This window comes from Peromyscus maniculatus, chromosome 23 (assembly GCF_049852395.1).
Source record: "Peromyscus maniculatus bairdii isolate BWxNUB_F1_BW_parent chromosome 23, HU_Pman_BW_mat_3.1, whole genome shotgun sequence".
Taxonomy (NCBI): Eukaryota; Metazoa; Chordata; class Mammalia; order Rodentia; family Cricetidae; genus Peromyscus; species Peromyscus maniculatus.
In genome coordinates, this window is record NC_134874.1 from 30653896 (window position 1) to 30725984 (window position 72089).

At 37.8% G+C, this 72089-nt stretch overlaps 1 protein-coding gene and 1 pseudogene across 1 annotated transcript; one reads left to right on the forward strand and one right to left on the reverse strand.

The window, feature by feature from the left end:
* Positions 1 to 16634: 16634 nt before the first annotated feature.
* Positions 16635 to 18266, reverse strand: LOC143270355 (ribosomal protein S6 kinase beta-1 pseudogene; annotated as a pseudogene).
* A 1096-nt stretch (positions 18267 to 19362) lies between these two features.
* On the forward strand, positions 19363 to 46435 carry LOC143270405 (vomeronasal type-2 receptor 116-like). The gene is made up of 9 exons (XM_076560333.1): positions 19363 to 19539; positions 21944 to 22041; positions 23978 to 24044; positions 31878 to 32041; positions 39414 to 39702; positions 40071 to 40877; positions 41683 to 41910; positions 42995 to 43118; positions 45507 to 46435. The coding sequence occupies exons 1-9, from the start codon at positions 19363 to 19365 to the stop codon at positions 46433 to 46435; spliced, it is 2883 nt and encodes a 960-aa protein (XP_076416448.1).
* The last annotated feature ends 25654 nt before the right edge of the window (positions 46436 to 72089 follow it).

Below are 72089 nucleotides of genomic sequence, written 5' to 3' on the forward strand. Positions count from 1 at the left end.
TATTTGCAATATCTTCTTCATGTTGACATCCAGTTATGCCAGCACCATTTGTTGAAGATTCTTTCTTTTTTCCATGGTACAGTTTTGGCTTCTTTGTTGAAAATCATATGTTCATAGGTGTGTGGATTAATGTCAGGGTCTTCAGTTTGTTTGTATTGGTCCACATGTCAGTTTTTATGCCAATACCAACCTGTTTTTTTATATCTATAGCTCTATAGTAGAGCTTGAGGTCAGGGATCATGATGCCCCCAGAGGTTGCTTTATTATACCAGATACTTTTAGCTATTCTAGGTTTTTTTATTATTCCATATAAAGTTAAGTATTGTTCTTCCAAATTCTGTGAAGAATTGTGTTGGGATTTTGATGGGGATTGCATTGAATCTGTATACTGCTTTTGGTAAGATTGCCATTTTTACTATTTTAATCCTGCCTATCCATGTCGCATGGGAGATCTTTCCATTTTCTGACATCTTCTTCAATTTCTTTTTTCAGGGACTTAAAGTTCTTGTCATATAGGTCCTTCACTTGCTTGGTTAGTGTTACCCCAAGGTATTTTATGTCATTTGTGGCTATTGTAAAGGGTGATGTATCTCTGATTTCCTTCTCAGCTTCTTTGTTCACTGTATATAGGAGGGCTACTGATTTTTTGAGTCGATCTTGTATCCTGCTACATTGCTGAAGGTGTTTATAAGTTTTATCAGTTCCTTCGTTGAATCTTTGGGGTCACTCAAGTATACTATCATGTCACCTGCAGATAGGGAAGGCTTGACTTCTTCCTTTCCAATTTGTATCCCCTTAATCTCCTTATGTTGTCTTATTGCTCTGGCTAGAACTTCAAGTACTATATTGAATAAGTATGGGGAGAGCAGACAGCCTTGCCTCATTCCTGATTTTAGTGGAATTGCTTTGCGTTTCTCTCCATTTAATTTAATTTGATGTTGGCTGTTGGCCTCCTATATTTGCCTTTATTATGTTTAGGTATGTTCCCTGTATTCCTGATCACTCCAAGACCTTTGTCATTAAGGGGTATTGGATTTTGTCAAATGTCTTTTCTGCATTTAGTGAGATGAAGCAAAGTGCTGGAGAGGTCCACAGAAATCCACAAAGATACTCCACAAGAGACTGCTGGCAATGGTGGAGAGACAGCCCAAACTGACCTACTCTGGTGATGGGATGGCCAAACACCCTAATTGTCTGCTAGACACCCCATCCAACAGCTGAGGGATCTGTATGCAGAGATCCATGGCTAGGTCCCAGGTGGAGGTCAGGGAGTCTAATTAGTGAGAAAGAGTAGGGTTTATATGAGCGAGAGTTGTTGAAACCAAGGTTGGATAAAGCACAGGGACAAATAGCCAAATGAATGGAAACACATAAACTATGAACCAATGACTGAGGGGCCCCCAACTGGATCAGTCCCTCCGAATTGGTGAGACAGTTGATTGGCTTCATCTGTTTGGGAGGCATCCAGGCAGTGGAACTGGGTCCTGTGCTCATTGCATGAGTTGGCTCTTTGAAACCTGGGGCTTATGCAGGGATGCTTGTCTCAGCCTGGGAGGAGGGGACAGGACCTGCCTGGACTGAGTCTACCAGGTTGATCTCAGTCCTCAGGGGAGGCTTAGCCCTGCAGGAGGTGGGAATGGGGTTGGGCTGCGGGGAATCGGAGTGGGGTGAGGGAGGGGGGAGAACAAACCATCTGTGGCTGATATGTAAACGTAAATTAAATTATAAAATAAAAATTATAAAAAATAAAAATAAAAAAAGAAAATGGCAAGAAGAACCACTAATACCTAACCTCTTGCAGAAATACTCTAATGACCCCATTACCGGAAATAGAAAATCTGAGTAAATGAAGAGGAAACATTGATGCAAGCATAACCAACAGAATGCAAGAGATGGAAGAGAGGATCTCTGGTGTAGAGGCTACTTAGAGGAAATGGATTCATCAGTCAAAGAATATACCAATGCCAAAAAAATCATAACACAAAATGTCCAAGAAATTTGGGACACCATGAAAAGACCAAACCTATGAAAAATAGGGATAGAAGAAGGAGAAGAATGCCAACTCAAAGGGACAGAAAATATATTCAACGAGATCATAGAAGAAAACTTTCCCAACTTAAAGAAGGAAAAGCCTATGAAGATACAAGAAGCCTATAGAACACCAAACAGACTAGATGCCCCAAAAAGTCCCCTTGTCACATAATAACTAAACAACTAAACGTACAGAATAAAAAAAATATTAAGAGCAGCAAAGGAAAAAGGCCAAGTGACCTATAAAGGCAAACCCATCAGAATAACACCCAATTTATCAATGGAGACTTTGAAAGCCAGAAGGACATGGACAGATGTAATGTACACACTAAGAGACCATGGATGCCAGCCCAGACTAATATACCCAGCAAAACTTTCAATCATCATAGACGGAATGAACAAGACATTCCAAGACAAAGCCAGATTTAAACAATACTTATCCACAATATCAACCCTACAAAAAGCACTAGAAGGGTAATTCCAACCTAAGGAAGTCAGATACACCCTTGAAAACACGGGCAATAGATAAAGGCACAGCAGTAAACCCCAAAGAAGAGAAGTACACACATGCTCTGGGATGTTCTGTATGTCCTGTGGGAGCCCGTTCTTTTGTTCCTCGTGGCTTTACTCAGCAGGTCCGCATAGAGGATTATTAGGACCATGGGCCTGAGTGCAGGTGTCTGAGATGGTTTTGCACTTGGCTGTGTTGTGGGATGGTCTGTATGTCAAGTTGCTCTGATTGGTCAATAAATAAAACATCATTTGCCATGGCTAAGAAGCCCCATGGCAATAAAGTTTGAAAGCAATATAACTCTCTGTGTTTACTTGGTTGGGTCTGAGTGGCTGTGGGACTGAAGGGTGACAGAGATTTGTCTTGACTATGGACAAGGAAGGAAAACTCTAGCTATACACACAAACTAACACCAAAAAATAACAGGGATGAACTATCATTCATCATTAATATCCCTTAATATCAATGGACTTAATTCACCTATAAAAAGACACAGGCTAACAGAATGGATACGAAAGCAGGACCCATGTTTGTGCTCCATACAAGAAACACACCTCAAATTCAAAGATAGACAAGACCTAAGAATAAAAGGCTGGGAAAAGACTTTCCAATCAAACCGTCTTATGAAACAAGCGGGTATAGCCATCCGGATATCCAGCAAAACAGACTTAAACTAAATTCAATCAAAAGAGATCAAGAAGGGCATTACATACTCATCACAGGAAAGATCTACCAAGATGAAGTTTCAATTCTGAACATTTATGCCCCAAACACAAGGGCACCCACATATGTAAAAGAAACATTACTAAAGCTTAAACCACATATAAAACCCCACACATTAATAGTGGGAGACTTCAACACCCCACTTTCACCACTGGACAGATCTCCCAAATCGAAACTTAACAGAGAAATAAAGGACTTAACTGATGTTATGACTCAAATGGACCTAATCGATATCTACAGAACATTCCATCTTAACAGAAAAGAATATACCTTCCCCTCAGCACTCCATGGAACTTTCTCTAAAATCGACCACATACTTGGCCACAAAGCAAATCTCAACAGATACAAAACATTTGGAATAACCTCCTGCATTCTATCAGACCACCATGCTTTAAAGTTAGATTTCAACAACAACAAAAACTGCAGAAAACCTACAATCTCATGGAAACTGAATAATGCTCAACTGAATCACCAATTGGTTAAGGAAGAAACAAAGAAAGAAATTAAAGACTTCCTAGAGATCAATGAAAATGAAGACACCACATACCCAAACTTATGGAACACTATGAAAGCAGTGCTAAGAGGGAAATTCATAGCACTAAATGGTCACATTATGAAGTTGGAGAAATCTCACACTAGTGACTTAACAGCACACCTGAAAGCTCTAGAACAACAAGAAGCAAAGTCTCCCTTGAAGAATAGATGCCAGGACATTATCAAATTGAGAGCTGAAATCAATAAAATAGAAACAAAGAGAACAATACAAAAAATTAATGAAACAAAAAGTTGGTTCTTTGAGAAAATCAACAAGATAGACAGGCCCTTATCCAAACTAACCAGAAGACAGAAAGAGAGAGAATCCAAATCAACAAAATCAGAAATGAAAAGGGGGACATAACAACAGACATTGAAGAAATCCAGAGAATCATCAGGTCATATTTCAAAAACCTCTACTCCACAAAACTGAAAAACCTAAAAGAAATAGAGAATTTTCTGGATAGGTACCACATACCTAAGTTAAATCAAGACCAGATAAACTATTTAAATAGTCCAATAACCTCTAAGGAAATAGAATCACTTAATAAAAGTATCCCAACCCCCCCCCAAAAAAAGGAACAGATGGTTTCAGCGCAGAATTCTACCAGATCTACAAAGAAGAGTTAATACCAATACTCTCTAAATTGTTCCACACAATAGAAACAGACAGAACATTACCAAACTCCTTCTATGAGGCTACAATTACCCTGATTCCTAAACCAAACAAGGATACAACAAAGAAAGAAAACTATAGACCAATCTCCCTCATGAACATTGATGTGGTGGTAATCTAATTGTACTGAAATGTGATTTTGAGTGTATGTTAATAAATAAAGTTGCCCAGGGGTCAGAGCTATTAGAGCCATAGCAAGAGTGTGGCGGTGGTGGCACACGCCTTTAATCCCATAGATCTCTGTGTGTTCAGGGATACAGCCAGCATTGGAGACATATGCCTTTAAGACCTAGGGGGCTGTACATTCAGACAGTGACGAGGCAGTCACGTGTTTGGGTTTACAGCCAATGAGAAGGCAGAACAAAATACTATAAAAAGATGAACAGACAGGATATAGCTCTCTTTCAGGAAGCTGGGACACCGCAGGAGGAAGGGTGAGATTTTAGCTCTGAGCTCTGACCTCTTGGCTTTCTCTTTTACATTGTTTCTGTATTTCTTATTTAATAAGATTGTTGGTTACATCTACATCTGGCGCCCAACGTTACAAGAATCCATTAAAAACCGCTTGGCTTGGCAGCAGGTCCACTTTCCCGCAAGGGCGGCAGGCCAAGCAGCAGCTTCCTAGTCCGAGCAGTGGCTTCCTAGCCCTGGGTCTAGGTCTGCTTGACCTCAGGCTGGACTATCTGTGAGCTGCTTGCTTAAAGCTGGTGTTACAGACAACTCAGACCTGCCCTGCTGAACAGGGCCCTGCCTGTAAAGCCAATGCATGTGGTTGGAGCTTAAGGAAGCCAGACCCAAGCCTTGACTTGGCACAAGAGGGAACACGTGGCTGGATTTAAGCTTTAGCCGGCTACGCTTTCTTGTGCATTCTCTCTCTCTCTCTCTCTCTCTCTCTCTCTCTCTCTCTCTCTCTCTCTCTCTCTCTCTCTTTCTGGATTTACCCCTCGGACACTAGGTGGCTGTTTTGAAAATCCCCTCAGATTTCTACTGTTCTACGCAGATTTGGTAAGTCATAACATAAGAATCAACCAGCCCTTGGAATTCTCCTGTATTTGTTATTAAAAACAAATCTGGTAAATGGACAATGGTAACAAACCTTAGAGCAATTAACAAAGTAATTCAGCCAATGGGCTCTCTACAATCTGGGATGCCTTTGCTTACTCTATTACCAAAAGGATGGCCTCTCATAGTTGTTGATTTAAAAGACTCTTTCTTTTCAATACCCTTACAAGAAAAAGACTGAGAAAGATTTGCTTTTACAGTGCCTACTTATAATAATTCTCAACCGGTTAAAAGATTTCAATGGAGGGTCCTCCCACAGGGAATGTTGAATAGCCCAACTCTGTGCCAATATTTTGTACAACAGCCAATGGAAGTGATATGTAAAAAATTTCCTAAATCTATAATTATCATTATATGGATGATATTTTACTAGCTGACTCAAATGCAGATACTTTAGAAAGAATGTTTAAAGAAATAAAGAAAATTTTCCCTTGCTGGGGATTACAAATTGCTCCTGAAAAAATACAAAGAGGAGATTCTATTAATTATTTAGGATATAAAATAGAGCTACAAAAAATTAGACCCCCAAAAGGTGCAAATTAGGAGAGATAGACTACAGACTCTTAATGACTTTCAAAGATTATTTGGAGACATTTCTCATCTACGAACTATTGTTGGGGTAAAAAATGATGAACTGACTTATTTGTTCAAAACCTTAGAAGGTGACAAGGACTTAAATAGTCCAAGAGAATTATTACCTGAAGCGGAGAAAGAATTGGCCTTGGTAGAAAAGAAAGTGCATGAAGGACACATGGATCGTATTGATCCAAAGCTGGATTGCATTTTGGTTATTTTACCTTCTAGGCATTCTCCTACTGGAGTATTAATGCAGAGGGAAGATGTTATATTAAAATAAATATTTTTACCAAATAAACCAAATAAAAAATTAAAAACTTCTGTGGAAAGAAATCTCTGAGTTTATTTACAAAGGAAAATTGAGACTTCGTCAATTAGCAGGCATAGACCCAGCAGAAATTGTCGTACCATTAACTAAGGAGGACATTGAAAAATTATGGACAGAAGGTGAACCTTGGCAAAGAGCTTGCAGTAATTTTTTTGGGAGAAATTAACAACAAATATCCCAAAAGCAATAGAATTGATCTTATAAAGAGAGCTGATTGGATCTTGCCTCGAATTGTATGGCAAAAACCCATATGTGGAGTTCGTACATTTTATACAGATGCCAACAAAGAAGGAAAGGCAGGTTACAAATCAGAAAATTTCAGTAGAATGGTTCAAAGTCTGTATAATTCAGTTCAAATATCAGAATTGTATGCTATTCTGTTGGTATTAATGGATTTTTCAGAACCTCTCAACATAGTAACTGACTCTCAGTATGCTGAAAGAGTGGTGCTACATATTGAGACTGCAGAATTTATCCCTGATGCTTCAGAATTAACTTCACTATTTATTCAATTACAAGATACAATCAGGAAAAGGAATCATCCTTTATATATAACTCACATTTGATCCCATACTGGTCTGCCAGGCCCTCTAGCACAAGGCAATGATGAGATTGATAAATTATTGATAGGAAATGTGCTGGAGGCCTCAGAATTTCATAAAAAACATCATGTGAATAATAAAGGTTTAAAAAAGGATTTTTCCATAACCTGGCAACAAGCCAAAAAAATAGTAAAGAAATGTCCTACTTGTTCCTTCTACAATCAAACGCCATTACCAGCAGGATGTAACCCAAAGGGTACTCAGAGGAATGAAATCTGGCAGATGGACATGTTTCACTTTGCAGAATTTGGAAAATTGAAATATGTACATCACACCATCGATACTTATTCAGGATTTCAATGGGCAACTGCTTTGAGTTCTGAAAAAGCTGATTCTGTAATCACTCATTTGCTAGAAGTTATGGCCATCATGGGTATACCTGCACAAATCAAAACTGACAATGCTCCATCATATGTCTCTGTTAAAATGAAACAGTTTTTTGCTTATTACAATATAAAGCATATTACAGGCATGCCACATAATCCTACAGGTCAAGCAGTTATAGAAAGATCAAACAGAACTCTAAAGGATATGCTAAATAAACAAAAATGGGTAACAAAAACCCCCAGAAATAGACTGCATAATGCTCTTCTAACTTTGAATTTTCTGAATGCCAATGAGAAAGGAACAACAGCTACAGAGAGACATTGGATACTAGAAAAAAACTACAAAATTAAATCAGCCTATATACTTTAAGGATGTGCTGACCTTAGAATGGAAACCTGGGTATGTATTACATTGAGGACGAGGTTTTGCATTTGTTTCTACAGGAGAAGATAAGCTGTGGGTACCATCAAAATTGATAAAGGTTCGATTTGAACAAGAGAGACCTCTTAATTAGAGGAGGTGATAGTTCATCAACCAGCATGAACATCCAATTTAAACTAACTCTTACCAGTAACACATGCCTTTTCATTTAATCAGATAATAATTTGCCAGAAAGGAACATCCCCAAAAATTAATCTTGGGGAAAGGTTTTTGTTTTTGTCTTTTAGGAGAATGAAGGTTAAGGAATCTAAAAAACACTGGACAAATGAGACAACTAAAAAAAAGAGACAAATCATCTATCCCAAAAATCAGAGTGAAACGGTGTATGGGTATATATTATCTAAAATTTTTATGTCTTCCTAAATGTTTGTTTCTGCTTTTCTCTAAAGATTTAACACTATTGGTCTTCTAATAGTCCCAGTTCAATTAAAATTTAAAGCTGACTTTGGAGTTAGAGAATGGCTCTCTCCTTCTTTAAACTCAAGCATGTTGTTAAAAGGAAAATGCAAACTCCCTGTATCATGCCAGAATAAAAGAGCCATCTTCTGCTATGGTACAGGACAAAAGCAAAATTAATTAAGGGACTATTCTATTACTAATCTCAACTCTTTGATTCTATTCTGATTCTTTAAACTTTTCTTAAAGTATAAATTTTATATCAAAATTTACAAGATTAATATATATATATATATATATACATTTTAAACTTTGTTAAGATATGAATGGTCATATAGAGTACTAACTAATTCTAGAAAAAAGGCTAGCTGCATATATATGTCTTTGTGTTCGAGTCTCTTATCAGTTTTCTGCAGGAAATCACGGCCAGGCCTAACATCAACTGAAGTCTCCAGGAAGAAGATGGGGCCCCACAACAACAACCATTCCACATGGACAATAATAATATCATTAAGCTGACAAACATCATCCACAGATCAGCTTTGAACTACAAGGTGCTCAGAGCAATTTTGAGATGACTAGCTGAGATGATCCAGTCTCAAAGACTACTTGAATAAGGACTTGAGATAAACCCTGAACTTTGGCATTATAAACAGACTGGATAATGAAGGATATAGTTACCTATCCTAGAATTTGACAATTAACCTAGAATTTTTCTTTCAGGATAAATTTTAAGAATAGGACACCCACATTCCCAAAGAGGTGGCATGGGGCGGGATGTTTTTTGGTCTTTTTAATGGCTTTTGGGTCTGGGATAATTTTCAGTGTTTAGGTGGGTTGGTTACAAGTTGTTGTCAAGGGTTAGGAAAAAGGCTAAGCAAAGGAGATTAGATTTAAGGTTCTTGTTTTAAAAAAAAGAAAAAAGAAAAAAGAAAAAAGAAAAAGAAAGAAATGAAAAAGACAATTACTAGTTTTAAATACTTTACATTGGATTGGATTGTTTTATATTGTATACAAATTTGAAATTGATATTGTTAGAAAATGCTATAGGTAGATTTCTAATTGTATTCATACCATTCATTTAACAATGTAATGCAAATTTCTGATCCTTTAATGTTATTATTACCAACTATTAGGATATAAAGAAATGAAAGTTAGTAGTCAGACATTACAATAGAACTTGTATTTTAAAACATATTACATATGTTTTAAAAATTGAGCAGAGATGTTTTAGGCAGGTCATCTTCAAACCCTTCAGAGATCCACAGAATATGGCATTTAAAATGTTTTAATAAGTTAGAAAATTTTTCTTTTTTGAGACATGTTGGCTCCTGGCAGTACCAATCTACTTCAGAGAAAATATGGGCATTGAAGAAACTGCATATGGAGTCAACTTTCATTGTGGCAAAAGTTAGCCACTGGACAACAAAGTATCCTCGAATCAACAGGACAAAATGGACTGACAGAACACGAAACAAGGGACTACTGATTCTTGCCTAAACAAGTGTGGTTATGGCTTTATCGAAAGGCATCTTCTGAGGCCAGGACAATATGGCCCCATCCCTGAAGTGGCCTTCACAATCCGGAAAAGGAACGGTGCCCTTTTCTTCGAAGGCAGCTTAACAGGCATTGGGCCGATGGCTTCTGTTGTGCAATGGAACAGCAGCTGAAAGCTCACACCTCTCGATAGTAGACTGGCATTTAATAGAGAGATGTGGAGAAGAAGGGGATGCTGAGATGAAGCCATATATTCACAGCCAAGAAGAATGGACAGCTAAATTAAAAAACTGTCAACAATTTCCAAAATTTAAAATCCTGAATCATGACAGGACACTAGTGGAATTCAGGTGTTTCTGGTATGTAGACTGCTCTCACCCAATGTGAGGTTGAACTGTTGACCTTATGTACATCCTACTTCACAAATGAGTCTGTCAGATACACTAAGCCTATAGGCTAAAGATGATGCCCCAACACTGCGGAGAAACGTCAGGTGACTGCCCAGGCAGCTGGCTGTTTCTGTCAACTCACAAACTTTTTGGAAGTTGCTTGCACGCACTTCCTGTTTTTATTTTTGTTAGCTAATATTATTCCCTTCTTGGGTCTCTGAGGGAGTTGAAGATTAGTTAGTTATGGTTTAAGATTAGTTAGTTATAGTTGAAAATTTATTAGGATAGAAAGTACATTAGATACATCTTGGATTTACCAAAGTAGGATAGATAATGGAATTATTTTCTCTGATTTGTCAAATACCTGTTTAGGTATTTATTATTTGTATATATTGTATATAGTTATTGTACTTTTGTATATAGTTTTTCTTTTCTTAGTTATAACCTTTTGCTCTTTTTTTCTTTTTATTAAAATAGAAAAGGGGAAATGTGGTGGTAATCTAATTGTACTGAAATGTGATTTTGATTGTATGTTAATAAATAAAGTTGCCCAGGGGTCAGAGCTATTAGAGCCATAGCAAGAGTGTGGCGGTGGTGGCACACGCCTTTAATCCCATAGATCTCTGTGTGTTCAGGGATACAGTCAGCATTGGAGACATATGCCTTTAAGACCTAGGGGGCTGTACATTCAGACAGTGACGAGGCAGTCATGTGTTTGGGTTTACAACCAATGAGAAGGCAGAACAACATACTATAAAAAAACGAGCCGACAGGAAGTAGGTCTCTTTTCGCGAAGCTGGGACAGCAGGAGGAAGGGTGAGATTTTAGCTCTGAGCTCTGACCTCTCGGCTTTCTCTTTTACATTGTTTCTGTATTTCTTATTTAATAAGATTGTTGGTTACATCTACACATTGATGCAAAAATACTCAATAAAATACTGGCAAACAGACTCCAAGAACACATCAAAACAATTATCCAGTAGGCTTCATCCCAGGGATGCAAGGGAGTTTCAACATACGAAAGTCCATCAATGTAATACACCATATAAACAAACTCAAAGAAAAAAAAAACATGATCATTTCACTAGACGCAGAAAGGCATTTGACAAAATCCAATACCCCTTCATGATAAAGGTCTTGGAGTGATACAGGGAACATACCTAAACATAATAAAGGCAATTTACAGCAAGCCAACAGCCAACATCAAATTAAATGGAGAGAAACTCAAAGCAATTCCACTGAAATCAGGAACAAGACAAAGCTGTCTGCTCTCCCCATACTTATTCAATATAGTACTTGAAGTTCTAGCCAGAGCAATAAGACAACATAAGGAGATTAAGGGGATACAAATTGGAAAGGAAGAAGTCAAGCTTTCTCTATTTGCAGATGACATAATAGTATACTTGAGTGACCCCAAAGATTCAACCAAGGAACTGATACAGCTTATAAACACCTTCAGCAACATAGCAGGATACAAGCTCAACGCAAAAAAAATCAGTAGCCCTCCTATATACAGTGGACAAACAGGCTGAGAAGGAAATCAGAGATACATCACCCTTTACAATAGCCACAAATGACATAAAATACCTTGGGGTAACACTAACCAAGCAAGTGAAGGACCTATATGACAAGAACTTTAAGTCCCTGAAAAAAGAAATTGAAGAAGATGTCAGAAAATGGAAAGATCTCCCATGCTCATGGATAGGCAAAATTAACATAGTAAAAATGGCAATTTTACCAAAAACAATCTACAGATTCACTGCAATCCCCATCAAAATCCCAACACAATTCTTCACAGACGTGGAAAGAATAATACTCAACTTCATATGAAAAAACAAAAAAACCCAGGATAGCCAAAGGAATCATGCATAATAAAACAACCTCTGGAGGCATCACAATCCCTGACTTCAAGCTCTACTATAGAGCTACAGTAATAAAAACAGCTTGGTACTTGCATAAAAACCATCATGTGGACCAATGGAATCAAATTGAAGTCCCTGACATTAATCTGAACACCTATGAACATATAATTTTTGACAAAGAAGCCAAAAGTGTACAATGGAAAAAATAAAGCATCTTCAACAAATGGTGCTGGCATAACTGGATATCAACGTGTAGAAGGCTGCAAATGATCCATATCTATCACCGTTTACAAAACTTAAGTCCAAGTGGATCAAAGACCTCATCATAAATTCAGCTACTCTGAACCTGCTAGAAGAGAAAGTAGGAAGTAGTCTTGAACACATTGGCATAGGAGATCACTTCCTAAATACAACACCAGTAGCTCACACACTGAAAGTAACAATCAATCAATGGGACCTCTTGAAACTGAGAAGTTTTATAGAGCAAAGGACATAGTTAACAAGACAAAGCTACAGCCTACAGAATGGGAAAAGTTCTTCACCAGCCCCACATCTGACAGAAGACTGATATCCAGAATATATAAGGAACTCAAGAAATTAGACATCAAGATGCCCAACAGTCCAATTAAGAAATGGCCACACCTACTCCAATAAGGCCACATTTCCTAATAGTGCCACTCCCTATGAGTTTGTGGAGTCCAGTTACATCAAACTACCACAGAACCCCATGGCTCTTTTGACGATTTCTAACATTTGTTTACACATGGAATTGTCGTGGTTTAAAAGAAAATGACCCTTAAAGGAGTGACACTATTAGGAAGCATGACCTTGTTGAAGTAGGCATGGCCTTGTTGGAGGAAGTGTATCACTGTGGGAGTAGGCTTTGAGATCTCTTTTGCTCAAGTGAAGAACTGTTCTCCCCTGCAGATGGAAAGGCCCTTGTGTTGGCTCTGTGGCTTATAGCACTAACTAGACCTCAAAATCACAGGGACACTCTCACACAATATGGAAATGTTGCTTTCAAATCAAATGTTCTCAAGCTTAAGGCAGTTGGATGGAAACTCAAATGTCTCCCACGTTTTTTTGGAGGCACAGCTAGCCTTGAAAACCACGAAGTGAAATTATAATTATCAATTATTAGTGCTTTTCCTCTTTATATGTATCAAGCTGAAACTTCACTATCTAAAATGATTGTTCCAATTTTTATTTTTGCTACTAATTTATATTAAAAATAAAAAAACAAAAACAAACAAACAAAAAAAGAAATGAGCTATAGAACTAAACAGATAGTTCTCAACAGAGGAAACTCAAATGGCTGAAAGACATTTAAGGAATTGCTCAACATCCCTAATTATTAGGGAATTGCAAGTTAAAACAACTCTGAGATACCACCTTATGCCTGTCAGAATGGCTAAGATCAAAACACTGAAGACACCTTATGCTGGAAAGGATGTGGAGCTAGGGGAACTTTCCTCCACTGCTGGTGGGAATGCAAGCTTGTACAACCACTTTGGAAATCAATATGGTCCTTTCTTAGAAAATTGGCAATCAATCTCCCCCAAGACCCAGCTATACCACTCTTGGGCATATACCCATGGAATGCTCAATCATACCACAAGGGCACTTGCTCAGGTATGTTCATATCAGCATTATTTGTCATAGCCAGAACCTGGAAACAACCTAGATGCCCTTCAACTGAAGAATGGATAAATAAAAGTGGTACATATACACAATGGAATACTACTCAACAGAGAAAAACAACGACATCATGAGTTTGCAGGTAAATGGATGGATCTAGAAAAAAATCATCCTGAGTGTGGTAACCCAGACTCAGAAAGACAAACATGGTATGCACTCACTCATAGGAGGATACTAGAGGTGGAACAAGGATGACTGGACTGCTACTCACATCACCAGGGAGGCTACCTAGAAAACAGGACCCCAAGAAAGAAACGGGTATTGCCCAGTGATGGAGAAATTAATGAGATCTACATGAACAGCCTGGACATGAGTGGGGTAATGAAGGGTGAGAGTCAAGGAAAAGACAGTTTGGGGGAGCAGGATATCCCAGCTGGATCAAGAACAGAGGGAGAACAAGGAATAGGAAACCATGTTGAATTAAGACCACATGAGAATAGGAAGAAGCAAAGTGCTAGAGAGGCCCACAGAAATCCACAAAGATACCCCCACAAGAGACTGTTGGCAATGGTCAAGAGACAGCTGGAACTGACCTACTCTGGTGATAGGATGGCCAAACATCCTAATTGTCGTGCTAGAAACCCCATCCAATGACTGAGGGAACTGGATGCAGAGATCCACGGCCAGGCCCCAGGTGGAGCTCTGGGAGTCCAATTAGCAAGAAAGAGTAGGGTTTATATGAGCGAGAATTGTTGAGACCAAGGTTCGATAAAGCATAGGGACAAATAGCCAAACGAATGGAAACACATGAACTATGAACCAATGGCTGAAGGGCCCCCAACTGGATCAGGTCCTCTGAATAGGTGAGACAGTTGATTGGCTTGATCTGTTTGGGAGCCATCTAGCTAGTGGGACCGGGTCTTGTGCTCAGTGCCTGAGTTGGCTGTTTGAAACCTGGAGCTTAAGCAAGGATGCTTGTCTCAGCTTGGGAGGAGGGGACAGGACCTGCCTGGACTGAGTCTACCAGGTTGATCTCAATCCTTGGGGGAGGCTTTGCCCTGCAGGAATGTGGGAATGAAGCGTGGCTTGGGTGAAAGGGGAGGGATGAGAGAGGGGGGAGAACAAGGGAATCCATGGCTGATATGTAGAAATAAATTATATTGTAAAATAAAATAAAATTAAATTAAAAATATTGTATTTAAATTTTTATTTAATATTTGTCATGACTTATGTATCCTGTGCTTTTACTAAAGAATATATGCGGTTGTGCAGATGAATCGTTCATGATTTATTAGTAACCAATAGAAATAAACACATGGGATATAATAGAAACAAATTGTTTTGGGAGTGTGAGCACAAAAGGAACTGGAAGAAACAAATAAAATGCTGATGATGGAATAAAAGACACTACAGACTCTAGCAAAAAGATGAATTCAATAAATTTTTAATTAGAATTTTCAAATCCAATTAAATTGCAAATTCCACTTTGCAAAAATAACAAGTATTTTAATTGAAGTATGAAATGGAAATATTTTAATGAAATATGTAATAAATAGATTGATATTTATATCTCTAGAATTCAAGATGAAACTTACAAATTATAAATGATAAGGTATCAAAAAATTATTCCATGATCAACTAAGACTAAACCCGTAGTTTCATATCTCTCTGCTCAATAGATATTATCTCCCTGGGAATGAATAAACAGATTCATAAGGGGATTTTTTCTGTCTTTTAAGAATCTAATAATTCTCATTCCCACAAGAATTATCACAGAGAATCAACAAATTGAAGAGTTCAATAAATTCAATGGAAATTGATAAATTTTGATATTAGGACTGAGAAAAACATTAAAAAAAAAGACATATCAAAGGTAAAATTACCTTTATTTTTTATTCTTTGTACCTGTAAATCACTTATGTAGATTTTGTTACAATTTCAAAAACAATGTCTGGTTAACATGTTTCCTAAATTAAGCCACTAAGTTTTCTTATTCACTATGGAAGACATTCATCAAAAGGCCATCAAATATTTTTACAATTAAAAATGTAGCCCCATTATAGGAGGGAAAAAAACACCATTTTTTTCTTTTTTAAACTCTGGAGGAAAAAATGTTAAGGAAGGTAAACAGCAAAAACAGTACAAAGTAAAACTGAAAACCTTGCTAATGTGCTGAGAAGAGACAGACGAGGGTGGCCCCTCTTCCCTGCAGGTCTCTATCTCCCCTTGCTTACTGCCCGAGTTACAAACTTTAGCCTGACTCTCTTCTGTCCTTCCTTGGCCATTGGCTTGACCCGAACACTGGGATAACAACAGGTAGCCATCTTTTCCCAGTGTAGTACAGGCCCAGGACAAGGATGCAATGTAGAACATCTAACTTCTGCCTGTCCCAAGGCTTGCAGTGAAGCCTAGCACACAGCAGTACTGCAAGTAGAAATGATTAAACAGACTTTTTTCTTCTTCTAGTATTACAGACAGGTATTGCAGATAGGTTACTAAAACAAAAGATGAAAAACACCCCAGGTCCACCCCAAGCCCTCACAAGAGCCACAGCTGTGGTTAACAATGATTCATTTGCGTTTTATTTCATCAAGAGAAGAAACAGAAGCTGGCTTTCTTCACACCAACCAATAATTTTGCATTTTAAAGTTTGGGATGTTTTTCATAATGAGCTGAATCAAAAATCTATTTGAAAAATATATATTTATATAAAAAAAAGATTCAGGTTATTTGCACGTAAAACATCAATCGATAAGTTTCTTTTGTCTTTGATTCCGTGTTGCTGGAAAAAGTTTGACAAAGCTTGCATGCTAATTTGTCCTTAGTTGCAAGTATTACAGGCAATCTCATACCTTGCCTATGAAAGGATAACCCTTCTTTGACATCTCCAGGCTTCAACGGTGATTCAGAAGCAACATCCTACCCTTAATACTGTCGGTTTGAAGCCGTCAACTTGAAAACCCTTGCTAATGCTGAGATGTTGCTTGACAGGGAACCAGCCAATCGATGTGTCTGTGGGTTCCGCAGTACTATTTTGCTTGAGTTTTTTTTTTTTTTTTGTAGGTTTATTTTTTTTGCACCATTGATTGATTTTTTAAAATCCATGTTTATTTTTTCCTCCATCCAAAGCAATCTAGGTTACTGTGCTGACTTTTTAAGTCTGCCATTTGATTCTCATTTTATCTTGCAGGATGTTCACACATCCCTCCCCCGATTTTTGTTTTCTTTTTGCATCAATAAAAGCATTGTTTCATCATAGATTCATATGCAGGTGCTCTGGCCGTTTGGAGATCATAGGAAAAGCTTGTTTTTTGTATGGCCCAGAGTTGGGCTGTCGGATTGGAAGTGGTGCTGATGCCTCCCCGCTCATTGTCACATCCATCTGCTCTATCCCACTTGTTTCCATCGGGTACTCCACAGGTATCTGAGAGTTTGCCGTGCTGGCTGAGGCACCTCATCCCCAGAAATCCCCAGGAGAGAATTTGACTGGGCTGACAGGCGTTAGTGGGCTACCAATAAATCTTCGAGGTGATCGGATTTTTGGTTCAAAGGAAAACTTTTCTTTCACACTTTCAAGTACAGATGGAGCCACATATGTAAAACCCAGAAAGACCTGGTTGGCACTTTCACTGATAGTTGAGTCATCTGAGCTGTCAACAGGTGTCTGACGTGTAAACTTTGAATCAAACTGACTCACATCCTCTTCAGATTGCAATAGAGGCGTCTGAAAAATGGATGAGCTTGGACTTCTCCAGCATCTCCAGGACCAGCTCCAAGATGAGAAGCAGCGTTTCTTTTCAGCAGCTTTTTAAGCAGATCTCGAGCTTCTTGTGTGAGGTAGGGAGGCAAATTAAGTTTACATTTGAGGATTTTGTCAATTGTTTTCTTTCTATTCTCTCCAGTGAATGGAGGTGCTCCAGTCAGCATGTCATACAACAATGCTCCCAAACTCCACCAATCCACAGCACGATTGTGGCCACTTCTCATCAAGATTTCAGGGGCCATGTATTATATTGTTCCACAAAATGTGTGTGTGACTGTTCCATCATGGATAGACTCTGCATAGTCCAAAGTCTGTTAGTTTCACATGACCTTGGTGATTAAGCATGCTGTTCTCCGGCTTCAGGTCTCTGTAGATGATCCCCTTTTGATGTAAATGCCCCAAAGCCACGGAAATTTCAGCCAAGTAAAAGCAAGCTGTGTCTTCCATGAATATCCCCTCTCTTTCTAACTGCATAAACAGTTCTCCTCCACTGAGATACTCAAGGATGGGGTAGAGTTTTCCACCGGTCTGAAAGGCATAAATTAAATCCACAATGAAGGGATGCTTTACTTCCTCCAGAATATTCCGCTCTGCTTTTGTATGAGCTGTATCTTTAGCATTTCTTACTATCATTGCCTTTTTAAGCGCCTTCATGGCAAATATCTTCCCAGTATTTGCTCCTGTTACTTTTCGTACTTGAAAAACAGTTCATATGGTCCAACTCCCCCATGGTCCATGCTATCATTTAACTGACCCCCCTCCTCCAGCTCATCCTCAGAGCCTGCGTCCTCTGGCTGGTCCAGGTCTATGTCAAACACTCCTGCCATGTCCTCAGCTTCCCTGTCTCGGAAGTCAGGCGCTGGGTAAAAGCCGTCCCACCTCCGTCGTCGCCTCATGGGCCCGGACCCGCTGCAGACTCCACTGCTGCTGCGGCCATCACCGGCTGCTTAAACTCAATGCGTCTGCCAAGGAGGTAATTTTTATGTAACTCACTTGAAATGGTCACTCAAGGGAATAGAGAAGGAAGTGATTCTATGATCAAGTTAGGTTTGTGTAATTTAATTCAATAGTTTAAGACAATATAAAGAAAAAATACAGATTATAACTTAATTGAAAATATATTTAAGTATAACAATGAAAAGGATAGTATTGTTCTCTTTATGTCCAACAAAGAAAAAGAAAATTGTCAGTGTCAATGAGGAATGGTTGATTAGAGAGCATTTGGTAATTATAACTATTGATCACTGATTTATTTGAGTATGAAACATGAAAAGGAAATGTGGGCAAATGCCAGACAAAGGGTGCTGGGAAGTGGCTTGAGATAAAAGGGGAACCTGTGCAGAGACACACAATAACTTTAATTCCTCAGTAGATATTGACCATTGTGTGAGGTGTCCAGAAAGTCAATATGCAAACATAGAGCAGAAATACTGCCTCCAGAAAGCAGTGTTATTTGTAGGCTATGAAGATTCTTTGGGGACGGCATTCACCTACTTGGCCCTGGGATTTTCTGCACTAACAGCTGGTGTTCTTGGTGTCTTTGTGAAGTACCACCACACCCCCATTGTCAAGGCCAACAATCAGACTCTCACTTACATCCTGCTCATCACTCTGATCTTCTGTTTTCTCTGTCCATTGTTCTTCATTGGCCATCCCAACACAGCCACCTGTATCCTGCAGCAATATACATTCACAGTTCTTTTCACTGTGGCTCTCTCCACAGTCTTGGCCAAAACTGTTACTGTGGTTCTGGCTTTCAAGATCAAATTTTCAGGGAGACTGATAAGGTGGATAATGATATCAAGGGCTACTAATTTTATCATTCCTGTCTGCACCCTCATCCAACTTGTGCTCTGAGGAATTTGGCTGAGCACCTCTCCTCCCTTTATTGACTCAGATGCTTACACTGAACATGGACACATAATCATTATATGCAACAAGGGCTCCACTATTGCCTTCCATTCTGTCCTGGCATACCTCTGCTCCATGGCACTTGGGAGCTACACTATGGCTTACCTGTCCAGGAACCTGCCTGACACATTCAATGAAGCCAAGTTCATCACTTTCAGCATGTTGGTGTTCTTCAGTGTGTGGGTCACCTCCCTCCCTGTCTACCACAGCACCAAGGGGAAATTCATGGTGGCCATGGAAGTCTTCTCCATCTTGGCTTCCAGTGCAGTTCTCGTAGGTTGCATCTTTGTCCCCAAGTGCTATATTATTTTGTTCAGGCCACATAGGAATGTACTTCATCATGTCAGGAACAAAGCACATTCCAAAGGGAAAATGGATCTCACAGCTTAGTCCATGTTTTTCTGAGTTACATAGACATCGTCAAGCCTGTTTAGCACAAACTCAATTGCCAGAGATCATATAGCAATTTAAGATTTTATATATATTGCTTTCATTTGTGGACAAAATCATCTTTATTCTTTCATCTTCTAATATTTTTTACAAATTTTTCTAAATTAGAATGCCCATTTCCATGAAAATTCATTCTCTCTTTCAATTAATATTAAAGAAAAGATGAACAGGACATGCATGTATCTTCACCTCTTCAACATTGCATAACTTTGCCTTTATGGCACCAAATGTTTTCATATGTATCCAAGTATTTTTGATACACTTGATAGGTTTCTTGGATTCATCATGTTTACATTTCACGTATGATTTTGCTATGAAGGAAGGCACATTTTAAATAATTGCATACTAGAGTCGAAAGAAGACAAATTTGTTTCTTAATTATAACCCAAATCAGATATCAGAAATCAGATACTTATGCAAACATTCAATTCCATGTTGCTACTGTTAAATTTCTTAATAATGTGAAAATCACTGCTTTAATCACTTCTGTAGAACCCGTGCTCATATATATCTTTGATTATAGATATCCAAATGGTTTATGTATTTAGTCATTCATAATTCTTCAATTTTGATAAATTAGTCTAAATTCTTCAACTGACACTGTGTATTGTGTTGCTTCTGCATACTTATGAGTACCCCACAATTCATCAACATTTCATAAAACTTAGATAATTCTTTGGGAATAACACTTTTGACTCTTCTTATATCCCATTTAACGTACACTTGCATAAATGTCTAAGACTTTATGTGAATTTTGCCTTGTATCTTATCATTTGTGGTAGCCAGTCTTTTTATAGTTCATAGTCTGTAAACTTTCAAGAATAAGGTAGAGGGTACATTTTATCTATAACTATAATAAAACACCAAAAAATGCCAGATTCTATCTTTGTGAATAGGTTCATCAGGGTGACTTTTAAAAATTCATTTTCTTTTACAATATTTGATGACCGTGGTTTGTCCTCCCTCATCTCCTCCCAGAGCCTCCTTAAATGCCAACCAACCTAGATAATGACTTCTTTTTCTATTTATCGAGAAAAGAAAGAGGAAAAATCCAAAGAGGAAAAGAAACAAACAAAGAGCAACAAAGCAAGGTAAGGTATGAGAATACATTGAAATATAGACACACTCCCACACACATAAATATACATGCACACACAGGTGTACAGCCTGCAACATAAGCTACTGCAATAGTGACATAAATCTTAGGGAAGTAACCATCTGCCCCGCCTGCAGGGCTTCAATGGGTTCCCTAAGGAGGGAATGTAGGGACAGGAGATACAAAGGAAAACACACCAAGTCTAGATTCTGATCAAGGTACACTTTATTTCTCTTCCAGAAAGGTTTATATAGTTCCCCAGGGTGGGGGGGGAGCAAGAAGCTGTCATCTGCATAAGGTGGGGAAAGCTAACAGGATGTTTGTATGGGATGTTTACAGGGTGAGAGGGTCAAGGGCTCTGACTCAATGTCCTATTGCTAGGCAATCTGACTGTAAGATGATCTAGTTCCTGTCTTATTGGGGGTCTGTATTTTTCCACTTACTAGAGATTCTGTCCTTGTCCCTAACATCTCCCCCTTCTTAGTAATAAATCTAAGGGCCAACATAAACCAGGTTCGAATGGTCTAAAAGGAGGGCTCTGAAAGAGGCTTTGCATGGAGGATTACAGAGGCCCTATCCCTCTAAAGGTTGTGAAAATGTCCGAGAGGGAATGTCTCTCTAGACTCAAGCACCACAGGCATCCCCATAGTGCAGGAATCAATGGACCCTGCAGTTTTTTGAGGGAGTGGAAATGGGTAAGCGCAAGGCTGCTACTGCACAACCGCTATGCAACAGGGCATATAATCCAGGCTCTCGGGATTTTGGGGTACCATGGTCCCCAGCCTGTGCAGTCCCAGCTGCACTCCAATCATGCCTTAAGTGAGCCCTTTTTCCACACACAGGTGCAGCCTCCCTCGAGTGAAGGGGTCTGTGTGGGACAAATTTCAACCCTGGAGTCCTGCATATCAAAGCAGTGGTAATGAACCTGGATCTGCCTGGCCAGCAGGTCTGTTATTTGGCTTCAGATGAGCTGAGTGAGCCAGGAAAGTGCCCAAAAGCAAGGACCAGGAGCAGGCCTACAAACAGGTCCTAGGAGGGAGGAAAGAAGGGTTGTTAGCCAAGGGGATTTTGGAAAACTAATTCTAGAACCACCCAAGCTCTTGTTCTCCTTTTCTTTTTCTCTTTTTCTAGTCCTTTTTTAACCTTTACTATACTATCTACGACTACCCCAGTGTGGTCTGTAAAATAGCAACATTCCTCTTTGAGCACAGTACAAAGGCCACCCTGTTGTAAAAGAGGAGATACAGGCCTCTCCTGTTCTGTAAAACTATCGCAGCTAGGGAGGAAATGGATGACTCGAGGGCAGAAATTCCCTGTTCAATTTGGGCAATATCCTCATCTATGGACAGGTGAAGCTCAGAGTAATGTTGGTTGGACAGGACCAGAGAGGCAATTTCTGTGCCTGTTTCCACTCTCCAACCCCCAGAAGGACTGCTAAGGTGATGGCAGTAACAGCCTCCCGTCAAGGCAGTCATCTCAGCACAACTTCTCTTCCTAGAGATTAGGAATTGATCTGAGGAATATGTTAGTCTAGGTGGAAGGGACCTAAGTGTCCTGAGTGGCATCTCTGGTGCTACCCTGTTTGCTGTGCTACCTGCCAGCCACAGGATGTGTCAAGCTGGCCCAACATGGCTATGACCACCTGTGACACCAAGGCCAGCAAGTCCAACAAGCCTTTCTGACACTTTGGATTAAAAGTTCAGCACTGCCCTTGGAAACATGACCCCTGCTGTCAGACTGGATTTGACAAGCAGTGTTCCTGCTCAGCCCAGAACGTGATTGACTATGGGACTTGTATACTGTGTGAAAAGTCTCAAACACAGTTTTCTGTAAAGTTCCCGCTGTGCCCCAACAGGAACTCTGAGCAGAGTGATAACAGAGCTAAAGGGCTGGTGGGGGTTGCTGTGAATGAGGACAATAGCCTGGATTGCTTGCCGGAGGGATAGCATTTGAAACAGAAGAAGTTTCCTCAGGAGAGGGGCTATCTCTCCTGGGCAGATCAGGTATATTTACAGCTCTAACCAGGCCTTTTGGCAACCATCTGGGAGCAGAGTGTATCTTTTTTATGGCACCATTAACAGGATTTAGTCTTTCTGTGATGATCAGCAATGGTGTTAATGCTGAATGTTCTCTTACCTCACATCATGAGAATCAGAAGGTTGATGGCCCCCCCAGACTCTCCCTCCCCCTGCCGGCCCCTGTGACTCTCTCACTATGAATGAAGGAGCCAGCAGGCGCCAAGGTGGAAAGGCCCTCCCCCTCCATGGTCCCACAAGCTCCCCAGTCCTGGGAACCACCTCCAAGGGCAGCTCCACCCCCATGCAGACAAACCATCGCTAACATCTCCTACACTTTGAGATCCTCTACCATCACCCCCTCCAGATCAGCCTTACTCTGTTGGAGCAGAAACAGGATCTCAGAGACGACCCCGTCCTGCACACCAGGCCACTGCCCATCCAGAGACAAAATGTCCCTGTTCCCTCTAGCCGCCCAGGGGACTCATTGTTGCCTTGGCAAATCCCGAAAGCAACAGTAGCTACCCCAAGCCCTAGTTCCCGGCAGGCAGGGTTTGTGTTTTCAAAGGCCAAGTGTTTAATGAAGGTACTTTTGTTTTTGTCCAGCGGAACAGTCTCTCCGCCTGGAGGGAATCCTGCCTGTGTTGCATTTGCATCATAGGGGAAGTTGCCGAGAAGTTTCTTTAGCATCCAAGTTTTTGAGGACCACTGTTCAAGTAAAGTAGTGGGAGTGGAGAAGGAATAAAGAAATCTGCAACTGGTTTGATCAATTAATTGTAAACATCACTACCCTCGGACCAACCCTCTAGGGAGGCCTCCTCGGCAGGGTCTAGAGGGAAGATAGAGGTAAAATTGTTAACAGAGGGATAAAGATGGGCAGGAGCGGACTCGTGAGGATTCCTAGGTTTAAAAGTCATGAGTGTCCCCTCTTCCATAGAGCACAGGTTGTGATCCGAGGGACAGACCGAAGGCGCTTGAGAAAGTGCCTCAGGGGATCTTAGGGCAGGTAGAGGGGGAGTGAAAGCCTTCTTTGAAGATTTTTTTCTCCTATATTAATAACCTCTTGCATGTCAGGGAAATGTTTATAGACCCTAAGAATATCATTAATAAAAAAAGGCTTTAAGGTCTTTTTTTGTTTACCCTCATTTAGGCCAGAAATGAATAAATCTTGTGACGACGTTGCCTGTACCATGGCTCGTCACTGTTGTGCCCAGATCGTAACCCCCAGAGAGACCACCAAGGACAAGCATACCAGAATGCAAAAGCAAGGTTTATCTGTTACAAGTCATGACAGGGAACTCATCTCAAGCCATCTCAAGTGAGGCAGAGAAGAGTTACTCTTTCTTGGGGAAGTTAGTTTTTATAGGCAAAACCCATAAAATTTCTTAGAGGGGAGGGCGTTAGTACAGACCCATCCTTGATTGGTCCAGTTTTTCCCAGGCCTGGACTTTATCTTATTCTAGCTTATCTGTTTGCCCTGTCAGGAGTTTTACAACTCCTCTCCGGGGTCTGGTCATGTTATCTCCGGAGAGGGGCATCTTGTGGTTAATTGGTTACCATCAGACATCCTGACTCTATTCTTTTGTTCCTGGGGCTGGCACCATCATTTCTGGGGACTTGAAACTGGCCTGGGTCTATGTATATTGAGATATCTTTGTCTAAGGCCCCCTTTTTGAGACAATAGAGTGAGGGTCTTGTTGTGCCTAGATCATGTCCCCAAAGCTGCCACTGGAGACTTTAGGTACAGAATGCAAAAGTAAGGTGTTTTCTTCTAAGTTTACAAGCCTCCAGGGAGGCTCTTCCAAATCTCTCACTCACAGCAGAGAGGTTGGAAGGAGCACTCCCCTTTCTTTGTGAGGCTAGTTTTTAAAGGCACAGACCATATAATTTATTTTAACCCGCCTCCCTTTTTAGTCTTTTGGTCGAATATCCTGACTGTGTTTTCCAAAGTCCCTGTAGCAGATACAGCCACCTGGGGAAAAGGGGTCTAAGTTCTTATCTACACTTAGGAATCCTGGTTTAAGCTCCTCTTTGTCTGTAGGGGATAGAGTGGGGGGTTTTACTGAGGTATCACAGTCACTTTCTTACCTGCGTTGTCTCCGCTCTCCTCCTGGATCGCGTCCTGAACCTGGTAGTTTCAGGGGGATCCAACAACTTCACCAAGGCCTTGGTCTTCCTCCGGGAGATGACTTTCTGAACCTTAAGAGGTGGTTTCATCCACGTTGGGTGCCAATTGCCCCGCTTGCAGGGCTTCAACGGGTTCTCGACCACCCTAAGAGGGAATGTAGGGATAGGAGATACAAAGGAAAACACACCAAGTCTAGATTCTGATCAAGGTACACTTTATTTCTCTTCCAGAAAGGTTTATATAGTTCTGCACAGTGGGGGGAGCAAGAAGCTGTCATCTGCATAAGGTGGGGCAAGCTAACAGGATGATGTATGGGATGTTTACAGGGTGAGAGGGTCAAGGGCTCTGACTCAATGTCCTGTTGCTAGGCAACCTGACTGTAAGATGATCTAGTTCCCTGTCTTATTGGGGGTCTGTATTTTTCCACTAACTAGAGATTCTGTCCTTGTCCCTGACAACCATCCAACATCTGATCTGACTTTTGCTCCATTCCATGAAATGAAAAACATACCTGACACTGTTTTTCATGTGTCAAAGCACCTAAAGTTACACAGCCCAAGAGCATAAAGTAAGACAGAATACTGCAGTTCTAGTAAAGGAATATAATGAAATGACTCCCAATGACATTATGGAATATATCAGTGGCTTCCTCAACTATTGACAAAGAAGATACCTCCTGAAGCAGATGAGAGCCAATATAGAGACCCACAGCCAGACATTATACTGAGAATGATAGAACTTGGAATTCTCAACCCCAAATTGTATGCCTCCATCTAATCACTTCCTCGGGGCATGGGGAACACTGTGGCAGATGAAACAGAAAGAGTGTTGGAGGCAGAAGGGATAGAGGACACCAAGAGAACAAGACCTTCTTCATCAAGAAGATAGATGCACATGTGCACTTGCAGAGATGGAAGCAACATGCACAGGGCCTGCACTGGTCCTTAACAGTTGGGATCCCAGAGCTAAAATGGGAAGTGTTCACATTCCTCCATTCCTAACCCAGTTGCTATTTCCAGTTGCTAGGCAATTACTAATGAAAGTCTAGTTTTCTCTAAGAGAGTCTCACTTAGGCAAAAAACAAAAAACAAACAAACAAACAACAACAACAACAACAAAAACCCAAACCCTTCTTTTAAGTATAGCCTGAAAGACGGGGAGATCAGAATCTGTCCCTGGTCTATGGGCAGGCTTCTGGAATCCAGTGCCTGTGGTGTGACACCTTGCACAGCCTTGGTGCAGTGGGAGGGGGCTTGGATCTGCCTAGGCTCAGTGTTCTAGGCTTTGCTGACTCCCCATAGGAGACCTGGGTTTGGGGGATGGAGGATGCAGGATGGCTTGGGAGGGAGGGCTTGGTGTGGGAGGAGGGGGGTCTGTGGATGGCATGTGGAGTGAGTGGAGGATTTGATGGAGAAAAATGAAAAAAAAAAAGATGAGTCGGTACTCCAGTCTGCTAATAGCTATGGAGAAATCACATTTGGTAATCTAGACAATTTTATTTCATTTATTTTTGTTGTGTGGGGAATCAGATCCTGGTCTATGTGCATAAGAGGCAAGTCCTCTGCCACAGAGCAACATTCTTCTGTCCCAGATAAAACTGTATAAACTTTCTATTTTTGTTAAAAATCAAACAATAATGTGCTACATTCTATTTTTACCTTAACCAATTAGTTTTATATCATATTTTTATTGTTTTTTTTATTGACAAAGCCTGATAATTCACAGTGCCAATATATCTTTGCTTGTAAGACTTACAGGAAATAACTGTGGTTGAGAAGAAGGAAACACAAAGAGAAATGGATGGAATTATTCTTTGTTCTGTGTTAATATTGTTTAAGTTTTGAGTTTTTTCTTTTGTCAGGTCTTTACTCTGTAATATGTGATAGCCTGGAACTCATACATAACTCAAATTGGCCTTGAATTTGCTGAAATCCAGTTGCTTCAGCCTCCTATGTGCTGGGATTATAGGTACAAGCCACTTCTTTAGGCTGGGCTTTCTTAAGGAAGACAGAGGTCGTGAATTTGAAAGAGAGCAAGGAGAGGTATATGGGAAATTTTGGAGGAAATAAGGAAAGGGGGATATAATAACCCAAAAAAAGATGTAATTGAAAACTAAATATTATCGGACAATAAGAAATGATAACATAATTATAAATATATGGAAATAGAAACAAATTTGAAGTAACCCCAAATCTCAGGACAATGGAAGTATCTTTCTTATGCTGAAGTACAGTCAGTTGTAAAGCAGATCCAGGTTAAGGGTAGAAAATTCTGTGGGCTCTAAACTAAGGGATATCATTCAGTCTGAACACACTGCAGCTAAGCAAACACTTGTAGAATGAGTGGAAACAATGAAGAGAATTCAGGAGGTTTCTGTGGGTCAAACTGTCATACTGTTTGACATGTCAAAATATGTCAGCTTATCATACTGAGCATTGTTAGTAGTATATAAGGAGAAGCATTGTTCCATATCATTAAACACCCATCTAAAATAGATTTACACAGTTTTAAAGCCTTATTGGGATGGGTGTCTGAGAAATGGATTACTGGCCTTTATAGATTTAACTAAAATATTGATTCTATTTTTTGATGTTTGTTTTCATGGGAATAAAGAAAAGAAAATTAGCAACAAAAGAAAAATGTATAGCCTGCAAAAGTAGCACTAGATTGCCAAGAGAAAAAAAAATCAGTGGTGTCTTTGCAGCTTCCCTGTATCATAATATCCTGTCAGGGCTTTTCTTTGCTTTCTCTTTTATTTTATATTATTTATTTTGTGAATGTGTTATGGCTTCTAGATTTTAGTGGCTTTATGAGATTCCTGAGAGTGTCAACAAGTGGGTCTCTGTGTCTATATCTGTTTCTTATGTGCTTTCTTGAACAATTTTCCTCTTGTGTGGCAGTTTTGTACTATTCTGATATGTTAGTTTTTGTTTCATATGCTATGCTATTATATTGTATTTTATAAGTATTCCTTAGAAGCCTGATAGTTTTCTAATGTGAGATAGAACAGAGTTTGGTCCAGGCAAGAGGAATATTGGGAAGGGACATGGAGAAAAAGGAAGTGAGACAACTGTAATTAGGATAAACCATGTAAGAAAAAAAAGATGATTTCCATAAAAGAAAAGGAAAGATAAAAAAGACATAAAAACATAATTGGGACCCATAATATCTAAGCAAATGATGAGTAAGCTGAATTATGCAGAGAATTATGAGCCCCAAACCTCCAAGATATCATGATTTCAATTTTTAAATTTTCTTAAGTTTTTCATACACTATATTCTTATCATGTTTTTCCTCTCTCACTCCTCCCAGATCTACCCCACCTTCTTCCCCACCACAAAGCAGATCCTTTCTCTTTCCTTCACAGTAAAAAACACACTGACAAGTAAAGTAAATAAGTAAATAAAACTAATCCAGAATAGGAAACAAATAAATAGAAAAAGTCATAAATCCTCATTGAGTTTATTTGTGTTGCCATCTAATTCTGGGCATAATACCTAATATTCAGTGTGGGTTTTGCACTCATTGGAGAAAACTAAATTTTCCTTTCATTTTCTAAGCAGGTCTATGTTTCTGCAGTGATAAACTGAAGAAATTGGAATTTTCTATTTTTTTTAACTGAAGCAGTGAAAAAATGGTCATAAGACGAGTATAAATTGTCTTTAAAATGAGCTCATACTCTTTTTTTCAAAATGTAATAAATACTTTGTGGTGGAAAATAAACCTAGACAGATTATCTTCTAAAACATAACTGGTGGCCCTTTTTAAAAATTTGTGATAATAAGCAATGGTCAAATATATTCTTATAACAATAAGTACAAATATTGTGGTGAAAGACAGCAGCTGTAGGAAAGGTTCTTGAGAATCCTGAATTCATGGCCATACTTGAAACATCAAAGGCTTTAGGAACTGAATCAAGTACACTGTATATTTTAGACAACATCCCCACTGGCTCACCCAGAGGAGCGTCTTCAGGGGGATGTTTTTCTCATGTAATAAATATTTTATAAACCTGTATATATGAGCCTGAATTAGTTCCAATGGATAATGAGAAGCACTATAAGACAATGGTGTAACACAAATCCATTTATGCCTTGAATGACAAGCTACAGTAAGTCTAAGCTTATTATTTTGAATCTGTGTACCTATATAAGACAGATTCCTCCAATGCATTACCCTATTAATAGGGCCATATGACCATTTAGCAATTTGTGTTACATCTGGTGACTCAACATTAGTGGCACAAATTCACTAAAAAGCCTCTTGCCTGTGGCATTGCAGGCCCTTGGCCCAGGCCAAGCTCAATATAGTTACTGACTCTCAGTATACTGCAAAAGTGATCTTTCATATTGAGAAATCCATCCAGGGCTGGAGAGCAGCATTTGGACCCAGGTTAATTGGATAAACCTCTGCAGGCCTGCTAATTATGAATGGGGCTGGCTGTGGGTGGTGAAGAGTACACAGTGAAGAAGGGGAATGGCTAGCCTCCATGTCCAGGGGGCCCTAGGGCACATTACCCCAGGGATACCATGTTCGGAGAGTTGACACCCATGGCAGAAGTGGTGCCGATGTAGGAAGAGTACATCAGGTCTTAATGGCAGCTGTGCTCTCCTTGACAGATTTCATGCAACCCAAAAATGCCTCCTTCCTGGTTTTGCTTCAGTATAAGAGAAATGGTTATCTAAAGTTCAAAGGGAAAATTGGTAAGTAATTCTTGTAGTAGAAGAAATAGTCTCCCCATGAAACATCAAACATCTTTAAGAAAAGTAGTGCAAACAGGACATATTTAAAATGGAAGAAGGATCCTGCCCGGAACTCCCATCTGGACTAGAGATGAGTGCCTGGGGTCATACCCAGAGAGGTCTGCCCCTAGGTCCCATCCCTGGGCACCAGCCATTTTGGGGAAGCCCTGTCCAACTTGGCCCCAGTTTCTGGTCATTGGGCGGGATCCCCCACAAGGTTCCCCTTCTCCAAAACCCCCAACCCAGCAGATCCTGCAATCTCTACGCCCTGCCCCCTCACTTATCTGCCTGAGACCCAATCCACTGCCTGAGACTCAGAGACCAGCTCCAGCTCCCATCCAGCCCAGAGCTTCCATCTGGACCAGTTAGAGGCTTCCTGAATCTGTCAGCTCTGTCTAGACCAAGAGCGCCGATAAGACCAAGAATGAATCCACAAGGAGATGGGCAGACATTAAGGCAGAAGTACATACAACAAAATGAAGAGCAATACAGCATCACCAGAACCTAGGCCTCCTCTCACATTTAGACCTGAACATCACAAACTGGAAGAAGCAGAAGAAAGCAACCTTATGAATAACATCATGAAGAGGCTAGAAGCTTATAAAGAAGAAATCAAAGATGAAACTGAGGAACAGACAAAAAATGTCAAGAACGCTATAAAAAACTAGAGGAAATGACAAATAAAGCAGAAGAAAACAATAAATCCCTGAAAGAAAACCATGAAAAGCAATGAAACAGATGAAGGAAACAGTCCAAGACCTGAAAAGGGAAATAGAAAAAATGAAGAAGACACAAACAGAGGGAATGTTGGAAATAGAATATCTGAGTAAACAAACAGGAACTTCAGATGCGAGTATAACCAACAGAATGCAAGAGATGGAAGAGAGGATGTATGGTATTGAAGATACTGTAGGAGAAATAGATTCATCAGTCAAAGAAAAGAGTAAAGCCAACAAAGTCATGACACAAAATGTCCAAGAAACTTGGGATACCATGAAAATGACATTGTTGTATTCAGAACTTGTTCCTTAATACATAGCAGATGTATAGTGGAGGTGTGAGGCAGTGCTCAGGTTAGAAGCTAGATGATACATTCAACTTTGCCACTTAGGGTCTGTTAACTGGTAGAATGGAGCCCATGTGAAGATATGGGTGAGATGTTAGGTATATGTGTGCATGATAATGTTTTCAGACTTTATATTGAACTTTCTGCTCCTCATATAAACTTCATTTAAAGTATTCTGAATGAATATTTTATACATGTTGAGTGGCATATATAAACTTGTTTTCAGTACTCCACATTCAAAGAAAAGCAAAAATACTTGCTGAATCTCTTTCTGTGGATGTAGGGGGTATCAGGATTTTATAATAACTGAATGATTCAACATTGAAAAGAACACACAATAGCACAGTAGGTCAGAGTTCAAAAAGTAAACAAATCAAATCTCATCATAGATTGAGCCATTGATTTGGAATTCATGAATTCAGCCTGTCAGTTTCCCATGATTGAGACAAAAAACATTTTAGAGTATAGGGAGACATGGAAGAAATATTGGTATGTAGTCATGCAAGATTTGTAGAAAAAATGGTTTTAGATTCCTCCAGGACATTGGCAAGTTAGATTGGCATTTTTAAAAGTTTTAAAGAGCAGGATGCACTACTACTTTTCACTGCTCCAGTCTGTTTGGCACATTTTTAGGATGTTTCCCATCTCATCTCCCTTGACATCTTCCCTTGCAAAGTCTTTGCATCATCCTGAGTCACTGTCTCATGTAACTTTTGTGGTAGATAGCTCTGGGCAAGTCTATTCAAGAAGAGTCATCCCTGGGGTCTTGCTGTCTGTCCTCTTAGATGAAGTCATGGGTCCTGTGGTTAAAGAAGATCCCAAATGTCTTTTGAAGTTTGTTTTTATCTTGAATACCAGGTCTCAGATGGAAAGTCTCAGAGAAGAAAGGTTTTCAAATTCTCCATGGAGTGTAGATGGGACATGTCAAAAAGAGTATGTGATTAGAGTGATGACTTCAGACACCAACAATATTACAAACGTTTGTTTTTCCAAAAATATGAGCTCTATATGTAGCTGCTGAACACATTGGGATCCCTGTCCCCCATGCTTACAGTGTGGTAGACACTTCTATTTTATAATGGTCTCTTTGATTTTTCTTCTCTGGCTCCTGCAGTGTCTTGTTCCTTTGTCCTCCTTTGATGCTTCCGAGTGCAGTCAAAGAGTACAACATCATTTACATCGTGGTGGAAATGTGGTGATTGCTGCACTTGTTCCACTTTTTTATGTTCTTGAGACTACAACAAGTGGTTTCAGAAGTGGAAAACGCAGTATGGTCCTGTAAGTACTTTTAAAATGTATGTCTTTTCATTATTCAGATTTTATCATCCTCAAATAAATTTGAATTCACAAGAATTTAATTTTTCCCCCATCCTGGCATTCCCTCTTTTGTACTCATGAAACTTTTTTTCATGTGTCTTCCTGTTCCCCCCTTTCTTCTCTCAAAGAAAATAAGTTTGCTTTAATTAATGTTATTTTACACATTTTATACTCTGTATCTGTCTATGTTCCTCTGCAGTGCATTTATCTGTCTAATGGTAAGACATTTTCATGGCTTTCTATGCAGATGGAATATCCTACAACTTGACTCATTGTTTTGGGCCATTTTCAAGGGTAGCTGTCCTCCTTTGAGAAGAAATGATGGCATTTTTTGCAGTGACTACAGAGTCCTTATGTGATGGTGGAGTGACAGGGACTGCCTGTGGTAGCTACTGCTGATTAGCAAGTCAGAATGTGAGAATTTGGAGTTCAGTCTATTTCAAATGCTTTCAAAATGATGTACAATTTTTGTCTATAATTTTGATTAGTATTCTTTTAGATACTGTCAATTTTGTATCATTTGCTCCATTTCTTTTTTTTTTTTTTTTGGTTTTTAGGACAGGGTTTCTCTGTGTAGCTTTGCGCTTTTCCTGGAGCTCACTTGGTAGCCCAGGCTGGCCTCGAACTCACAGAGATCTGCCTGACTCTGCCTCCCGAGTGCTGGGATTAAAGGCGTGTGCCACCAACGCCCGGCCCATTTGCTCCGTTTCATTCCTATGTTTTAATTATTTACAACTAGTACAGATATATTCTTGAAGTCACATAGATGCTGATAGTGACCTCAGTGGGTAGTATCTAAGTTAGCTTTGTAAAGATTAGAGGACAGTGTCACCAAGTTAATAGAAGTTCTTGGACTCTGATGAAGGGAAATGCTTACACATACTGCTTTGTGAAGGGAAGTACAATCCATTTATTCTGTGTATACTTTTCTGTGGCAGTAAGATTCATGGGATCGGAAATGGAAGAAGATTGCTTATACTAATTTTTAAGACAGTACTGTAAAATGGAAATGCAGAAGTAAAGTTCAGGTAGATAGTCAGAATCAGAATATAGACAATTAGGAGAGACAATAAATTTAGGTCCTTGTGATATGATTGTGTTTTTATTGAAAGCTAGATGAAGTGCTAAGACTCTAGCACAGGGAATGTAGAGTAGGAGAAATAATCAGGGGGGGAAATTGGGAGATATTAGTATGTTTTGACAACTTATTCTGAAACAGATGAAGCAAATATGGTGACTGATATCCATTTACAGGAGTGTGTCTATGTGACTACATGAAAAAAGTATTATTATTTTGTTTTACCCTCTTACTTGATTTTTTATCATATTTTGATTGGATGCACATGGCCATGTTCTTCCCGATTCATAAAAAAAACATAGCATGTGTTCCCAGGAATATAAGACATTCCTATAATTTTTGTGTATTATTCTCTAAATTTATTTTACTCTCATGTGGTTCTAATTTTAAAAATGGTAAGTAAGTAAACAACATACATATCTATATTCATATATATATATATATACATACATACATACATACATACACACACATACATAGTGTTTTATAAATATAAACAGACATACACATATGTATATTTTTGCAGTTTTATATACATTTATATATGCACTTCAAGGAAGTATATTTTCAGATTATTTCTGGTTATGCATGCGAGAAGGACGCCATGCTTCCTGGTAGGGTACATTTTAAAGTTGTTTCCTGAATAGACGATAATATCCCCTCTAAGTGATTAAAAACTGGTGATCTCTCTACTCATGCGTGACATCATTTTTTCACATTTACTTAAATGTGCAATTGACATGGACAAGTCAAATGCCATTTTAACAATACGGTTATGAGTGTATCTGTTATGTTCAGAACATAAAACAAATTCATGTTTCTCACCCTCTCCCTTGAGACCTCCTTGTTACTTAGCTTCTCTGTGTCTGTGCCTTGTAGCATGGTTATCATTTATGGCTTGCATCCACTTATAAGGGAATACAAAGCATTTTTGTTTTCCTGGGTCCAGGTTACCACACTCAGTATAATCTTTTCTAGTTCTATCTATCTGTCAGCAAATTTCATGATGTTTTTGTTTTTAACAGCCAAAAAATACCCCATTGTGTTAATGTACCTCATTTTCTTAATATTTTGTTCAGTTTAAGGGTGTTTAGGTTGTTTCCAGTTCATAGCTATGATGAATCAAGCTTGGGAGAACATAGTTGACCAAGTTTCCTTGTCATATGGTGTAATATCTCTGGATGTATTACCAGGAGTGTTATAGCTGAGTCTTGAGGTAGATATATTCCCAAATTCTGAGAAACCACCATAATGCTTTTCAAAATGGTTGTCCAAGTTTGCACTCCAACAAGCAATGGAGCAATTCCCCTTGCATCCTCAGCAGCTTGAGCTGTCAGTTGAGTTTTTGATCTTAGCCATTCTGAAAAGTTTAAGATAGAATACTAGTATTGTTCTGATATGTGTTTTCCTGATGGCTAAGGATGTTGCACATTTCTTTAAGTTATTCCAGACCATTTGAGATTCACCTGTTGAGAATTTTCTATTTAGATTTACCACATTGTAATTGAATATTTGTTTTTGATACTTAGTTTTCTGTTTTTTTAAAAAATATAATTTGGATATCAGCCCTCTATCAGATATGGGGTTTGTGAAGATCTTTTTCCATTCTGGAGGCAGGCATTTTGTCTTTTTGACAGTGTCCTTTGCCTAACAGAAAGTTTTCAGTTTCATGTAGAATATATTTCTTGATGACTTGAAGTTCATAATGTTTCCAATTAGGTGTTTATTTCTAATAAACATGTTTAATGTTAAAGGCTATAACATTTGTTTTGTGATTATTCTATATTCTCACAATGCTATACACATTTCAAATATTTTTTCTGTTTCCTTTTGTGAAAAAGTTATACATTTCAAGACTGATCGAAATATTTTCATCCATTTCTTGATTATTCACTTTTCTAATGTATACCCATGCTCTAATTATTAACATAAGCACTTCAATTACTCTACCCATTTAACTTCATTAATAATATGAACTCCATGTGATTTGATTTTCCCTGAAATCTCAATGATTTAAACACCCATTAATTTTTCCAGTATTGTTTATTCAAGTTTTAACCAAAATTCTCACATGTTCTATCTCCTTTGGATTTCAATGGAAATGATGGGAATCAGAAAACATTAAGAAATCCATACTGTTATTCATGTCTTACTAAGGATGTATCTTTGTATCTTGAAACATTGTTACTCTACTCAAAATATGAAAACAATCAACACTTAATTTATTTTTATATTTGCATTTACCTGATGATCAGTGATGTTGAAAACTTTTTTAAAAGTAGTTTCTGGTTTTATGTGCTTTACTTTTATACAAGATCTGTACATACCATTACCCCATTTGATGAATTGAGGACTTATTGCATTGGTTTACAACTTCATCAGATTATTGATTCCTTTTGACATTAGTTTATCATCTAAAGAACAATAAGAAAGTTATTTATTGCATATGTGGTACTCTGACTATAGTTTCCTTTGCTGTAAAGAATATTGTTTTCAATATTTTTGTAGCTGCATCTTCATTTTGTGTAGTTCTATTTTTTGGTAGCTGAGGCTAATTTGTGTGACATTGGTATTATCTTCTGTAAGTTCTTGTCCACACCAAGACTTTGACAGTTATTAGGTGTGTGTTCTATAAATTTTAGTGTTTCATTTTTAAAGCTAAGGACTGTGATCCATTTTGAATTGATTTCTATGAAAGGTGGAGGATAATGGTCCAATGTCACTGCCCTGCATGTTGACACCCAGACTGTCAGCTGTACTTGTTGTATAGGCTGTGTCCTCAACTGCTTATTTTGCATCCTTTGTTCAAAGAAATAGTTAGCTTTTTCTTTGATGTGTAAAGAAAATCACAACTATCTAGATGTAAGTACCAGCTTACAACACTATAATGGTTATCATCAAGAAATCTAACCATAAATACTTGAAAATCTGTTGGCAAAGACAAATCATTTTTTCATGCAGGTCAGCATGAAATTGTATAGAGATGTTTTGAAAATCATTTTGGAGGCCCATCAAACATTTAAAATAAAAATAAAATGACATATAACACATTTATTACACTTCTGACCTCATTCCCAGAAAAGTCTTCATCCTGTCTTAGAGATATTCTATCACTATGAATGAGGTTCTTATTATTTTTGTTTTTTGTTGTAGCTCTATTGTTTTGTACTTTTAAAACACTTTTACAATTTATTTTTCTGTAAACATTTACATTTATTTCAACATGTTTACATGACTAGATACACATTTCTACAAAATATTAGCCATTTCGTCATGATGAGAACATTCTATTTTCTGTTCTAGCTCTTCAAATGCATGTGTTTGTTGTTTTGTGCATATGTGTGTTAGATTTTTGTATTATATATTGTAGCATATTACTTTAAGTTCCAGAAAACAGCTTTCAAATTCTATGAATATTATTGTATTTTTCTATTTACATGTATTATCTGTAACATTTTTATTCTATGTATTAAAAATTATTTTACCTGGATTGCCCATGTAGCTACTATTTGAGAAGTATTGCGCCATTATTTTTTTTTTACCTTTTACTTTATACGTTTGTATGTATACATATATTCCTTAGACTACCTGATGTAGAGGATCAATATAAATCTCCTGGTTAATATATCAAAGCCACATATCTTGATATATATCCTGGAATGCAGCAGAAGTAGGTTCTAATTCAAATAAAAGAATGGACTTGTTAGTGGGGGGATAGCAAGTAGACAAAGAGAAAAAGCTTCCTTCTTTCCCTTTTCCTTGTACAAGTGTCCATCAGAATTAGATCTGCACTGAAGGTATGTCTTCTTGCCTCAAGATCTTGATTAAGGAAGTATCTACAGTATCTGGATTAAAAGGTTGCTTCCTGACCTCTATAATTGAGATTATATGTAGTCAATTTGGTAATCAAGAAAAGCCATCAAAAGTAGAGCCCATACCAAGTTGACATACAATCATACTTTCCCTTGCTGTGATTTATTTCCAAATAAATTCCCCATGAGACATAAGAGGTTTAACAAATAAACTTACTATCTATTGTGAGAATATTCTTTCTCATGTAATGTCTATCCTTCTCTTTGTAGTCTCTTTGACACCAAGTTTCACTCTCATAAAAGTTCACCATAAAAACCCCATGAATTCATAAGGCTTATTTAGAGAAAATGAGGACGGTCTTTCTGATGAGAATGTGGGTGAACCAGATAGAGTCACACTGAAAATTCTTTACTCACTATGTATTAAGATAATTTATCATTACATAGATAGATAACCTTGTACCATGTTTTAAAAATATTATCAAGTGATCTCATTTTTAAAGATATATTCCCATTTAAGATGTCCTGGTGTGCTCATTTTGGTCTAATAGAATTGAAAGTAGTAGTTCACCATGCCTTACTTAAGAAGATAAAATCACTGTGTTGGATCTTGATACACATATTTGTTCATTTTTTTAATCAGGTTTCCTGGTGAAAATTATCCCCACATTCATTAAAATATTTATTATTGCATAGGCATTCATAAATTGTACATATATATCACATTTAAAAGAACAGATATAACATGTTTGTATATGAAGCGATGATAATATTGCAATATGAGTAACATATCCTTTATAGGGACAATAATATCTTAAATGAAATTGAAAACCCTAAGGGATATGAACCATATTTTAGAAATAAAGTTGATATAAAATATCATTTTGACATAAATTGTATGATTCTATATGTCTTTGACTTAAAAGTAGACATTAAATTTATATGTAAAACCTCAGACTAATTGTTTAAAAGAACTGTTCTTTGACATAGTCATTTTTATTTATTCTATCCTTGTGGTCGTATTGATTAAATAAATATTTGATTTTAATATTAATTTGTGATTTTAGTATTACTATGAACAAAATGAATGAGTTCAAGGTTCTCAGGTTTAGTTTACACAAGCATTTACTTAAAATCATTTTGATATTAAATACATGATATAAACAACAAACATTAAATCTATATGGGTAATCTCTACATCTATAAAACAAAAGAAAATTCTAATAAACTAAGATTTTACGATTAAAGCATGTTGAGTTCAAATTTATATCACTTCCACTGTAAAAGGGAAACTTAATATAGCAATTTTTACTAAACATGTTAGTCTGGGCAGAAACAAAAGCAGACACTCTGAGAACAAGGCAGCATGAAGGGTAAAGGACATTTTATCTTTGTTAGAGGAAATTGACTTGGACTTACCAGTCAGAATTAGCAGTGAGACTCTGTTAAGCCTACTATAATAGCGCTTTTATGGATGAAGCTTGTCTCTCATTGCCAATACCAATCTTTAGAGTGTCTATTGGTATCTGTGAATTGCAATTATGTCTCTTTAGAAGCCAGTAAATATATAGGTTAAAATCTATTAATGTTAAAACAAAAGAAAACAAAACTTTCAGAATTACAAAATAAACCCCTTAGATGTCTGATATTTTCAGAATGTCCAAATATCTGCCAGCAGGGTATTCAAGGTTCTTGTGAAGTCCCCTTTTCTTGGGAGGTAAGAACATAGTGAAGGGATAGAAAAAGAGGGTGGAAGATGAGGGAAAATACAAAATTCTGAGAAAAAAACCCAGAGGTATGTATGTAAGCTATTAAACCATAAGAAGCTCACTCACTCATTCTGCTCTTCATTGTATAGTTCTCAGAAAAGAAAAGCAGATGGCACTGGGAGAAATAAAAGGTTGTTCACCGATATGTGTTTGGTTGGGGGACCCGCAACCCCTTCCAGGTTCATATTTAAATGTTGCTTTGGGGTTGATGCACGCAAAACACTCAGGCATACCCATAAGCATCATTGATATTAATTAAAACAACTGAAATGCTGCAGCCTCTCCCTCTATGTACAGACAGTGTGAATGTGTTGTGGGGTCCCTGGGGTTTTACAGTACACATTGGGGGAGCCTTAAAGGATGGAAGTTGCCATCTGCTGTTAAAGCATCAAAGAATTAGGGGCATTTGTATGTGTCTTACTTACCTGAAGATTGCACTGGTAATATCAGTTCAAGTCAACTTTCCTGTCCTGAAATTTTAGGTCCATCTGAGGCTTTAAGGTAATTAAATCACCACTTACTATATACCCTGACATTTACATTATAAACATTACCATGACAACCAAAATTGTTGTTTATAGATATATAACATAGAAGGTATGAGAGCCATTGCATCATACTGGTAGAGTATGACATGAGTCTCATTCATAAATAATGATAATCCCTCTCTGTAGGTACAAGATGAGGAGCTACCAGTTTTCTTTGGCATTCAGATTCGCCATTGAGGAGATCAACAGAAACCCTCACATTTTACCCAACATGTCTCTAGGATTTTATCTCGGTTATGTCCCTTGCAATCAATGGAGTACTCTTCTGGGAACTTTTACTAGCCTCACAGGATTACGAAATATATGTCCTAATTATAGTTGTAGAAGTGTGAAGATTGCTGCTTTACTTACAGGAGCATCATGGGCAACATCTGCAAATATTGGGAGACTACTAAACCTCTACAAATATCCACAGGTGAGGGACGTGTCTGTGAGTGAACAAGAAACTTGCAGTAAACTGCAGACATTTCAGATGCTTCCACATGTATGGAAGTGATGTTGTGTCATTCATCTATCAAAGAAATAAAACAGGCATTTGGTTCTATAACCCCATATTCTTTGCTTGAGATGAAGAAGAGGAAGAGGTTGTAGCCTATTGTGTGTTTTGAGTTAAGTTGTGTGTCTTGGGAGGAATTGTGTATAATTGTCTTAGGAAACAAGATGGGAGTTTATAACACCATGATCATAAGTTAGTCTATACCAATCCAAAGTGCCCCCTTCACTTTAAGATTGTGTTCTATGTCAATGTCTTCACTCATGTTTCCTATCTGAAATTTCCTTCAGCTTACTTTTGGGCCATTTGACACTATCCTGAATGACAGACGCCAGTTCTCTTCTCTCTATCAGACAGCACCCAAGGACATAACTCTTTCACATGGCATTGTCATTTTGATGGTTCATTTCAGCTGGACCTGGGTGGGACTGGTTCTTATGGATGACCACACAGGGGCTGAGAGTCTATCAGACTTGAGAGAAGAGATGGACAGGAACAGAGTGTGTTTAGCTTTTGTAGAAATGATTCCAGACATCCCGATTGGCTCCTACTATCAACCTTCCATAAAAACTCACCTGCATATTGAGAAATCACCTGCAAATGTGGTTATCCTTTATGGTGACCATGAATCCTTATATGGTGCAATTATGATTATAGCAGCACATTTATTGAACTGGAAAGTCTGGGTCCTGAAGTCACAATGGGATGAAAGTTCTCTTATTAAATCTTTGATAATTGATACATTCCATGGGAGTCTCATTTTTGCACATCACCACACTGAGGTTTCTGATTTTAGGAAATTTATCCAGACATATAACCCTTCCAAATACCCAGAGGACTATTTTCTTGCTCTGTTCTGGAACACATACTTCAAGTGCTCTTTTTCTGGACCTGATTGTAAAATTTTGCCTAACTGTCTACCCAATGCTTCTTTGGAAATGTTGCCTAAAAATGTTTGGGAAATGGATATGACTGAAGAGAGTTACAATTTATATAATTCTGTGTATGCTGTGGCTCACAGTCTCCACGAGATGACACTCAAACAAGTACAAATTAACCCCCATGGAAATGGGGAGATATATAACTTCCCTTGGGAGGTAATTTCTCTTTCTGTATATTTTTTAAAAAGCACTGTGACATATTGAGTTTTATAAAAGCACTTAAGAAATGCTTGTAAACTGTGGCATATTTTGCCCAAATGCACCTGAGATAATGTATGTAATGTATCATCTGCACATCATTGCAGACACATGTATCATTCATTGTTCATGATGAATGGGTGGTAATAACAAAGTTAAAATGTGTGTATGTCATTATCCACTTTGTGTTACAATTACCCTCAGAATCTTATCATGATAATATACTCAAGTGAACCCCAAATATCTTTAAGATATTTAAGATATTTCATAATAGAATTAGGAGAACTAGATTCCAAATATTCAAATGCTACTAGATCTTCATATTTGACATTCTGAAGCTAAGGTTATTTTACCTAACTGACCACTTTAATATATTTTCAACATAAAAATCCCATTTACAAACTGAAATTTTGAGTATATTACTTAAATATTTGGATGTGACTGGCACTTAAATCTGTGGACATTTTCTTGAATCAACATTTATTGATTAAATCTTTCTGTTAGCTTGATTGTTATTGTGTGTGTGTGTGTGTGTGTGTGTGTGTGTGTGTGTGTGTGTGTGTGTGAAATCTTTCTTTTGAAACTAACAGGCAGTATAGAAACATGACATATTCCTTTTTGGTCATGATCCATTAAAATGTTTATAGCATAGTATAGCTTGCCATTTATGTTAGGGATTCAGGACAATGGGGCACATTGCTTCATCAAGTTCCATTGAAATTTTCTGGGAATTTTTAATCATCAGATTCTGCATATCTTTTAGTTACACCCTTTTCTCAAGAATATCCAGTTCAAAAATGGTGCTGGAGACCTTGTGGTTTTGGATTCACAAAAAAAATTAGATGCACAATATGATATTATCAACATCTGGAATTTTCCTGAGAGCCTCAGAAAAAAGATGAAAGTTGGAACATTTTCTCCAAAAGCTCCACAAGATCAAAAACTGTTTTTGTCTGACCATATGATACAGTGGGCTATAGGATTTACAGAGGTGGGCTGGATCATATCTCATTGCTTTGATCTCTATGTCAATAAACATTTGTTTGTGGATGTAATGATTGTTGTTTCCTTACTCACTGCCCATGTCAATGTACAAAACTAGTGTCACATGAGGAAGGTTCTGTTGCCTTATTCTGAGTAATGGGATTGTTTATTTTTTCGTACTTCATTCTATGATCACTTATTTGCAGCGATAAATAAGGTGTCTTTTTTTTTTATTAAGATTTAATCCCTGCACTGAAACCAATTGACAAAAGGACTGATTAAGCTGCCAGAAATAAGAAATATCAGTGCATGGTTATTTTGATTTCAGTCACCTGGTAATGCACAGTAGCATGGAGGGCACATATGCATTGGTTAATTACTTGTCTTGCTGTTGAAAAGGAAGCAATTTGTCTATACATCCCAACATAGATTTTACTTGAGTCACATTTGGTGTGAGCACTCGATGATTCAGACAATCATGTTGGCAAGAGCCTGAGAAAGTGAGTCGTGTTGTATCTTCAGTCAAGAAGTAGATAGAAGTGAGCACTGCTCTTCACCTTTATTTTTGTTTTTCTTTCAGTCCTTAGCAACAGCCACTGAAATGTTGCTATATAATTATAGAATATAACCTCTCACTTCAAGTGCCATAACAAGATCATCTCATTTAGTCACAAAGATTAGTTTATGTGATAATTCTGAATACTGTCAAGTTGACAAATATAAATGAAGCAACACCATTGGGAAACAAATTTTCTCACTCCAGCTGTGAGGAAATATAGAATAGAATCGGTATGATATTACAGTTGCCCACTATGATATGTACTCAGTGAATCAACATATTATTTTTCTTACCATTTATATTTCCACAATCATTCAGATTTCTGTTTTCTTTGCATCATTGTTGAAACATATTGAACTTCATAATGTATACTATGTTGAGATGATAAGCAATGCATCAAAAAAGAATCTGCAACCTGGAAATAATAAATATAAAAGCTTTCTATCTGATTGTTCAATATGGAAAAACAACAGTTTCATTGTTTTAAAACAGTACACTCCTGAATATTTTCTCTTCTCTATTTACTTACCAGCTTCCTTGCTCTGTATGCAGTGAGAGCTGTGTTCCAGGATTCAGGAAATCTCCCCAGGAGGGCAAGGCTGTCTGCTGCTATGATTGTACTCCTTGTCCAGACAATGAGATTTCCAATGAGACAGGTAAGTGTCAGACTCACTGGGGAATTTCTCCCCTCTAAGCAATCTTCTGCAAAGTATAAACAGATTGAAAAGTTCTATGAAGGAACATTTGAGATAAGTCCCGTAATTCTTTCAGTTAGAATAAAATTGTTTTGGTTCATTTTATCCTCAATTTAATTGGTGCTCTGGCCATTAAAACTCATACTTGATGTATGTTGTTCATCCTTTATAGTCATTGTTGCTTCCAGAGGATGATTTTACCCATCACAGAGTAGTCTTCTTTATTTCACCATGGCATTTAACACACATGCAAGCACGCGCGCATGCACGCACACACGCACACATGCCAAAGTCCATAAATTTCTGACTTATATTGTATTTGAAAACATATTTATCTCATAGTTAGCACACATTAGAGGTCTGGAGCCTTATGGCCGTTAGTTGCATAATTTCAGTCATGGTTCTAGGTTCATTAGAGGTGTTAGAAAGGTTGTATTTCATTTACACATTGACATATTTGAAGATGTTTTATTTTATAATTATTCATTTTGTTTTATCTGTGACTGTTTTCCCTGAACTTATGTATGTGTACCATGTACTTGCTTGGTGCAACTCAATGTTAATGTAGCATCAGATCATTGTAGTAAACCTATAGTTACAGGTAAACTAAACGTGACAGGTAACATAAACCACCATGTATGTGCGTGGAAGCGAACCGAGGTCCTCCTTAAGAGGAACAGGTGTGCTTCTAAGATCTTGTGAAACTAGTTGAAATGGCACATGAATTAGCCAAGCATAGATGCACACCCTTGTTCCTAGAACAAGTGAGAACATTGAATTTGAAGGACTATCTTTTCCAGGCAAAGAAGGATATAGTAGAGGAACTGTGTCAAAATATATCCATGGAACATTAAACAAGCATGAGACAGTTGATAGCAATGAATATAAAAAGCACATATACTCACAATGTTTAATATGGAGAGAAACTTAAAGAAGATTCATAAACCTTATCATTTATATCAAATGAGTTGCTTCTCATAATACCTGGAATTTTTTGAATAATGTAATGACTTTCCTGAACACTCAGATGTTTTAATATTAATTCATAAAGATTAAAACATTCAAAGTTTTAGTGACTTTAATTTGCCTAATTTTAAAATATGCATATTGGGACTAACTGTACAGTCCCTTCAAACACTTAATGTGCAAACAGGCTTTGTGTACATTGGAGCCACAGTTTGTTCATGCACATGTTAGTTATATTCATTGGAGGAAACTAGAAACATCAATATGAAGTACTGCATGACTGCAGTTTAATGAGACCCTTTTTAGTAAGAAAGAAAAAGTACTAAAACATTAGTGCTAAATATTTCAAAACAGTGAATCCTGTATTTTACAACCTATATAATGAAGTGTATCTAAAATAAAAAATAATTTTAAATTTCTTAAAAATATTTGTCATGACATATATCCTGTGCATTTACTAAAGAAGATTGTGCTTATAATGCTTTCATGCTCTGTTAGAAATGCGTAGATGTCAGCACATGGGATATAGAAAAAACAGAGTACCTTGAGAGTTAGAAGGTAGAAGGAAGGCACATCTGAAGAACTAACAAATTAAATGATAATATAATAAAAGCTATAGCAGACAATAGAAAATGATAAATTGAAAAGACTAATAATTACAAAATCCACATTGAAAAAATATTGAACATTTTAATAGAAATATGAAATAGAAATATTCTTAATGTAAACATGTAATAAATACATTGATATTTATATGTTTTGAATTTAAGATGAAACTCACAAATTATAAATGATAAAGTATCACAAAATTATTCCACAACCAAGACTAAAACTAGAGTTTTATATCTATTTGTTAAACAGATGTTTTCTCTCTAGAAGTGATTAAACAGGTTCATACAGGGAGTTTTTTTCAGCTTTTAAGAATCTAATAATTCTCATTCCACAAGCACTGTCAAAGAATGAACACACTGGACTATTCAATAAACAAAAGGCAATAGCTAAATTTAGTCTGATGGCTGAGAACGACATCATAAGAATGAAATTTCAGTGATCTCATAATCAAGATAGCTTTATGTAATTTAAATCAATAACATCACTACATGAATAAATAAAAACACATTTCATCACTAAATTGAAATATATTTAAGTATAACAATATAAAGGATAAACTTGTTCACTTTATATGCAACAAAGAAGATAGGTAGTATCAACCTGGAGTGTTTGATTAGAGAGCATCTGGGAATTTTTGCTATAGAGGTCTGATTTACTTGAGTCTTGAACAACAAAGGAAATGTGGGCAAATGCCAAAGGGTGCTGGGGAGTGGCTTTAGATAAAATGGGGAACCTGAGCAGAGATTCACAATAAATTTAATTCCTGAATAGATATGGATCATTGTGTGAGGTGTTCAGAAAGTCATTATGCAAACACAGAGCAGAACCACTGTCTCCAGAAAGCAGTGACATTTTTGTCCTATGAAGACCCTTTGGGGATGGTACTTACCTTCTTGGCCTTGGGACTCTCTACAGTAACATTTGGTATTCTTGGTGTCTTTGTGAAGTACCACCACACCCCCATTGTCAAGGCCAACAATCAGACTCTCACTTACATCCTGCTCATCACTCTGATCTTCTGTTTTCTCTGTCCATTGTTGTTCATTGGCCATCCCAACACAGCCACCTGTATCCTGCAGCAGAGCACATTTGCTGTCTTGTTCACTGTGGCTCTCTCCACAGTCTTGGCCAAAACTGTTACTGTGGTTCTGGCTTTCAAGATCAAATTTCCAGGGAGACTGATAAGGTGGATAATGATATCAAGGGCTACTAATTTTATCATTCCTGTCTGCACCCTCATCCAACTTGTGCTCTGTGGAATTTGGCTGAACACCTCTCCTCCCTTTATTGACTCAGATGCTTACTCTGAACATGGACACATAATTATTATATGCAACAAGGGCTCCACTATTGCCTTCCATTCTGTCCTGGCATACCTCTGCTCCATGGCACTTGGGAGCTACACTATGGCTTACCTGTCCAGGAACCTGCCTGAAACATTTAATGAAGCCAAGTTCATCACTTTCAGCATGCTGGTGTTCTTTAGTGTGTGGGTCACCTTCCTTCCTGTCTACCACAGCACCAAGGGAAAACTCATGATGGCTATGGAAGTCTTCTCCATCTTGGCTTCCAGTGCAGGACTCCTGTGTTGCATCTTTGTCCCCAAGTGCCATATTATTTTGTTCAGACCACATAGGAACATGCTTCATCATGTCAGGAACAAAGAACATTCTAAAGGAAAAGCCAATTTTACAGCATAGTCCACGTTTTTCTTAATTTTATAGAAGTCTTCCATCCTTTTTAGCACCAACCTTTCAGTTGTCACAGATAAAACAATGATTTAAAATTGTATATTTATTGGTTTCTTTTATTGATGAAATTCATCCTTATTCTCACATCTTCTAATATTATTTACAAATTTCTCTAAATTAGAAAGTTGAGTTCATAAAAAAACCATTGTGCTCTCACTTTTAAATAAAAGATGAATGAGAAGTGTATGTATTCTTTACCTCTTCAAGATTGTATACTTTCATGTTTTAACACCACATAATTTAATAGGTTTCCATGTGTTTTTTTGTATTTTACAATACTATTCAGTTCTACATAACAGCCACAGAGTCCGTTGTTCTCTCCCTTCCTGCCCTCCCTTTCCCTTCCCCCCAGCACATCCCCCATTCCCACCTCCTCCAGATCAAGGTCTGCCCAGAGGACTGAGATCGATATGATAGACTCAGTCCAGGCAGGTACAGTCCCCTCCTCCCAGATTGAGCCAAGCGTCCCTGCATAAATCCCAGGTTTCAAACAGCTAACTCATGCTGGTACCACTGCCTAGATGCCTCCCAAGCAGATCAAGCCAATCAACTGTCTCACCTATTCAGAGGGACTGATCCAGTTGGGGGCCCCTCAGCCTTTGGTTCATAGTTTATATGTTTCCATTAGTTTGGCTATTTGTCCCTGTGCTTTATCCAACCTTGGTTTCAACAATTCTCGCTCATGTAAACCCTCCTCTTTCTTGCTAATTAGATCCTGGCACTCCACCTGGGGCCTAGCTGTGGATGTCTGCATCCAGATTACTCAGTCCTTGGATGGGGTTTATGGCACAACTATTAGGGTGTTTGGCCATCCCATCACCAGAGTAGGTCAGTCCCAGCTGTCTTTTGACCATTGCCAGCAGTCTTTTGTGAGGGTATCTTTGTGGATTTTTATGGGCCTCTTTAACACTTTTTTTCTTCCTTTTCTCATGTGGTCTTCATTTACCATGATCTCCTATTCCTCTCTTTTTTTGATCCAGCTGGGATCTCCTGCTCTCTTTCCCTCCACCCTCACCCTACATTGTTCCCACTCATGTCCAGGTTGTTCATGTAGATCTCATCCATTTTTCCTTCATTGTGTGATGTCTGTGTCTTTCTTGGGGTCCTGTTTTCCAAGTAGCCTCACTGGTGACGTGGGTAGCAGTTCAGTCATCCTTGTTCCACATCTAGTATCCTCCTATGAGTGAGTACATACCATGTTTGTCTTTCTGAGTCTGGGTTACCTCACTCAGGATGATTCTTTTTGATCCATCCATTTCCCTCAAAGCTCATGATGTCATTGTTTTTCTCTGCTGAGTAGTATTCCTTGTATATATGTGCCACAATTTATTTATCCATTCTTCAGTTGAAGGGCATCTAGGTTGTTTCTAGGTTTTGGCTATTTCAAACAATGCTGATATAAACATGGCTGAGCAAGTGCTCTTGTGGTATGATTGAGCATTTCTTGGGTATATGCCCAAGAGTGGTATAGCTGGATCTTGGGGGAGATTGATTCCCAATTTTCTAAAAAAGCACCATATTGATTTCCAAAGTGGTTGTACAAGCTTGCATTCCCACCAGCAGTGGGGGAGAGTTCCCCTAGTTCCACATCCTTTCCAGCATAAAGTGTCTTCAGTGTTTTTTATCTTAGCCATTCTGACAGGCGTAAGGTGGTATCTCAGAGTTGTTTTGATTTGCATTTCCCTGATGATTAGGGATGTTGAGCAATTCCTAAAATGTCTTTCAGCCATTTGAGTTTCCTCTGTTGAGAATTCTCTGTTGAGTTCTAAAGCCCATTTCTCAATTGGACTGTTGGTCATATAAATGTCTAATTTCTTGAGTTCCTTATATATTTCTGGATATCAGTCCTCTGTCAGATATGGGATTGGTGAAGATCTTTTCCCATTCTGTAGGCTGTTGCTTTGCCTTGTTGACCATATTCTTTGCTCTACAAAAGCTTCTCAGTTTCAAGAGGTCCCATTGATTGATTGTTTGTCTCAGTGTCTGTGCTACTGGTGTTATATTTAGTAAGTGATCTCCTATGCCAATGCGTTCAAGACTACTTCCTACTTTCTCTTCTAGCAGGTTCAGAATAGCTGGATTTATGTTGAGGTCCTTGATCCACTTGGACTTAAGTTTTGTGCACGGTGACAGACATGGATCTATTTGCAGCCTTCTATACATTGATATCCAGTTATGCCCACACCATTTGTTGAAGATGCTTTCTTTTTTTCATTGTATACTTTTGGCTTCTTTGTGAAAAATTATATGTTCCTAGGTGTGCGGGTTAATGTCAGGGTCTTCAATTCGATTCCATTGGTCCACATGTCAGTTTTTATGCCAATACCAAGCTTTTTTTTTGTTACTGTAGCTCTATAGTAGAGCTTGAAGTCAGGGATCATGATGCCTCCAGAGGTTGTTTTATTGTCCAGGATTCTTTTGGCTATCCTGGGTTTTTTGTTTTTCCGTATGAATTTGAGTATTATTCTTTCCAGGTCTGTGAAATATTGTGTTGGTATTTTGATGGGGATTGCATTGAATCTGTAGATTGCTTTTGGTAAAATTACCATTTTTACTATGTTGGTCCTGCCTATCCATGAACATGGGAGATCTTTCCATTTTCTGACATCTTCTTCAATTTCTTTTTTCAGGGACTTAAAGTTCTTGTCATATAGGTCCTTCACTTGCTTGGTTAGTGTTATCCCAAGGTATTATATGTCATTTGTGGCTATTGTAAAGGGTGATGTATCTCTGATTTTCTTCTCAGCTTCTTTGTTCATTGTATATAGGAGGGCTACTGATTTTTTTGAGCTGATCTTGTATCTTGCTATGTTGCTGAAGGTGTTTATAAGCTTTATCAGTTCCTGGGTGGAATCTTTGGGGTCACTCAAATATACTATCATATCATCTGCAAATAGGGAAAGCTTGACTTCTTCCTTTCCAATTTGTATCCTTAATCTCCTTATGTTGTCTTATTGCTCTGGCTAGAACTTCAAGTACTATATTGAATAAGTATGGGGAGAGTGGACAGCCTTGCCTCACTCCTGATTTTAGTGGAATTGCTTTGAGTTTCTCTCCATTTAATTTGATGTTGGCTGTTGGCTTGCTGTAGATTGCCTTTATTATGTTTAGGTATGTTCCCTGTATTCCTGATCGCTCCAAGACTTTTATCATAAAGGGGTGTTGGATTTTGTCAAATGCCTTTTCTGCATCTAGTGAGATGATCATGTGGTTTTTTTCTTTGAGTTTGCTTATATGGTGTAGTACATTGACGGACCTTTGAATGTTGAACCACCCTTGCATCCCTGGGATGAAGCCTACTTGATCATGGTGGATAATTGTTCTGATGTGTTCTTGGAGTCTGTTTGCCAGTATTTTATTGAGTATTTTTGCATCAATGTTCATGAGGGAGATCGGTCTGTAGTTCTCTTTCTTTGTTGTATCCTTGTTTGGTTTAGGAATCAGGGTAATTGTAGCCTCATAGAAGGAGTTTGGTAATGTTTCTTCTATTTCTATTATGTGGAACAATTTAGAGAGTATTGGTATTAACTCTTCTTTGATGATCTGGTAGAATTCTGTGCTGAAACTATCTGGTCCTGGGCTTTTTTTGGTTGAGAGATTTTTAATGACTGTTTCTATTTCCTTAGGGGTTATTGGACTATTTAAATAGTTTATCCAGTCTTGATTTAACTTAGGTATGTGGTACCTATCCAGAAAAATGTCCATTTCTTTTAGGTTTTCCAGTTTTGTGGAGTAGAGGTTTTTGAAATATGACCTGATAATTCTCTGAATTTTCTCAATGTCTGTTGTTATGTCCTCCTTTTCTTTTCTGATTTTATTGATTTGGATTCTCTCTCTGTGTCTTTTGGTTAGTTTGGATAAAGGCTTGTCTATTTTGTTGATTTTCTCAAAGAACCAACTCTTTGTTTCATTAAATTTTTGTATTATTCTCTTAGTTTCTAATTTATTAATTTCACCTCTCACTTTGATAATTTCCTGGCGATAATTTACTGGGAGACTTTGCTTCTTCTTGTTCTAGAGTTTTAAGGTATGCTGTTAATTCACTAGTTGAGATTTCTCCAACTTCTTTATGTGGGCATTTAGTGCTATGAATTTCCCTCTTAGCACTGCTTTCATAGTGTCCTATAAGTTTGGGTATGTGGTGTCTTCATTTTTGTTTATCCCTAGGAAGTCTTTAATTTCTTTCTTTATTTCTTCCTTAACCCATTGGTGATTCAGTTGAGCATTATTCAGTTTCCATGAGATTGTAGGTTTTCTGTAGTTTTTGTTGTTGTTGAAATCTAACTTAAACCATGGTGGTCTGATAGAACACAGGAGGTTATTCCAATTGATTTGTATCTGTTGAGATTTGCTTTGTGGCCAAGTATTTGATCGATTTTCGAGAAAGTTCCATGGGGTGCTGAGAAGAAGGTATATTCTTTTTTGTTAGGATGGAATGTTCTGTAGATATCGATTAGGTCCAATTGGGTCATCACATCAGGTAAGTCCTTTATTTCTCTGTTAAGTTTCGATTTGGGAGATCTGTCCAGTGATGAAAGTGGGGTGTTGAGATCTCCCACTATCAATGTGTGGTGTTTTATATGTGATTTAAGCTTTAGTAATGTTTCTTTTACATATGTGGTTGCCCTTGTGTTTGGTGCATAAATGTTCAGAATTGAAACTTCATTTTGGTGGATCATTCCTGTGATGAGGATGTAATGCTCTTCTTGATGTCTTTTGATTGATTTTAGTTTGAAGTCTACTTTGTTGGATATCAGGATGGCTACACCTGCTTGTTTCTTAAGACCATTTGATTGGAAAATCTTTTCCCAGCGTTTTATTCTTAGGTAGTGTCTGTCTTTGAATTTGAGATGTGTTTCTTGTATGCAGCAGAAAGATCGGTCCTGCTTTTGTATCCATTCTGTATGCCTATATCTTTTTATAGGTGAATTAATTCCGTTGATATTAAGGGATATTAACGACCAGTGATTGTTCATCCCTGTTATTTTTGGTGGTAGTGTGTGTGTACTTCTCTTCTTTGGGATTTACTGTTGTGGCTTTATCTATTGCCTATTATCTGTGTTTTTGAGTGTGTATCTGACTTCCTTCAGTTGGAATTTTCCTTCTAGTGCTTTCTGTAGGGTTGGGTTTGTGAATAGGTATTGTTTAATCTGGCTTTGACTTGGAATGTCTTTTTCATTCCGTCTATGATGATTGAAATTTTACTGGGTATATTAGTCTGGGCTGACATCCATGGTCTCTTAGTGTCTGCATTACATCTGTTCAGGTCCTTCTGGCTTTCAAAGTCTCCATTGAATAATCGGGTGTTATTCTGATGGGTTTGCCTTTATAGGTCACTTGGCCTTTTTCCTTTGCTGCTCTTAATTTTCTTTCTTTATTCTGTACATTTAGTTGTTTAATTATTATGTGTCAAGGGGACTTTTTTGGGGGGTCTATTCTGTTTGGTGTTCTATAGGCTTTTTGTATCTTCATAGGCATTTCCTTCTTTAAGTTGGGAAAGTTTCTTCTATGATTTTGTTGAATATATTTTCTGTGCCTTTGAGTTGGTATTCTTCACCTTCTTCTATTCCTATAATTCGTAGGTTTGGTCTTTTCATGGTGTCCCAAATTTCTCTGATATTTTGGTTCATGACTTTATTGGCTTTAGTTTTTTTCTTCAACTGATGAAACTACTTTTTCTACTGTATCTTCATTGCCAGAAATGCTCTCTTCCATCTCTTGCATTCTGTTGGTTATACTTGCATCTGAAGTTCCCAATCTTTTACTCAAATTTTCTATTTCCAGCATTCCCTTTGTTTGTGTCTTCTTTATTTTTTCAGTTTCCCTTTTCAGGTCTTGGACTGTTTCCTTTATTTGTTTCATTACTTTTTCATGATTTTCTTTCAGTACTTTAATGTTTTCTTCCAGTACTTTATTGCTTTCTTCCAGGACTTTATTGTTTTCTTCCAGGACTTTGTTGTTTTCTTCTAATTTGTTTGCCCTTTCCTCTAGTTGTTTACAGCCTTCTTCCCATTTTTTTTGTCTTTTCCTCTACACAAACGTCTACCTTCTTCATGATGTTATTCATAAGGTTGTTTTCTTCTGCTTCTTCCAATTTTTGATGTTCAGGTCTAGATGCTGGAGGCAGGCTAGGTTCTGTTGATGCTGTATTGCTCTTCACTTTGTTGTATGTACTTCTGTCTTGACGTTTGCCCATCTCCTTGTGGTTTGTTCTTGGTCTTATCAGTGCACTTGGTTCAGACAGAGCTGACAGATTCAGGAAGTCTCTCTCTCTTGTCCAGATGGGAGCTCTCTTGTCCAAATGGGAACTCCTGGGTGCGATGGAAGCTCTTATCTTGATGGTTAGTCTGTGGCAGGATGGAAGCTTTTGTCCAGACTGGAAGTCCAGCGTAGGATGTGTGCTCTTGTCCAGAAGGGAAGTCTAGATCAGGATGTGAGCTCTTGTCCAGAAGGGAAGTCCAGGGCAAGATGGGAGCCCTCTCAGGTTCAGAAGAGAAGTCCAGGGCAGGATGGGAGCTGGGGGCCAGTTTCTAAGTCCCAGGAAGTGGCTGGGGTCTCGGGCAGATGGCAGTGGGGGCAGGGCGTGGAGATTGCAGGGGCTGCAGGTTGGGCTTGTAGAACGGGATCCTTCCTGGTGGAGCTAGAAGGGGACCTGCCTGGTGGCTGCAACCAGGGGCCAAGTTGGGCAGGTCTTCCCTGAGTGGCTGGTGCCCAAGGATGTGGTCTGTGCTGGTCCCTGATACTCACCTCTGGTCCAGAAGGGAAGTCGGGGGCAGGATGGGAGCTGGGGGCCGGTCTCTAAGTCTCAGGAAGTGGCTGGGGTGTTGGGTGTGGGGCCAGGGTGTGGAGATTGCAGGGGCTGCCCGGGGGGGGGGAGGGAACTTGGATAAGGGGATCCCTCCCGGTAGGGCTAGAAGGGGACCTGCCCGGTGCCCAGAACCTGGGGCCAAGTTGGGAAGGTCTTCCCTGAGTGGCTGGTGCCCAGGGACGGGGTCTGGGCTGGGCCCGGATACTCACCTCTGGTCCAGAAGGGAAGTTGGGGGTCTTCCATGTGTTTTTTATGCCTTTGATAGGATTCCTGGATGCATCAATCTTATAGTTTATGTATGCTTTTTCTATGAAGAAAAGCACATTTTAAAAATTGTATATATTTTGGCATTTAGAAATTACTCTCTTTATTATTTGCATAATGAGCTGTATACTAGAGTGGAACAAAGAACAATATATTTCTTAATTATAGCCTAATGTCAGATTTTGGTTAATCAGATACTTACCCAAGCAGTCAGTTACATAAATTTATGTTAAATGTACAAACATTGTTCATCTCTCTGCTGTATCTGGTTCTGTACAACCTGACCTCTTGTCTAATTTGACATACATACCTAAAGATTTCCTATACTCAGTCCTTCACAATTCTTCAATTTTGATACACTGCCCCATATCCCTTGAGCTGAAACTCTGTATTGTCTTAGTGCTGCACATTTATGAGTACACATTCCTCCATAGTTTATCAACATTTCATAAATGATAAAAAGTTTTTTGGGAACAACGTTTACAACTCTTCTTTATTTTAGCCTAATGTATATTTACATAAATGTATAAGACTTTACATGCTGCGTGCCTTGTATCAGTAATGGTCTTTTTATAGTTCACATAATGTAAACTCTCAAGTATAAATTGAAGGATAAATTATGTCCATCAATATAATTAAGTTAAGAACAAACCAGATTCCATCTTTGATAACTGACTCATCAGGGTAACTTTTGAAAATACATTTTCTTGTAATATGTGATCATAGTTTGTCCCCCAAGATCCTCCTTAACTGCCCTCCAATCCCACTTCATGACCACTTTTCTGCTCCATTTAGAAACCAAACTAATAAAAACACTTACCCCAAATAAAACAAAACAAATAAAGAAACAAACAATAGCAAAACAATCTACAGTATGTAGAATACATCTTAAATTTAACACACACACACATACACACACACACATACATGAACACACACACAATCACACTCATTAACACACAGGTGTCCAGCTGGCAAGATATGATAGTGCTGTAGTGCCATAGATCTTTGTGGAGCAACCAACCAACATCTGATTTGGCTTAAGATCCACTTAATGAAATGGAAAACGTACCTGACACTGTTGTCATGACCATGCACCTGAAGTTAGACAGCAAAAGGTCCTAGGATAATACCAAATACTACAGTTCTACTAAAGGAATATAGCAATAAAATGACTTTTTGTGATTTTCTGGTATATAACTATGCCTTCCTCAACTATTATCAGAGCAAGTTCCTCCTGCAGCAGATAAGAGCAAATACAGATTTCCACACAGACATTATGCTAAGAGAGATAGACACTGGAATCTCAGCCCTAAATTGTATGCCTCCCTTTAATCTTTATCCTCAGGGCACAGGGAACACTGTGGCAGATGAGGCAGAAAAAAATGTAGGAGGCAGAAGGAATACAGGACACCAAAGCTCTCAATATCAACAAGATTGAAACACATGTGATCTCACAGAGACGGAAGTAACATTCACAGGGCCTGCTACTGTCTGTGCCAGATAAAGTCCTAGAGCTGAAAGGGAAGGGTACACATTCCTCTATTCCTAACACAGTAGCTATTTCCAATTGCTAGCCAATTGCCAATGAAAGTCTAGTTTTCTCTACAAGAGTTTACTGGGAAAACAAAAACTACTTCTAAGTATAGACTCTAAAACTGGCACTAGATTGTAAACAGAAAACCAACTCAATGGTGAATATGGTGTTTCCTTGTATCATAATGTCCTTTCAGGGCCTTTCCTTTTTTCTCTTTTATTTTATATTTTGTATTTTGTGTATTTATTATGGCTTTTAGACTAGTAGTTTATGAGGTTCCTGAGAGTGTGAACCTGTGGGTCTCTGTGTCTATATCTGTTTCTTATGTACTTTCTCGGGCAACTTTCTTCTTGTGTGTTAGGATTGTACTATTCTGATGTGTTAATTTTTATTTCATATACTATTTACATTGTGTTATAATTTATAAGTATTTCTTAGAGCCCAGGTTGCCTTCTAATGAGAATCAGTAAAGCTGTTGATCTGAGGAAGGGTGATGGGGAGGATCACGGAGCAGAAGAGAGTGAGGAAATTTTAATCAGGATATATCATGTAAGAAAAAAAGATATTTATATAAATAAAAAGAAAAAATAAAAAAGACATGAAACACATTTGGAAGCCATTATGTCTAAGCAAATGATGAGTAAGCTAAATTGTGTAAATACAGAGAATTATGCACATCTGGGGTCCACTTGTAGATGAATGTGTACCATGTTTATCTTTCTGGGTCTGGGTTGCCACACTTGGCCTGATCTTTTCTGGTTCCAAACATTTGCCTTTACATTTTGTACTGCCATTCTTTTTAATGTCTGGATGGTGATCCATTGTGTATATATGCCACATTTTCTCTGTCCATTCTTCAGTTGGGGAGTGTCTGGCTTGTTTTCAGGTTCAGGATATTGTAAGTGAAGCTGCTATGAACATTAAAAAAAACTTTCCAAAATATAATTATTTTGTTTTTTAATCTTATTTATGGAAATAGATTTTTCCTAAACTATATTTTTATCATAGTTTTTCTTCCCCCAATTCATTCCAGTCTTTCTCCACTAAACTACATGCCCAAGAACACACTCTTTCTCTCTCCCTCTCATTAAAAACACACAGACATGTAAAATACATACATACATACATACATACATACATACATACATACATAATACATACGTACATACATATGTACGTAGTACATACATACAAATAATCCAGTATAGGAACCAACCAACCAACCAAACAGAAAAAAGTTATAATTTCCCATTGAGTTCATTTTGTGTTGCCATTTACAGCTAAGCTTAGGGTCTGCCCTTCAGTGTGGTTTGTATATACAGAGAGATATTATTGCATAAACCTAATTTTTCCTTTCATTTCCTAAGGAGGTCTATAGTTTCTATAGTGATTAATTGAAGAAATTGGAACTTCCTTTTTAAATCATCAGAAGAAATGAAAAATTGGCCATAGTAGACAGGAGATTATTTTTAAAATGAGCCCATGCTCTTTCTTCAAATTTTATAAATATCTGGTGATGCAAAACAAACCTGGATAGATTATCAACCTAAAGATAACTTGTGGCTCTAGATAAAAAATTTATGAAAATAAGCAATGATAAAATTTATTCTTATAGCAAAAAGTAAAACCACTGTGGTGAGAGACATCAGCTATAACAAAGATATTTACAATATCAGACCCCATAGTTTAAGGTAAGGAATTTCATTATATGCACCATCACAGTTCCAGTATTCCAATAATCTAGCAGAATCCAACATACATATCAGCTCCCATATGCAAGGACCACATTGACTTATAAGGAAATAATTGTTTGTCATTTTCATTAGTTACTTCCCTTTTCCCTGTGGAAAAGATATCTTGAAATGAAAAATGCAATGAAAGTCAGGCTTATTATGCATCCTGATGTTTAAGAGATGCTATCACCATTATTAAAGGAAACATACAGTAGGATGCAGGTGAGCTCCAGGTGTTGAGATTTGAGTATCTTAACTCTTCACATAGTAGAGAAGAGTGAATCTGAAAATGAATTTCAGAGTCAGAGGTATGTAGAACTTTTGAAAGTCTAAGACTAATGCTCTACTTCTACCAATAGGCTCAAACTCTTCAAAATCCTACATTTACACATCACCAGAACCTGAGTATCACAAACATCAGAATTAGAGAAAGAAGAGTAGTCATCAATAAAAGTATTCTTAATTTCAGACCCACCCGCAATATCTATAGTAGTATTGAGATGATCTGGCCTGCACTGCAACATTCTATGACATCAGGTCTGTTGCTAGAACAAATTACACAGTGTGGGTTCAGCTCCACACCATGCCTATGGCTTCCTCAGAAAATGGCATCCCAGATGTCATACCGTCTGATTCTCTTCTTTCCTACAGGACTCTGACCTTGCCTTAGAGTACTTGACAGTTAATTCTGAAAGCTTGATGCCAGCTACTTTGAGCTCCTCATATTTATAACCCTTTTAACTTCCTGCAACACAGAACCATTTTAAAATGCTGTTATGTTCTGTCATCATCTTAAACTTAAGTCTGGAGCCTTTGACTCACCATGCTTGACTCAAGATATTAGTTCTTTGAGAACTGAGTTTAGTAGATACTGAAGATTTTCTTCCCCTCCCCACCATATCTCCTGAAATTTCTGCCACATTTTCAGCCATCAAGTATAGTTACTTAAGCCCATATATACTTTTGGATTATTGGTTATTTATCAAACAATTGTATAGTGTTATTATATTTGTATTAAAATGTTATTTGTATGTTAATAAATAAAGTTGCCCAGGGGTCAGAGCTATTAGCAAGCCATAAGAAAGCAGGGCAGTGGTGGCATATGCTTGTAATCCCAGCACTTGGTAGACAGAGCTAGGTAAGTCTCTGTGTGTTCAGGGGTACAGCCAGTATTGGATACACATGCCTTTAATCTCAATACCAATCATAGAAAACCTGGAGGTCTATACTGACAGGCCGTGCCGAGGCGGTCATGAGGCTGGGTTTACAAACAATGAGAAGGCAGAACAGAAACACTATAAAAAGACAGACACACAGGAAGTAGCTCTGGTTCAGAGAGGTAGGACCAGCGCAGGAGGAAGGGTAAAGTTTTAGCTCTTAGCTCTGACCTTTTGGCTTTCTTCTTTGCATTGGTTCTGTGTTTCTTATTTAATAAGATGGTTGGTTACATCTACACAATTGTTTATTTCCTCTCTTATTCTATGGGTTATTGCTACACATAGGTAATGTTTCACTTTATTTCCTACTTTGAAATATTTCATGTGTGAAATTTTCTTGCATTTTAACTATGTAATTTTATTTATTTTTTCTGTTTTTTCATAAAACTCTGAAATTACTCTTTCATACTATCTTCTCTTGTTGTTACTGTTTACATTTTGCTTAAAGTTTTCTTGTATTATACCAAAATTATTGCCTTATTCTTTATAAGTTTTCATCACAAATTGTCCTGAATAATGTAATTTTACAAATTATGGTAGTATGTCTGTTGCATTTACTATTACCTTTTAAATTTTTTATTTAAAATTTAAACATTTACCTCCTACTCTTTTCCGTCCAACCAAAAGTCCCTCCACTGCTGCTATCTCACAAATTACCTTTTATCTTTAATTTTGTATATGTGTATTAGTATGTTTGTGTATTTCTTTGTTTGTTTTATATGTGTTTTATTATAGGAACCATTTCAAATTGGAACAGAACCTGATTATGGATCATGCCAAGTTGACAGTTGCAACTAACCACCACACAATTTCCAAAAGCGGCCAAATGCCACTATTCTATATAAAATGTTTTCTTTTACACAGCTAAACAAAAGCACCTGAAGATGCTCAATTTTTGACATAAATATAAAGAACCAATACTGGAAATAGCAATAACCTATTCAATAAAATCTGGCTATGCATATATTGAAGAATGGAAGTATATTTTAGATATTTATACTGCCTGAATAGTCTATTCAAATCATGTTGAGACTGGCATTACAAAGTAAAATTCTTGACTACAAGGAGGGAAGCCAAACAAAGATACAACAAAGACAGAGAACTACAGACCAATCTCCCTCATGAACATTGATGCAAAAATACTCAATAAAATACTGGCAAACAGACCCCAAGAACACATCAAAACAATTATCCACCATGATTGAATAGGCTTCATCCCAGGGATGTATGAGTGGTTCAACATATGAAAGTCTGTCAATGTAATACACCATATAAACAAACTGAAAGAAAAAAAAAACACATGATCATCTCACTAGATGCTGAAAAGGACTTTGACAAAATCCAACACCCCTTCATGATAAATGTCTTGGAGCGATCAGGAATACAGGGAACATACCTAAACATAATAAAGGCAATTTACAGGAAGCCAACAGCTAACATCAAAGTAAATGGAAAGAAACTCAAAGCGATTCCACTAAAATCAGGAACAAGACAAGACTCTCCCTATACTTATTCAGTATAGTACTTGAAGTTCTAGCCAGAGCAATAAGACAACATAGGGAGATCAAGGAGATACAAGTTGGAAAGAAAGAAGTCAACTTTCACTATTTGCAGATGACATGATAGTATACATAAGTGACCCCAAAATTCAACCAAGGAGCTCATACAGCTTATAAACACTTCAACAATGTAGCAGAATATAAGATTAACTAAAAAAAAATCAGTATCCCTCTATATACAAATGACAAAGAGGCTGACAAAGAAATCAGAGATACATCACCTTTACAATAGCAACAAAGGATATAAAATAAACAAGCGAAGGACTTGTATGACAAGAACTCTAAGTCTCTGAAAAAAGAAATTGAAGAAGATGTCAGAAAATGGAAAGATCTCCCATGCTCATGGATAGGTAGGATTAACATAGCAAAAATGGCAATCTTACCAAAAGCAATCTACAGATTCAATGCAATCCCCATCAAAATCCCAACACAATTCTTCACAGACCTAGAAAGAGCAATACTCAACTTCATATGGAAAAACAAAAAACCCAGGATAACCAAAAGAATCCTGTATAATAAAACAACATCTGGAGGCATCACGATCCCTGACTTCAAACTCTATTATAGAGCTACAGTCATAAAAACAGCTTGGTACTGGCATAACAAGTGACATGTGGACTAATGGAACCAAACTGAAGATCCTGACATTAATCCCCACACCTATGAACATATGATTTTTGACAAAGAAGCCAAAACTATACAATGGAAAAAAGAAAACATCTTCAACAATGGTGCTGACATAACTGGATGTCAAAATATAGAAGGCTGCAGATAGATCCATATGTGTCACCATGCACACAACTTAAGTCCAAGTGGGTCAAAGACCTCAACATAAATCCAGTTACACTGAACCTGATAGAAAAGAAAGTAGGAAGTAGTCTTGAACGCATTGGCACCAGAGATCACTTCCTAAATATACCACCAGTAGCACAGACACTGAGAGAAACAATTAATAAATGGTACCTCTTAGAACTGAGAAGCTTTTGTGGGGCAAAGAACACAGTCGACAAGACAATAACAACAGCCTTCAGAATGGGAAAAGATCTTCCCCAACTCCACATCTGACACAGGGCTGATATCCAGAACATATAAAGAACTCAAGAAATTAGACATCAAAATGCCCTCTAGTCCAATGAAAAAATGGGCTGTAGAGCTAAACAGAGAATTCTCAACAGAAGAAGCTCAAATGGCTGAAAGACATTTAAGGAATTGTTCAGCATACTTAAGTCATCAGGAAAATGCAAATCAAAACGACTCTGAGATACCACCTTACACCTGTCAGAATGGCTAAGATAAAAAACACCGAAGACAGCTTATGTTGGAGAGGATGTGGAGAAGGGGGAACATTCCTCCACTGTTGGTGGGAATGCAAACTTGTATAGACATGTTGGAAAAAATATGGTGCTGTCTTAGAAAATTTGGGTATCAACCTCCATCAAGACCCAAGCTATAACACTCTCGGGCATATACCCAAGGAATGCTCAATCATATACCATAAGGACACATGCTCAACTATGTTCATAGCAGCATTATTTGTAATAGCCAGAACCTGGAACCAACCTAGATGCCCTTCAACTGAAGAATGGATAAATGAAATGTGGGACATATACACAATGGAGTACTTCTCAGCAGAGAAAAACAATGACATCATGAAATTCGCAGGCAAATGAACGGAACTAGAAAAAAAAAAAACCTTAGTGAGGTAACCCAGACTTAGAAATACAAACATTATAGGTGGATATTAGATGTAAAACAAAGGATGACTAGACTGCTACTCACAACTCCAGGAAGTCTACCTAGTAAAGAGGACCTTAAGAAAGACACAGGGATCACCCAATGACAGAGACATGAATGAGATCTACATGAGCAAACTGGGATTGGGGGGGATGGATAATGGACCGCAAGGGTCGGAGGAAAGAGAGCTTAGGGGAGCGGGAGGTCCCACCTGCATCAGGAACAGAGTGGGAGAACAAGGAAAGAGATACCATGATAAATGAAGACCGCATGGGAATAGGAAGAAGCAGAATGCTAGAGAGGTCCCCAGAAATCCACAGATACCTCCACTGTAAACTACTGGCAATGGTTGAGAGAGTGACTGAGCTGACCTACTCTTGTGAATGGATGGCCGAACACCCTAACAGTCATGATAAAAATCTCATCCAGTGACTGATGGAAGCAGATGCAGAGATCCATGGCCAAGCCCCAGGTGGGCTCCAAGAGTCCAATTGGTGCAAGAGAGGAGGGATTATATGAACAAGAGATATTGAGACCATAATTGGAAAAGGCAGAGGAAATACATGAACTGTGAACCAATAGCTGAGGGGCCCCCATGGAACTGGGCCAGGCTCTCTGGATAAGTGAGACATTTGATTAGCTTGAACTGTTTAGGAGGCCCCCAGGCTGTGGAACTGGGACCTATCCTTGGTACATGAGCTGGCTTTTTGGAACCTAGGGCCTATGCTGAGACACTTTGCTTAGCCTTCGTGTAGGGAGGGGGGCCTGGACCTGCCTCAACTGAATCTACCAGGCTAGGGTTACTCCTTGCCCTGGAGGAGGTGGGAATGGAGGGTGGGTTGGGGGAGCAGGAGGGAGGACAGGGAAATCTGTGGCTGATATGTAAAATTAAATTAATTATAAAAAAGAAAATTCCCCAGAAAGGAAAAAAAAACACTTTGGATATAGGTAGCACTGTGAATTTTTAATAGAACTCTAAGAGCACAAGAAACCAACCCCCAATTGACAATATCATTACATGGGGTCACTCAGCTTTTCCACAGCAAAAGAAACTGTCAGTGAGTAAACACAGAGACATTCTACACAATGGGAGTAAACTTGTTCTTCTCTTCTATAGAGTGTTAACATGTGGAACATTTGAAGAAGAGTTAAAATTGAACAGTAAACCTAAAAATAAATTTAAACTACCCCCAAACTATTGAGCAGAAGTGGTTATAAACCTGAAAGAACACTATCCATATGTCCTGAAAATACTTTGTAAGATGCTTGCCAAGTTTTTTTTCTTAAGGAATTTTTTAAATTCATTTTACATACCAATTGCAGATCCTTCTCTCCTCCCTTCTCCAGCCTCTACCACCTTCCCCCGCCAGCCCACACCCCATTCCCTCCTCCAACAAGGCAAGGTCTCCAATGGGAAGTTCTCAGAGTCTGGTACACTCAGTAGAGGCAGGTCCAATTCCCCTCCTATGCCCCCCAATCAAGCTTGTACAAGGTATCCCACCAAAGGTAGTGAGCTCCAAAAGCCAGCTCATACACCAGGGATGGATCCTGACCATACTGCCAGGGACCCCTTAAACATATCAAGCTGCTAAACTGCCTATCTGTTATAGATACAAAGCTCAGTGTCCAAAACTGATGATTGTCCCTGGATCTACCACTATAGGAGAATTGGCTAACAAAGTCCTAAAAGACTAGCACGTTCTGAGGGAGAAGGAATACCTGCAGAGAAGAAACAAATAAACAGTTCATCTGCATAGCCTGCATAATTTAAAATATCAGAAACCCTATGATGTACAAAGGTATCTTGGTCACACCCCCATTAATTTGGATTTATTTACCACAACCTTAACTTACTCATATTCCCAAGTTTCAGGCTAGGAGAAAGGTGTCTCAGGGACATAGGTCCAATATTGCTCCTGAGCCTTGCATGAAGGTACAATAAAAAAAAAAAACAGTACATGAATAGTAAGCAAGTCAATTATAGCCAGAAAAATTGAGGGAGGGGTTATTTCTGTTTCTTGATCCCTGACTGTATCTTCAGTATGTGATATTAGCACCTTGACTTGGAGCCAAATTGGTAAAGAAACCTTCTGGGTTGCCATGGTATACTTCATAGTCTGCAAACTAAGTTGTGAAAGCAGAGAGGGAGGTGGGTCAGCAGATTCAGGGGAATCACAGTTTTCCATTTTCTCTGCCATATTCAATGGCAGTATCTGAGGAAGGCATAGTTGAGGCTGCAGTAGAGGTCTGTGACATCTTTGATTCAACAGGGGCAGAGATGGAATTTAAGAGCCTGACATATGGCCTAGGAAAACATTCCAGAAACCAGAGTGATATATCCGCATACTGTAGAAAGATACAAGCATATCCTCTTCTGGAAGTCAAAAGGACACCTGGTTCCTTTTATTTATTTATTTTTGTTAATATATCATTCCATCTAACAATATATTTTTTAGTTAATTAGTAGTTAGAGTGTCTCTGGGAAGCAGAAATACCCTCTGCGTCTAAATTAAGATAATTAAGTACAAAGAGAACATGATTTAAAATGTGAAGGGGGAGGAATATTTATGCCCTCCTTGTTAAAGCTTGTGAAGTTATGATTTTAATACTTGATAAAAAACATTCCACTATGGCCTTTCACTAAGGACTACAGGGAATTCCAGTTGAGTGTGCAGTTTCACAGTAAATATGAAATTATAAACGCAGAACTAGCATTTCTCCTAAAATCTTGTGGTTAGAATAATTTTCTCCAGAACATTTATGCAAGTGTGTAATGTCATGAATTACTGTTGTTCTTTCCAGCTAGTTACAAGGTGTGTTGGAAAGGCAACATCCTGTTATGAGAATCATGAATTCATGGTCACACTTGAAACATCAAATTGTTAGGGGCTGAATTAGGTACACTGTATATTTTTAACAATGCCCCAACTGGCTCACCCAGGGGCTATTTATCAGGGAAATGTTTTTCTGTTGTAATAGACATTTTATCCATCACTCTGATATGGTGATTCTAGAGGATGCCAGCAATATGGTTTGTGTAAAGAAAGCGGGGTGAGCAGGTAGCACATAGGCTTCTGGGGGCATACCCAGAATTATGCAGTGAACTATCCATTGGCCTTGCCAAAATGGGTCAGATTCTCAAAGGCCTTGACACAAGCAGAATTTGTTCATGCTGTTCTCAAGACTTGTCCCTAAAGAAGTCATATGGTTCCCAGCAAGTCCTCCTTTTTTGTTTTTTAATTGGAGCTCTCAATTGTCAGGAAGAGTGAGTCTTGATTTTTTTTGTAAAGGACTCTAAACAGAATATTTAAAATTAAAGGTAAACCAAGAGCAACAGCCAAATTAATGATAAATGTCCAAAAATATTTTATAGTACATAACAGGTAATCAAACATATAAAATGAGATGCTATCATTTTGGTAGAGAACAACTAAAGAAGTGCATGAAAAATAGTCTGGATCCCAGACTGGTCTATCAGCATCCTGTAGAAAGTTACAATCATACTCTCTTCCAGTATGTAAAAAGTAAAAAGTAAAAAGTAAAAAGGACATCTGGTCCCTTCTATTTTTTTTCTATTTTGTTTGTTGTTGTTAATGTATATTTCCATCTAACCATAGGTCATTGGCAATCAGGGTGTCTCTGGGAAACAGAATGCCGTCAGAGTACAAATTAGGATCATTAAGTACAAAGAGAGCATGATTTAAAATGTGAAGGGGGAGGAGTATTTATACTCTTGTTAAAGCTTGTGAAGTTGTGATTTAATACTTGATGAAAGCATTCCACAATGGCCTGTCTCTATGAATTATAGGGAATTCATGTTGAATGTGCAGTTTCATGAGGAATATGAAACTAGCATTTCTCCTAGACTCCTCTGCTCAGAATCATTCTCTCTTGGAACAGTTATGCACATTTGTAATCTCATAAAGTACTGTGACTCTTTCAGGCTAATCATCCAGTTTGTTGGAAAGGAAATATCCTGTTCTTGAGAATCCTGAATTCATGGTCACACTTGAAACATCAAAGGTTTTAGGGACTGAATCAGGTACACTATATATTTTTGATAATGCCTCCACTGGTTCACCTAGAGGAGATTCAACAGGGGGATGTTTTTCTCTTTTAATAGCTATTTTAGTTCTAAGAAAGTGAAACTAGAGGCAGCCAGCCATGTTGTTTGTATAAAGAAAGCAAGAACGGGTAACACATTACCTCCTGGGGTCTTGCCCACGATTATGCAGCAAACTACCCACTGGCTTTGCTAAAATGAGTCAGATGTTCAAGGGCCTTTCACAAGGATAATTAGTTTGTGCTAACCTCAGGCCTTGTCCCCCAGAGAAGTCACATGGCTCTTTGCATGTATGGAGGGGTAGAAGATGAGGAATGGAAACAAAAAAATCTGAGCTTAGGTGAAAGTATTGTAAACAAACTCATTACTCAATAGCTAGTTAAAAACAAAGTAACGCTAAGTCAGAGACAGACTAACTCAAGTTCTTGGTTCTGCATCTCAGTTTCTAAGATTTCTCTATCATGATGTCCATTTTGTTCCAAAATCTACAATTTTCAACAAAATATAATGAAAATGTTAGGGTTTTTGATGTCTCTTCTCATGCTGACAAATGAAGCATAAGTTAAACATAAACATATATATGGTACAAATCAGGAGGATATGAGAAGTGTTTGTGATAATATGAATTTCCCAAGTTTCAAATACTAGTAAAAAGTAAAAAATAATGTCAGTTAGATGCCAGGAATTCCATGCTTCATGCTGAGTTACATAGTTCATTATTCTTAAAATGAATTGCAACAGTCTATCAGTATATAAACTGGTAAATTAACAATAACATTCTGGTATAATAAAAATAAAGAAGTAAATCTGAGTGTTTAAACCATTATATGCTTTTTGTTGTACAACTCTAGAACACAGAAACTCAAACTTAGGGTTTTCTTAGACCTGATTGTACTCTGAGCCTTTGCCAAAAAATGACATTTTACCCTCTCAGTGTCATAAGTAAAGACTCTAAAGTCCTGGCATCGATGTTCTCCATTTTGTCCATGCCATGGGATATTCTGTATGAGTTCCAACCACATCAGGTCCACCTATAATGACCTTAGCCACATTGATCATCTCTGTGAAACAAACCATTTCCCAAAAGAAGTCACAAGGTATTGGGACATAGAGGTTCAACAGAGCCTTTGTGGAGACACCAGTCTAGAGTCATCTATAACTTTGTTCAGGATAAAGGCAGTACAGTTCAGTGTGACAGTCAGTAAATGCCGTTGTTGTTTTCAGAAGGGAGAACATCTTCTCCTCCATACACTGTAGATGTGTATTGGACATGTGTGGGCACAATCAGGTTAGGAGCTACCTGGTATATTCAGCCTTGTCCCTTAGGTTGTATAAACCACTAGAAGTAAGACTTTGCATCACACCATGGAACCTAAGTAAAGTGTGACTGAGGTTTAAGCATGCATGTTTATATGGAATCCTTGAAACTCTGGATAATTCATACTCCATAAGTTTCTGTTCAGATAAATACCATTTCACATATCTAGAATTAACTTCTCACTGCTGGAAAACTTAGTTATTTTTGTTATTTAAAATAAAGATGTTGTGTGTTTAAGAGCAGTATCAAGGTAAAACAATTTGGAGAGAAAATCCTAGTTAACACACCATATATGATAATATAGATATGAAAGGATGAAAGGAAAGGGAGGATTATTGAATCTACTTTTAAAGAGCAACTTGTTTTAAATTGAGATGTAGAAGATGTTGCAGTTTCCAATCTAGCAACATTAGCAGAGTGTAAAATTATCCATACCCATGGTCATAGCATGTCTGGATACTATAGTGGAGGGAACATTATTTCCATGTCAAGAGGTGTACATCTGAGGTATCCTATGTCAAAACACATTCAAGAAACATAAATAGTCACAAGGTAACTAAAACCAGAGAGTGTGATAATATGCATAGAGATACAGTGCTGAATAGGTTAGAACCAATGATGATATAATCATTTAATATCTTGGATAGTAATTACCTCTTTGAATAATCCATGATTTTAAATAGCTCATTATTAATTTGTGATGTATAATTAGGCTGACTCACAACATGCAAAATGTGATTTCAATAATTTTTGAAATACATTTAGTTGGACAATTCAGACCAGGACAAAATTCCATAGGATATGGATATTAGAAACATAAGTTTATGCACATGTTAAGTGTATACACTTGAGGAAATCTGAACCATTTCAATCTAACCATGCAAGATTCTAATTTAAGAAGACTACTATACAACAGCAGTATCGTAAGACAAGAGACTAAAATATAGATGGATCAAATTGAATTGTTACACATAAACTCTTACAGAATAAACTATAGCAATCTTTAATACAAATACTTAATTCAATAAAGAATATTTATTAAATCCTCTACATATTATGATTTTAATGATTAGAAGATGAAGATGTCTATAATGGGCATTCAGTTCAGTGAGGGCTCAATATGAATACACATTGGGAATTATCCACATTTGCAAATTTCCTATTAATAATGAGTCCACAGTCATATACAAACTGAGTTGTTTCAGGAGGTAGTTATACCATGGGCAAGTTAGGTTCGTTCACTGTAATTTATTTATTTACGGCCAAATAAAAAACAAAGATAAAGACAGTAAAAAAATAAACTTGTTAATTTATGTCCCAATAAAGAAGATAGGCTACCTTCATAAGCAAAAATTAATGAGAGAGCATATGAAATTGTTAACTATGGAATATTGACTTATTAGAATCTGAAACAAAAAAGGAACTTGTAAGGTTAAAACTAAAGAGCTTGGAGGTGTCTTGACATAAAGGGTAAACCTTAGCATTGACTTGTGAGGACTCACTTCTATTCAGATATGGAGCAGTGTGTGAAGTGTTTAGAAAGTCAGTATGTAGACACATAGCAGAAACACTGCCTTCAGAAAGCTGTGACCTTTCTGACCTGTGAAGATCCATTGGGGCTGGAACTCACCTGTGTGACTCTGGGCTTCTCTGTATTCTATGGTTTGTGTTCTTGGTGTCTTTAGAAGCATCTCAACATTCCTATTGACAAGGATAATAATCAGGCTCTCATTTACCTCCTGTTCATCACTCTGACCTTCTGTTTTCTCTGTCCCTTGCTCTCTATTGGTCATCCCAACACAACCACCTTCATCCTATAGCAAAGTACATTTATAGCACTGTTCCAGGTGGCTCTCTCCACTTTCTTGGCCAAAAGACTTAACTTATTTTGAAATGTCAAGTCACTGTTCTAGGGAGAATGATGAGGTGGATAAATATATCTAGGGTGTGTAACTTCATCATTCGAATCTGCACCAAAATCCAACTTGTGTTCTGTGGAATTTGGCTGGGGACAACTTCTCCCTTTATTGATTCAGATGCTCATGGTGACTGTGGGTACATGAACAATGTGTGCAACAAAGGCAAGTTGTTGTCTTCCCCTGTGTCCTGGGATATCTATACTGTTTGGCAATTGTGAGCTACTCTATGGCTTTATTGTCAAGGATCTTGTCTGATACATTCAGTGTATCTTGGTTTATGTCATTCAGCTTGCTCTCACTCCTCCTTTTGTGGGTCTCCTTCCTCCCTGTCTACCAGAGCACAAAGCAAAATGAACTGTGGCCACAGTGGTCTTCTCCTTCCTGGGCCTCAGTGCTGGACTCATAGTCTTTTTTTTGTGACCAAATTCTACATTCTTTTCTTAAGAACACACAGTTACTTGCTTTTTCAAATCAGGGATGAAGTACATTTTACAGGAAATGTCCATCTTACATCTTAGTTCATGTTTTTATTAATTACAATGAGATATTTATGGGAGTTTAGCAATATTTCATCATTGAGAAATATTGTTGCAATTTAAGATTTTATATTTAGTGATTTCATGTGTTGATAAAAGCCATCTTTATGCCCTCAACTTCTAATGTCATTTTCATAGTTCCCTACATTCAAAAATTCACTTTCATAAAAATTCATTTCCCTGTCAATTAATATTAGAGAAATGTTATTTTTCTTCAACACTTCATTACTTTGCGTTTAATACACCAAATGTTTCCATGTGTGTGCATATATTTTTAATGCCCTTGATAAGTTCGATGAATGCTTCCTGTTTCATTTCCTGGCATCCTTCCACTCTGAAGAAGAGCTCATTTTAATAAACGAAACACATAATGAGGTTTATACTAGAGTAGATTGAGGACCATTTAAATCATTATTTTGTAATTCCTTTCTGATATCAGTCAATCAAGTACTCCCTGTAGGAGCTTTCATAAATCAGTGAAAAATGTGGAATGCCTTGCTCTAACTAGTTTAGTAAAACCTGTGCTCAAGCCTTTCTTCAGCAATTGATTTTTAAACAGTGGTTCATGTGCTCACTTGCTCACACTTCTTTGCTTTTGCAAAATTGATCAATATTCCTTACACTGATACTGCATATTGTGTGCATCTTACACATTTATGAGTACCCATTTCTCAATAACATACCACTATTTCATAAAATGTAATTAATTCTTTGAGAACAACACTAATAGATTCCTCTAATTTTTATGTACCTTCCATTTGCATAAATATCTAAGACTTTTAGTGCTGTGTGCCTTGTATGTTGTCATCTGTCTGTAATCAGTCTTTTTATAGTCTACTACCTGTTAACTTGCAAAAATAATGGAGTGTGTAAACTATATCAAAGTCTATGATTAAGTTGAAAACAAGACAGATTCTACCACTGAGAATTTGTTCATAATTATGTCTTCTTAAAATACATTTTACATACAATGTGTTCTATCATGGTTTTCCCACCCTCATCCTCTCTCATATTCTTCATACTTTCCACATATCCAACCCTCTGACATATTTTTTCTCTTGAAAAAAAACAAAAAATAAAAATACATGCAATAATACAAAACAAGTAAACAAAAATGTCAAGATAATTTAAGAGAAACACATACAATGGCAAAGGCAGACAGACAGAAACACACACACACACACACACACACACACACACACACACACACACACACACACAAACATACAGGTCTATAGCCTGCAAGTGGTGCTAGTGCAATAGTCGCACAAATCTTGGGAGAGTACCAACCAAGGTCTGGTTTGACTTAAGGTCCACTCCATGAAATGGAAAATATATCTGACATGGATTTGTGATTAAGCACCCGAGAATAGGCAGCCTAAGGACCCAGGGTAAAACCAAATATTACTGTTATAACTAAGGACAGTAGCAATAAAACGACCCTTAAGGACATTCTGGTATATATATATGTTCTGGCCTTGCACAGCCATTATCAGAAAACCTTCTTCCGGAAGCTGATAGAAACAAATAAAGAAACCCACAGTCAGACTTTATACAAAGACTGGAACACTCAGCCTTAAATGGGAAGTCTCCATCAAATCCCTCTTCTCAGGGCACAGGGAACCCTGTGGCAGATATGGGAGAAAGACTTTCATAACCAGAGGGGATAGAAGACACAAAGAAAATAAGGCCTTCTAAATCAATGGGGTAGATTCACATATGAACTCAGAGAGTCTGAGACAGCATCCACAAGGCAGCAGATTTCATGATGTTATTGTTTTTACCAGCTGAATTATACTCCACTGTAATAATCTACTATAATTTCTTCAGTCACTTGAAAGGCACCTAAGTTGTTTCCAGTTTATGGCAATTACAAGTACAATTGTTATGAACATAGTTGAACAAGTGCCCTTGTGATACGATGGGGCATCCTTTGAGTTTATTTCCAGGAGTTATATAGTTGGGTCTTGATCTACATCTATTCCTAATTTTCCGAGAAAACAACATATTGATTTCAGAAGTGGCTGTAACAATTTTGCACTCCCACAAGAATTTTTGAGTGTTTCCCTAGCACCACATTCTCACCAGCATGAGTTGTCACTTGAGTTTTGAGATTAGCCATTCTGACCTGTGTAAGATGGAAGACCAGTGTTCTTTTGATTTGCCTTTGCCTGATGAATAAGGATGATGAACATTTCTTTAAGAGAAACTTGGAGATTACAGATTCTTCTGTTGAGAATCTCTGTTTAGGTGGTATCCCATTTTTGAACTGGATTTTTTGGTATCTCAATGTCTAGTTTCCCGAGTTTTAATATATTTTAGATTTCAGCCCTCTGTCAGATGTGGAGTTGGTGAAGATCTTTTCCCATTCTATAGACTGCTGTTTTGTCCTTTGACAGTGTCCTTTGCCTTACAGAAGTTTTTTGGTTCATAGAGAATATGTTCCTTGATAATTTGGACTTCATAATGTTTCTAATTAGATACCTTCTTTCTAATAAGCATGTTTCATGTTAAGGGACATAACATTTGCTGTGTGGTTATTATAAAATTTCTCATAATATTATGTTCATTTCAAATAGTTTTTACTTGAATTACAATATTGATCAAAAGCCTTCCATTCTTATCTTAATTTTTCATTTTTGTCATTTATACCCACAGTATAGAAACATGAGTATGTAAAATTTTCTACTCCATTTACCTTTGTTAATAATATAAACTGCATGTCATTCAATGTTCCCTGAAATGTCAATGGCTTAAACACCCATTAAGTTTTCTTTTTTCTTTTTGGTCTTTGTTCATTAATAGAAGTTTGCCAAAAATTTTCTTTATGTTTTCTCCTGAATTTTCTATTCTCTCTGTTTCATCATCCTGAGCAGCATGATTTATTCCAATAGGCATTTATTACTTAATTGCTA

Excerpts from the sequence above, each read along its gene's own strand:
- LOC143270405 (XM_076560333.1), top strand. The coding sequence starts at position 19,363 with ATGGCTTACCTGTCCAGGAACCTGCCTGACACATTCAATGAAGCCAAG. Across the intron at positions 39,703-40,070 it reads ACCTCTACAAATATCCACAG|CTTACTTTTGGGCCATTTGA; the intron begins GTGAGGGACGTG and ends AATTTCCTTCAG. Across the intron at positions 40,878-41,682 it reads TATATAACTTCCCTTGGGAG|TTACACCCTTTTCTCAAGAA; the intron begins GTAATTTCTCTT and ends CATATCTTTTAG.